At 44.7% G+C, this 72,089-nt stretch overlaps 1 long non-coding RNA gene across 2 annotated transcripts; it reads left to right on the top strand.

The window, feature by feature from the left end:
- The first annotated feature begins 38,010 nt into the window (after nucleotides 1-38,010).
- LOC146019460 (uncharacterized) lies at nucleotides 38,011-60,726 on the top strand. 2 transcript variants are annotated; one of them, XR_014450554.1, is made up of 3 exons: nucleotides 38,011-38,333; nucleotides 40,517-40,634; nucleotides 60,517-60,726. It is a non-coding gene; the product is annotated as an uncharacterized LOC146019460 (long non-coding RNA). The 2 variants fall into 2 exon arrangements; XR_014450555.1 differs by lacking the exon at nucleotides 60,517-60,726 and adding an exon at nucleotides 40,838-41,304.
- Nucleotides 60,727-72,089: the final 11,363 nt, after the last annotated feature.

Raw genomic sequence — 72,089 nt, 5'->3', positions numbered from 1 at the left:
TCTCACGCCACCCAGACCCTGCATGGCACCGGAGTACACACCACCACTGTCACCTGGTGGTGACAGTGCGAGAGTATGCACACCACCAGCACACGGAACAGGAGCGGAGGTGAGTGCTGTGTCAGGAGACACGCTGACATAAGTCTTAGGGCTAGGCACAGCACAGGGGAACTGGGTAGCAGCCATGGTGGTCGTGACAATGGGAAAGGCATTGTTTATGTCGAGATTTGAGGGTGTAAACCTCATCTGTTAGTGTTTGTAACTTCTGTTTGTGTTCCCTATTTCTATGTGAGGCGTAGCAGATAATATGGCCTTGTGGGCTTCCTAAACGAGGGAGGTTCAGGAGAAATTGTCAGTGTTGAGTGAGAAATAGTCATTAATGGCTAGTTTGATTTTGTCTTCAAAGTGAGGGATCTTCAAAAGGATTTCATTGAGGCGCCAGGGAGGACGCGTGATAGGGGAGTAAAAAAAGTCTAATGTGGCGATAAGTATCAAGTGGTCAGATCATGTATTGGGGAGTATGTTGGAGTTAGAAATATGCTTGGAGGTTAAAGTGCAGCAAAGGAAAAGATCTATTTGGGAGTAGAATTGGTGTGGTATCGAGAAAAAGGTAAAGTCTCTGATGTACGAGTTCAAAGCCCTCCAGACGTCAAAAAGTCCAAATTCCCTCATATGTCTATTTAAAGAGAGGGAGGTTGAGGTAGGTTGTGGATGATCTGGAGATTCATCTAATATGGTATTAGGGGTAGTGTTGAAATCTGCCCCAACTATAATATAACCTTTGCGTCTTCTATGAAGTTCTAAAAAAATGGATTGAAAAAAAGTGGGTTGGCCAGTGTTGGGGGAATAGATGTTAGCTAGCGTGCATTCTATGTGCCTCAGAAGTCCAGTTGGAATAATATATCTTCCCTCTGGGTCCAAGAAAGTAGAATGAGGTGTGAAGGGAATTCTGCCCTTTATTAGGATTGCAACTCCGTTATATTTGGTCCTACTGGATGTGTAGAAGGCCATGGGGAATCTTTTAGACAAGAGTGCAGGGTATGAATTAGCTTTGAAGAGGGTTTCTTGGTTAAAAATGATCCCGGCTTTATGGAAGCAGACAGTGCAAATTAAATTGGAGTGTTTTTGAGGTGTTTTTAGGCCCTTGACATTCAAGGATGCCATAGTAAGTGACATTGTAAAATTTTAAGGTGGTGTACAAAATTTCTGTAGAAACTAAGAATGGTAATAAAAATGACACTTAAATCTTACAAACAGAAATTGAAATGTACTCTTACTTCTTTTACCATAACTGAGATACTACAGTCCAGAGATGTGAGATTTATCTATCAGAAATATTTTGGTAAAACTAGCAATGGTATTCATATTTGAAGGGGATACGGTCATTGGGTCACCACCAAGTAGGTTGACACCACTAGGTCGACATGCAGATAGGTCGACATGAGTTTAGGTCGACATGCAGTAAGGTCAAGAAGACTTTAGGTTGACATGGGTTAGGTCGACAGGGTCATTAGGTCAATATGGGTTAGGTCGACAGGATCATTAGGTCAACATGGGTCATTAGGTTGTCACGGTCATTAGGTCGACATGGGGTTTATTTACTTTTTCTTTGAGCCAACATGTACCGACAGGCGGTATTTCATGCCCTACCATCCACTAGGGCTTGGTGGGAGAATAAAATAGTGTGCTGAGCGTAGCCATGCTTCGGGCACGGTGCCTCGCAAGCACAGCGATCCATGCGAGGGGACGTGATGGTACATTTCGGTGTCCATGTTAACATAACGTGCCGACAGGCGGTTTTTATGCCCTACCATCCACTAGGGCATGATGGGAGAATAAAATAGTGAGCATGAACTTTTTCCCTGTCGACCTTACCCATGTTGACCTAATGACCCTGTTGACCTTACCCATCGACCTAATGACCCTCTCGACCTTACCACTGTCGTACTAATGACCCTGTCGACCATATAACCCTGTCGACCTAACCCATGTCGACCTAGACTCATGTCGACCTAGACACATATCGACCTAATGGTGTCGCCCAAATGACTGTCTAACAACTTGCTGGTGACAAACTGATCCACACCCATTTGAAGTATGTTGAGCAAAAATGACTACACTTGAGCTTTGGTCGGTTTTATTATAGTATTAGGTTCAAAATCTATGGAACTGCAAATGGCAACTAGGTAGAGGGTTGATGTAGTTGGAGATCCAGCAGATAACATCTGATAGGTGTGCCTGGGCTTAGTGCTGTATCTGGGCAGGGGAGAAGTTATATCTAATAATGTTAAGTCGCACAAAGGGGTGGATGAGAGAAGTGTGGGACACATTGTACTAGGAATAAACAATTATCTTTACAATGTTAAATACTGTTGTATTATTAGATACTAAATAAGAGACAAGTGATTCTCAGAATCAACTGTAATGCCTTGATTAATCACCCATAATTCTCTTTACAGAAATATTTTGGTAATACTAATGATGGTGTGCAAATTTCTAGCATTTTTTACACAAATGACCCCAACTGTGCTCTGGCATGCTTTAATATTTTATTTTTGTTCTCCATTAGGGTCACTCTCTATGGTGCTGTACACCAACTGTGCTATTCTCCAACTCTCGCTGATGTTTTGGGGATGTGTGAGCTACAAAGGCGCAAGAAACTAAATTGATGGCAAGATGAATGCAGCATGGTATCAGAAAATACTGGAGGAAAATTTGCACTCATCTGCCTGGAAGCTGCGCATGGGACGTACTTGGACGTTCCAACATGACAATGATCCAAAACACAAGGTAAATTCAACCTGTCATTGGCTACAGCAGAATAAAGTGAAGGTTCTGGAGTGGCCATCTCAGTCTCCTGACCTCAATATCATTGAGCCACTCTGGGGACATCTCAAACATGCAGTGCATGCAAGACAGCCCAAGAATTTACAGGAACTTTTTGCCGAGTAGAATGGGCAGTTTTACCATCTGAGAAAAAAAAGAGCCTCATCCAAAACTATCACAAAAGACTTCAAGCTGTCATTGATGTTAAAGGGGCAATACACGGTATTAAGAACTGGGGTTTGTAAACTTTTGATCAGGGTCATTTGGGTAGTTTCAGTTGTCATTATGATTTAAAAAGAGTAAACACAGTTTTTTGACAATAAATGGCTTCACCCAACCACTAACCATGAGTGAAGAAAAGTTTGTGAGTTATCATTCATATTGGTACTTGCGTAGTTTCACGGCACCAGCATGGCACCGTGCGTCTGAGTCCCCCACGCTGCGGGCTCAGTGGCTCGCTACACTCGCCACGCTATCTAAAATCAACTCCATGCCAACATGGATAGTGGGGGTATGAACTATCCATGTTGGCATGGAGTTAAGTTAGTTTATTTTAGATAGTTGTGGCGAGCGTACAACTCGGAAGTAGCACGGCGCCATGCTGGCGCTGTGAAACTACACAAGTACCTTCATATTCTCTGACAATTGGCCAGAAAATCACAAATTCTGCTGGAGTATGTAAACTTATGAGCACAACTGTATATGGTACCTACTGTAGGTAGGGATTTGCACCAAGGAACACATACATGATTCTAACACTTACTGTATGGTTGATTGTGCCTGGAGAGGTTGGGAAATGGCTGTTTGAACATAAAGTACATTTTCCACTTTTAAATGCAAGGTTGAAAGATTCCAAAGGTGATTTTGACAATGGTTGGCACACAAAAGGCTGACACATGATTTTCACATGTTTTCCCAACATTTGCTCAATTTACTATCCATGTGAACAAAATCTACTGGGAATAAAATCCCAGCGGGCCCTTAAATGCCCTGCATGCTGGGACTTGTGGTTCTCCAGGTCCCTGCATGTGGTGCAGGGTTGCTGGGACTTGTAGTTCCACAACAATACACAATAGTTTATTCTACTTTTACACATTTAATCTGCCCGGTGGCCACTGCCCAGGGCCACCAAGGACAGTCCCTGGCTACAGCATGGGCAGGTAAATTCTGGAGGGGGGGACACTTTCATTGGAGGGTCCCCACTTCCACAGGATCCCTGCCCATGCTGTCCAGCCAGGGGGTGAAAGCTTTGGCTGAGGGGACTTGAATAAAAAGTATCCCCCAGCTGTGGCATTACCCTGCCTGGCTGGGCCAGTGCTGGTTCTTGAATTACTGGGGAACCCTACTCGCTTTTGCCCCTGTATTTTGGGAACCAGGACCAGCCCTCAAGCCTGGTGCTGGTTTTATAAAATCCTAGTCGGTTTGCCCCATGATTTTATGAAACCAGGACCGACTCTTTGAGCCAGGGGCTGGTTATGCTCAGGAGGGAGCACCATTTTTTTTTCACTTTTTTTTTACACAGAATCACACATGTCCTCAAATTTGCACATTTTCTTCATTCACAGGTGATGCTGTATATAAGGGCTCGACCGGCGTGGAGCTATGATTACCTGGAGCATGTACTGGATGGCAAACAGCAGCGCGGCTATGTTGTAAAGGGGTAGCGTCTCATCTACCGGCGTAGCGCAGTGATGCAAGCGCCGGCGCCAGGAGTGACTAAACCCCAGCCGCAATCACTTGTTTAACCCCTTCCCGACATATGACGTACATTTACGTCATATGTCGGTTGCGGGGGAATCAAGCCAGCTCACGGAGTGAGCTGGCTTGAAAGAGAGCAGGTAATGGCTGTATATTACAGCCAGGTACCTGCTCTCACGGCCACGAGCGGCGAGTTCGCCGATCGTGGCCGTTTAACCCTTTAAGCACCGCGGGCAAAGCGCCCGCAGTGCTTAAATAGCTGATCGGAGGGGGGGCGCCCCCCTCCGGCGCCGATCGGGGCCCCCCGCGGCGAGATCGGAGGGTGCCGATCGGTTGCCATGGTAGCCAGGGGTCTAATGTAGACCCCTGTGCTGGCCGTGTCAGCATTCCTATTACATCCTGCCTGAGGCAGGATGTAATAGAAAGTGCTTAAAATCACTATGTTCAGCCATAGAGCTCTATGGCTGAACCTAGTACAGGCGATCGCGCCCCCTAGTGGTCAAGTACACTAGGGGGCCTTGTAGTAAAAGTAAAAAAAAAAAAAAAAAAGTTTAAAAAAAAAAAAAAAAAAAAAAATATTAAAAGTTCAAATCACCCCCCTTTCCCCATTTCACAAATAAAAATAAATAAAAAATAAAAAAATAAACATATTTGGTATCGCCGCGTTCCTAAAAGTCATGGTATTAATTAAAAAGTACACTTCAGCCCGCAAAAAATGAGCCCTCACTCAGGTCCGTAGGTGGAAAAATAAAAAAGTTATAAGCCGCAGAACATGGCGACGCGACGCGACGCAAATTAGAAAAACCGTAAAATTTTCTATTTTTTTTTTTAGTGGTAAAACATAACGAAAACTATATAAGTTTGGTATCACCGGAATCGTAACGACCCATAGAATAAAGATGACCCATCATTTTAAACGAACTATGAACTCCAAAAAAACCGTAACCAGCGCAAAATTGTGGAATTGCGTTTTTTTTCTTTTTTACCCCACATTCAATTATTTCCTGATTCCCCAGAATATTATACGGTATAGTAAATGGTACCATTAAAAAGTACAACTTGTCCCGCAAAAAAAAGCCCTTATGTGTCTATATAGCCGGAAAATTAAAAAAGTTACGCTTATTTGAACGCGAGGAAAAAAAAAAAAAAATTAACAAAAAAGGCCTCGTCGGGAAGGGGTTAAAGTCCAAGATCCCAGGTCAGTGGCAAACGCAGGATTTTAAGAAGGGGGTTTCCAGAGGGGCGGAGCAAAGCACGGAGATGGAGACTTAGGTGACCCAGTATATGCCGGGTCAGTTAAAGTATTATAGATAGACCAAATGTATATAAATAATAGTAGTAGTAATAATAATAATACACACACACACATATATATATATATACATACATACATACATACATAACAGCAGTGTAGACCCCTGGGCATAGCAATATATTGGGGCCCCTACCGATCCTCCAGCGGTAGGGGTGGGGGAAGCTTTGATGTCCCGCGGGTGGTAGGGGGTATTATATCAACCACACAGCATGTAGGGCCTGGATCAGTAATTTCCACTAATTTCCCCTTTACTGCACAGATGGTGGGAGAAGGGGGCATTGGACTGAATGAAGGGGCCCTGATACATAACTTCCAGGGTGGTAGAGGATGTTTAATATGCAGAGGAGGGGTGTATAGTGGAGTGGGCTTATTATTCATAATTTTCTGGTGGGAGGACAGCTTGCTTGACTGCAGATATTTCCAGTTCCTTGAACTAGATTTCTTAGATTTTAATGGAATTAAAAACTAGAGAATCCCACCTACCAAATGGTATTGGGGACTAGGGGATGGGAATTCAGGAGGCAGAGCAATCTGCCAAAGAGTATTTACAACTACATACCAGGTGTGTGGTGCTGGAGCAGTAAACAGCTGCTGGAAGGCTGATATCTCTGGTTCTGGGAACAGCAGAGACAAGCTGCTAGTGTCCCTCACAGGGGGAGAGTCCCAGCTTTTGGAAAATACCCTCAGAAAACCTCTAAGTCAGACAGAACCTGAAATATCTGACTGGGAAGAGCAATTAACGGGCTTGGATGGGGACCACTGTTTTGAAGTCAGATATCTCCGGTTCCCAAGGGCCGATTTTAAAAATTCTTATACCCATGGAAAGAGGGGACCCTCAGCTTTCAGCCCCGGGCCCTTAGACTTCTGGGGGGGGGGGGGGTTTCTGGGTACTCAGAAACCCCCCCTGCGTGCGCTACTGCAGGTTGTACCTCTCGGGTGTCCCGCTTGTTGGAATTAGCACCCAGGGGTCACCGCAGGTCGCCCTTTAGCTTGCAGGTACCAGCTCAGTTTGAAGCAGAAACTAAAGGAGGTAGCAGGTAGCGAGTGGACGCCAATATTTTCTCCCAGTGTTTACTCGTTTCTCTGTCATGGGTGTCTGGTGGTTTCCTCAGAAGAAGAGGAAAGTGCTTGCGGCTGGGGTTTAGTCTCTGCCGGTGCATGCATCACTGCGCTATGACCTTGCTCTTGATGGTGTAATAGCTACCCAAGTGATAGGCTGGGGACTGTATGGGTTAAACTAAGGGCCATTGGAGCCTTTCAAGAGTCTGCTATGCTGAGAGTGCCTGTATGCTACTGCCTGTAACACCGACTGCATATGGATTTAACGGGTGTGGTATAATTACCCGACAGTCGGGATTCCGACAGTCATTACTCAGATGTCGGAATTCCGATTGCACAGCGTGGAGAGCGCAATGAAGCCCCTTGCGGGCACGGTTTTATACCTATTTTATTCTCCCTCTATGGGGGTCATGGTCCCCCACGAAGGAGCAGTCGGGATTCCGACATCGGAGTATTGACTGTCGGAATCCCGACTGTCGGGGAGCCGTCCGGCACCCGGATTTAACCTGCTATGCTGTGATCTGCTGTTAAAAATACACAACAATGTCTTCATCTGAGTCCCCGTGCTTGTGATCCATGTCACAACATACTGTATTCTTGGTAATTAGTGCAAAAAAGTTTTTTAAGTTTGACTTTAATACTTTTTGTTTCAAAATTGGGTACTTATGTAATATCTGGGCTCCCGTTTTTCTTATGAGACCGCGTCCCCTCGCGGGGTTCGCTGCGCAAACCACGCTTCGGGCACGGTGGCTCGCTGCGCTCGCCACACTATATAAAATCATCTCCATGCGTAGTTGGATAGTAGGGGTATGAAAAAATGGGGTGCATTTAACATGGAAGCCCAGATAATACATAAGTACCCAAAATTGTAATAAAAGTTGTTTTCACACTTTTTTCAGTATCACCTTAGGAAATGGACAGAATCATAATGTTTTCTTTTAGGATTGAGATTTTTTTTAAATCCTGAATTGTTGGGATTTACAAAAATGGGACAGATTGGCTTCCTATGAGCAATCAATGCTATATTGCATATTTCAAGACTTGAATCCACCTCTTTGAGATTCTCTCCTCTGTTATCAGATTTAAGAACTTTGAGTCTTCAGCTTATTTAATTCTCTACAAATCTCCCACAAACTGCTATTTTATTTGCTACTTCAAATTTCTCTTTTATAAAGTACTAGGAAGCCCTCTCGAAGCAAATGCTTCAAAAGCTAGTCTGCTACCTTGTGATTGCCTCTGTGTTTGTGCACGTGTGAGAGAGAAAGAGATGTAGTTTCACTCGCTGCCAATAGATGGCAGTGTTTTGGAGACACACAAACGGACACTAGAAATATGTATAGATGATATGTGACATTCTCATGAAGTTATCAATCATTGATAAGAAGAATCCACTGACAGATTACTTCCATAGGCCCATACATATGTGAATCTACAATTGAAAGTGGCACTTTTGCTGACTGGAAGTGGTTCATGACTTTAGTTTTAGAACAGAAATGGCAATAAGATTTTTTTTTTTTTTAACAAAGAATACATTTTGGATTTCTGTGACTTAGGTGCTTGACCCAATTCTCAAATGAGCTTTAATTAGCCCAACTATAGTGGCATTCATTGGTTGATTGCCGATATTATCACCCTCACTTAAGCTGACCATGCATCAGAACATATGAATGGTAATAAAAATGACACTTAAATCTTACAAACAGAATTAAAATGTGCTATTACTTATTTTACCATCATTGAGATACTACAGTCCAGAGCTGTGAGACTTATCTATCAGAATTATTTTGGTAAAACTAGCAATGGTATTTATATTTGAAGAATGTTGAGCAAAAATGACTACACTTGAGCTTTGGTATGTTTTATTATAGTGTTATTCTTCATTAGAGTCAAAATCTAGGGAGCTGCAAATGGCAACTAGGTAGGGGTATTGTTGAAGTAGTTGGAGATCCAGCAGATAACATTTAACAGGTGTCCCTGGGCTTAGAGCTGTATCTGGGCAGGGGAGAAGTTATATATAATGGGGGTTATTTTGGTTCACTTTTCTGGCAAATTCCTTCTTAGATGGACAAAACCATGTGCACTGCAGGTGGAGTAGATGTTAGATTTGGGTGGAGTTTTACTCCAAAGTGAGATCTATATTGCAGTGTTTACCCTGCAAAGAAACAAAGAAACAAAATAACTCAGCCAAATCTAAAGGCCCCCATACATAGAGCCGACTTGTCCTAAGGACAAGTAAGACCCAATTCTCCTCCGAGCCACCCGGCAGCTCCCCGGGAGGCTCACATACGATTTAGGACTAGATGTGCCATATTTTACATGTGATTAATCACTGATGATCATTCTGGTCACCGCCGCCCGCCCCAGCACTGCGCCTGCCCCACCGATTGCGACGGATCTTATGTCCCGCCGGTCCGACCCCTGGGGCCGGGTCCGATACGCACAGGACCGCGCATCGGACCCGACGCCATGTCATGAAGAAACAATTTCGGCTCGATGTATGCCCACCTTTATTCTCTCCGCACATTTTACATCTGTCCCCCCCCCCCCCCCCCCGCAGTGCACATGGTTTTGTCCATCTAAGAAGGAATTCGCCAGAACGAGCGAACCAGAATAACCCCCAATGTTAGGTCTCAAGAAGGGGTGGATGAGAGAAGTGTGGAACACATTGTACTAGGAATGAACAATTATCTATACAATGTAAAATACTGTTGTATTATTAGATACTAAATTAGAGCCAAGTGATTCTCAGAAACACCTGTAATGTTGTCTTGATTACTCGGTAATACTAATGATGATGTGCAAATTTCTAGCATGTTTTACACAAATGACCACAACTGAGCTCTGACATGCTTTAATATTTTGTTTTTGTTCTCCATTAGGGTCACTATTTATGGCTCTGTGTATGGTACCTAGGTAGGAACACATGAATGCATGATTCCAATACTTACTGTGTGGTTGATTGTGCCTGGAGATGTTGGGGAATGGCTGTTTGAACATAAAGTAAATTTTCCACTTTTAAATGCAAAAGGTTGAACGGTTCCAATGGTGAACCTGCCAATGGCTGACACATGATTTTCACATGTTTTCTCAACATTTCCTCAATTTACTGTCCATGTGAACAAAATCTACTGGGAATAGTTAATCAGCCAATTGGGAATAGGTAATTAACTTAGAATTCCTGAAGCAAGGCTAGCACAGAGACTCTGCAAGGGTACATGTTTGTACTGGTGGTAGTCACATACTGTAGCAAAAAATATAGAAGATCCCCCCCCCCCCCCAAAAAAAAGGCATCAACCATTTAAATGTTGAATTTTGTCATATCGACCTTTTGACCCAGTTGACCTTTTGTTGTATATGTTGACCTTATCCACTGTCAACCTTTCATCTTTTGTCCTTGTGTACCTGTTGTCATAATGCAATTTTTTGTTTTACACATTTCGCAGGTTTGAATATTTTGCAACGGGAGTCTACAATCAGTACTACAATTCAAAATTATCTGCCCATCTCTGGTCCTTTGCATTCTTTAAAAGTAATGTTGATATTGCTAAGAAACAAGCTATGGTAAAGGGGTTGGAAAAAGAGGGGAGTGATAAGCCACCAAAAATATTCTAGATATCTCTGCTGATTTTGACACTGTTGACCACACACTTCTCATACAAACACTACAATCCCTAGATCTTAAAAACACAGCCCTCTCTTGGTTCTCATCCTACCTATCTAACCACTCCTTTAGTGTTTGTTTCTCTGATTCCACCTCCTCTTCGCTACCAGTTGGAGTACCTCTGAGTTTAGTCTTAGGTCCTCTGCTTTTCTCAATCTATACCTCATCTCTTGACAAACTAATCAGCTCTTTTGTATTTCAGTATCATCTGTAAGTGGATGATACTCAGCTCTACCTATCCTCCCCAAACCTGTCCCCATCTGTATTGAGCCGTGTCTCTGAATGCCTTTCTGCTGTTTCATCCTGGATGTCATCTCGCCACCTTAAACTGACTATTTCTAAAACAGAATTAATTATATTTTCCACCAATAAATAGTAGTTACCTGCCAGATATCACCATAGCTGTTGAAAATATGACAATCACTCCTACCTCTCAAGCTCGCTGAGTAGGTGTCATCCTTGACTCTCAACTTTCCTTTGTTCCCCACATTCAGTCAAAATCATGCCACATGCACCTAAAAAACATATCCAAAATTCACCCTTACCTTACACAAGACACTGAAAAACTTGAATCCATGCTCTCATCATCTCACACATTGATTATTGCAATAGTCTCCTTATTGGCCTTTCCCAATACAGACTCTCACCATCTTGAATGCAGCTGCGATACTAATCTTCCTAGCCAGATGTTCATCGTCTGCAAAACTACTCTGTCAGTCACTTCACTGGTTACCTTTATTCTACCGTACTCAATACAACATTTTTTACTTACACACAAATCCATAAACTAAACTACACCAACATACATCTCTTCTCTTATCTCAAAACATCTTTCAACCCAACCTCTACGCTCCTCACAAGATCTGCAGGACTTTTTTCGGGCTGCATCCACTCTGTGGAATGACCTCCCAAGCACAATAAGACTCTCCTCCAGTCTCCAAACCTACAAGCGTTCCCTGAAAACTCATCTCTTCAGGCAAGCTTATCAAATTCCAGAAGCAGTCAATTAACCATCATATACCATTCCTATCCAATCACATCCCCACTGTACAGTCCACACATATCCACTCTCTTTCTTTTTTACATTTTCCAACCTCCTGACCCATGGCCAAACTGCTGGGTCGCAGTATCATACAGCACACCGGGAACTCTGGTGGAATTAATGCAATAAAGAATATCTATCCTTGTGTATCAATGCCTATTTCCCTATAGATTAAAGCTTGCGAGAAGGGCCCTCATACCTTTGACTGTATGTAAATAGATTATCAGAACAAGAGGTGGGGGTTACCACACAGATCTACTTAAAGTGTATTGGAATATCCTATATTCTCATGTGTCAACTGGCGTATAGTGTTATACAATTACAATACATATGTCATCCTTCATTATAATATTGCAATTTAAAAATGCAGACAGAGACGACCATCATTGGTGCTTCCTAGAGTGAATACAAGTAGGTTGTATACAGAAGAAGAAAAAAAGTTAACTCTATGTGGGAGCATACTTCATGCAGAATACTCTATTTTGTTAATTGCTAAAAGATCATTTTATTGAATATCACTTACCTGGAATGTGACTGGTAGCGAAAACTAATGTGTGTAGATTAGTAGTGGAGATATCACAGTCGTGCTGTATTTTATTATATCCTGCCAGGCGGGATGTAACCAGAATTTACCCAATGATTAACATATTTTACTGACCTTCATTTATACCGCTTCTTAAATCATTAAGAATTGTGTGATTTTATTTGCGGTCACTTAAATCATGGGACATAGGCTTAGTGTAGAAGTTGTATGGAAATACCACAGAGGTATCCCAATTTAGCAGTAGGAAGTTAACCCTGGATGCGTCAATTCTTACAGAACCATAGGATTCACATATGGTACCCTGGTATTCCTTGGTTGTCTCCCATCCAAGTACTAACCCGGCCCAACACTTCTTAGCTTCCAAGTGCAGAAAGAGTTTTGACCAGTGTGGTAAGACTGTACGTAAGACCGCATTCCTCTCGCATATAATGAGGTGTCAACCTGTAGAAAAAAAGTTCAGATACAGCTGTGTCCCACACAAGAATGGGTGTCGGACGTGTATCTATTATACACTTAAGTCCTGTATTGGTGTTATGCGGTATTTGGTTTAGAGTCCCTGTGCTGCATAGGATATGCCTGTCAGACTAATTAACCATTTGGCAAGGCAGCACTGCATGTTATCACTTCGTTCTGGGAGATATCGGAAAGTACCTAAAGATAATCTCTATAAATAGAGAAGAGGTCAAGGTAATGTTGTCAAAACCCTCACGCCTCTATCCACTTCTGCTGTTCTTGCGTCATGCCACTAGGTATTGGACGCAGAGTGAGAGAGTGGTGGGGCAGGTGATTTGACAGGAAATAGAAATTGGGACTGGCACACTGGCAGTTTTGGTGAACTGGGGGACCTGTTACTGTGTATTGCAGGGCTCCCCTATTCATTTACTTCTGCCATGTGTTGGTCCTGAAATGCTTATACAGACAGAATAGAATAAAGAAACAATGTTACATTGACATTCCTGTAAGTGAGAATTTGTAGCAATCTGTCAGACAGCAACTGCAAAAGTGTGTCTATAGATTGAGACATTTAACGGTTTATAGTGTCAAAATGCTGTATGTTACCACATTGATATTCCTGCCAACAATTAGAGGTACTTATCACTATGGTGTGCCATCATATACATTGGCAATAACCGTACCCTCTCCCAGGGGCACCGATTTCCTTTTTTTTTCGGTGGGCGCTCCCAACACCCCCCCCCCCCCCCAAAACCACCACCCCCACACTACCGGCCAAACCCTCCCACCCCCGGACTCACCCGCTGCTCGCTGTTGGGGTCCGGGAGCAGCAGCAGCGCTGCAGCGGAGTCCCAGCAGCAGTGGATATGCCGTCAGCAGCAAGGTCCCTGCGGAAGATGGGAACTAGCAGCAGTATTAATGCTGCTACTAGTTCCCATCCACCGCAGGGACCCCTGCTGATGACAGCATATTCGCTGCTGGGACCCCGCTGCCGTGGCCCGTGCCGTCGGTGCTCCTCACCTTCTGCGAGTGCTCGGGCCCCGGAGCACCCACGGTTTCGGCGCATATGTCCTCTCCTGTAAATCCCTTCCGCTCTGAATCCATAGATGACACTGAAGTACTCTACGCTGGGTTTGAGCTGTGTCAGCACTTTAAGAAAATTAACAGTAGCATGGCTCCTCATCCTTTATCTTCCTTTCTGACCCCATTCTTAGTAAACTGTGCTCGAGAGGAAAAGAGACCAGGGAATCCTGACAGAGAGAGAGGGCAGTATTCAATGTGATTATTCTCCGTGCATGGTGAGCGTTATTTTTGCTCACCATGCACTCGCTGTGTTTTTGCGGAGATTCTCCATGTTTGGAGACTCTCCGTCACGGCACTTTATACACTATTCAATGTGACTGATACTCGCCGCCCCTCGCGGTGAGTATCAGCCAATCCGGCGAATGAGGTGACGCTGCAGGGAGCCCGAGGACGGTGGCAGGCAGGGAGATGGAAGTCTCCCTGCCTGCCCCAGAACGTATGTGGGGGGGGGGAGGTGGGCTCCCCGGGAGCCAGGCAGCACAGGCTGCCCCCCCTGGGAGAGCCAACAGGGGGCCGGGTATTCACTGCACCCGATCGTGCATATGTAATGATCGGGTGCAGTGAATATATGAATATGTAATGGGCGGCTCGGCTCCCAGCCCCCTGCTGGCTGCTCTATGTAAAAAAAAATAATAATAATTAAATATATATTCATGTGCTATAAGCACATGAATAAAAATAGCAGGCCCTTTCACAGATTAAAATTCCTGATTTTTTTTACACCAAAATTAAAACGAAAAACCTTTTATTGTAAAAGTTCATATTCCACTTCTCCATGAAAAGATGGAGAATTGCTACATGGAGAGACACGGCGAAAATCACTTAGAAAGACGGCGAGAAGTGCACGTTGAATAGGGTTGCTCGCTTTTTTAGAGCAAAAGTCTCAGTCCAACGTGAGAAAAGCACAAACTCGCCATAAAACACGGAGAATTTTTCTCATTGAATACTGCCTAGAGAGAGAAAGAGAGAGAGAGAGAGAGAGAGAGAGAGAACAGCAAAAGAAAAAAACAATGATAACACAAACAACAACTACAATCAGTGGTGGTGGCAGAACTACCCCCGTACCGACATGAACAGCACCGGAAGGGCATTCAGTGTCCCCTATGGATTTAGAGAAAGTGAATTGGTACTCTTTACCTAGAACGGCGCCCATCGCGACCATCGCGACCATCGAATGCACTAAAAAACGGGTGCGATGCGATGCCCGCGATGGCCGCGATTTCCCATAGGGACCAATGTTAAAAGTGAGATTGGACGCGATTTTAGTGTTCAATGCCTCAATGCCCGCGATTTTTCCATAGGAAACAATGTTAAATGGGCCACAGAGCCCTAATAGTCCCCCTGAAGTCTGAAATGGCCCCCACAATTTTTAACGGCACCCCACGATCAACGTCAACCTGAAGCGTGGCGAGCGCAGCGAGCCTGCGAGGGGCGGCGGTACGCGTCCTCCGACCTTTTCATACCCCCACTATCCACGTCGGCGTGGAGTTGAGAATAGAATAGTGTGGCGAGCGCAGCGAGCCACCGAGCCCGAAGCGTGGCGAGCGCAGCGAACCCCAGCGAGGGGCCGCGGATACCTTCACAGGTAAACGCGTCCCCTCGCGGGCTTCACAGGTGTCCGCGTCGCCACGGACACCTGTGAAGCCCGCGAGGGGACGCGTATAACTGTGAAGGTATCCGCGTCCCCTCGTGGGGCTCGCTGCGCTCGCCACGCTTCGGGCACGGTGGCTCGCTGCGCTCGCCACACTATTCTATTCTCAACTCCACGCCGACGTGGATAGTGGGGGTATGAAAAGGTCGGAGGACGCGTACCGCCGCCCCTCGCAGGCTCGCTGCGCTCACCACGCTTCGGGCTCACGTTGATCGTGGGGTGGCGTTAAAAATTGTGGGGGCCATTTAAGACTTCAGGGGGACTATTAGGGCTCTGTGGCCCATTTAACATTGTTTCCTATGTAAAAATCGCGGGCATTGAGGCATTTAACACTAAAATCGCGTCCAATCTGACTTTTAACATTGATCCCTATGGGAAAATCGCGGGCATCGCGGGCATCGCGTCGCACCCGTTTTTTATGTACCCGCGATGCCCGCGATTTTTTACCCCCGACGCCTGCGATGCTAATCGCGGGCGCCGTTCTAGGTAAAGAGTACCAGTGAATTAACGGGGAGTACCAAATTCCTATTTTCTCCATCATGCCATAGGGGACACTGAACTCTACGCTGGGGACATCCCAAAGCTCTATTCAAGGGCAGCAAGGCGATGGGAATCCTGAAGAACAGCATACCCAAATGAAGAAGCTGAAGAGGCAAAAGTGTCAAACCTGTAAAACCGGATAAAAGTATTAGTCGCTGACCACGTGGCCGCCCTATATATCTGAAAAACAGAAACACCACACAACACTGCGCAGGAAGGGCCCACAGATCTAGTGGAATGTGCAGATACCGTGCTTGGAGGTACTCTTTTAAAATAACATAAGCTTGCTTGATCATAAGGTTGATTCAGCGTCTGTTTTGATGCCGGCCAACCTCTTTTGGCTGCATTATACAATACAAAAAGGTTGTCCGACTTTCACGGTCCTATCCACATAAACCCGAATAATATGACCACATCCAAGGCAGCTGAATACCCAGACAAAGAAGGAACCAGCTTTCCTTCCAGCTGATCAAGCTGCCGAGCACTAAAAAGGCGGAGAAACGCGTCTTGGAGCCCGTCACAGCCGGGAGCCAGTACCCTGTTACGCTGCCAATATTGTCAGTGCGTCTACCCCTGATTTGGGGGAACTATTCCTGCAGATACCACTAAGGAGAGAAACATGTGGACACCTTACACCTGGAGCCGGTCCCCGCAAATAGGACCTGATACAGACTGCTCTGATACAGGGAAAGTGGACATATACAAAAAAACAATCTCCCGTTTCTCCATAAAAGACCCAAAAGGGGCTGGTAATTATTGCCTAAATGCCTCTGATCTAAAAAAGAACACTATCATATGAAGCCTCAATAGATTAATAGAATTAACCTCGCTCTGCATAATATATGCCAGTTTTATGTGTTATACAGTATGTTGTTTGTCTTGTATGTTTTTTTCAATATTAATGTAATAATTTGTATTATGCTTTTTTATTAAATAAGTGATATCACTCATACATGGTCCAATTGTTCTTTGTGGTAAAACAGCGCCACCTTGTGGTAGTTTACCTATCATTTTCCATATTGTGCTATTTTCTTGTCTTTCCTTGAAAGCTTTGAGACCGAGGCATCAGCCTGAGGAGGAATCTCCCATTGCTCAGGGGATTCTGCTGAAAAAGGATCGTACGCCTTCAAACGCCTGGACAACTTGAATTGTTTTTATCTGTATTTTTCCAGTTATTCAAAAGAGTTTTCCAATTTTGCCAAGTCTGGGAAGGTAATCACAGGTTTCACAGAGTCCCCTAAAATGGATACCGGGGCAGGAGGTACAGTATCTTGTCAGCAACATTAAGGGTGAAGCACACCGCCGTAATTAAAGCGGCTATTACCTGAGGCTGCTCCTGAAGGTCATCATCCATCGGCTGAGCAGAATTCTCTTCCAGAAAATCTCCCTCCTCGTGAGGATTATCCTGACCCTCATCAGAGGAATAATCTTGTAATATAGCTGATAAACCCCCATTTTTGGGGGGGGATGGAGCCTAACCACGGCCTGTGCCAGGTGGGAAACCGAACATACCAAAAAATCAACTATCTTAACCAAATCTCTGGACCAGGCAGGCTCAGCATACAGAGAGGAAATATGACAATGCAAGATCTCCCTGTCCCTGCGGGACTCTGCCAGCTCTGCTGCCAATGTGGACAGCACACTGGTGAAACCTTCAGCATGCATAGTCTGGATGGCCGACAGTTTATAGCAACACTCATACAATAACACTTTAATGTGTTGTGTGAACTGCTCCTTACTAGACATGCTGACAGAAATCAAGTATACTGCAAAAACAGACCAAAGGAAACCCTTTTCCCACACACTGAATAAAAGTGAGAAAGGAAAGCAAAATCACAATAGGGGAGAGGAGTTTTCCTTCCCCGAATTGCAGCCCACACAGTGCAGATTAGTCAGACCCCAGTGGGGTACAACAGTCACTCACCCAGTGCATTGTCTATCCTGGGGAGAGAAAACTGCCCAGGCTGTCCTGTATAGGACGGTCCCTGTGGGGCACAGCCTGGCAATGGAGGTGCCGCATGGGCATAAAATGGCACCTCACTTTAAACAGCACACCAGCAAAAGAGAGCACTGGGGTAGAAACTTGTCCCTGATCTCACTCGCACAGTGGCATAAATAGTAAATTGTTGCCCCCCCCCCCGACAATTTTGGCAGCCCCGCCCCCCTTCGCACTCTTTACTGCATGGCCACCTCCTCTTCTAGCATCTCTGTTTGCTGTATGGGGGCAGCCATTTTCTGAGGGACGGTTTTCATTAACACTGCAGGAGGAGAGGGAGCCAGGAGGAGACTGACAGCCGGGACCACACAAGTCATAGGTGAGTCCCGGCAACAGATGCGACAGTGGCATAACCTTTGCCCCGCAGACCAGCGCCCACACTTACTCAGTGCCTTCCCACTACAGCGGAGTCTGCGGGGCTATTGTTACGTCACTGCACATGCACCTGTTTCAGCAGTGGTGGATCTTGAAAAGCCACTTCCTCCCCCTGGACCAGTGCAGTATTCTGGTTTTGCACTTTCCCCAGCGTCAAGTGCCTACGTGGCCCCTGGCCCCTCTTGCAGGCAACTCGGCAGTGGACCAGGACATCATCTGAGGGCAGTTTCGGCAGATCCCCGGCACAAATGGGCCAGTGGCGATGAGTCAGCAACACAGTGTCCAGACTTTCTGGAGGGTGTCCCATGGGGTAGGCAGTCAACAGGGTCCACTGACTGCCTGTGCTGCTACATAAAAAGTACACTGAGCCCCTCTTTTAGAATGAGACCCAGACCCGGGGAACCGACTCCTCTAGGTACTTTAGTAAGACTGGGGTCAAAGTGCCGACTCCTCACGATACAGCTCAAACCCAGCGTAGAGTACTTCAGTGTCCCTTATGGCATGATGGAGAAAAGGTATTTTTGTAAGAACTTACCGTCCCTCCCTTTACCCTCAGTGAGTATTTATACTTATATCTGTTTTGGACATAGTTCATGTCAGTGTTTCATGTTTTGTTATACATGTTATGTGGTTCAGACATTTTAGTGAGTGGTGTTTTCCTAGTTGTCTCTTTTCTAGTTAAACTGAAATTCTTCTGAAATGTAGCAGGGGAGGAGCCAGTGTTTTAAAGATACAGCATAGGTGCCTTGGCTACTCCGGAGCCTCTACATTCCATGGTTAGCTGTGCCACCAGGATGGACACAGAGGGTGACATTCTATGGGATGCGATTATCGTTTTTTTGCGGTTATTAGACCACAAAATGGCGATATCGCATTTTCCCATTAAATCGTTTATTTAATGGGATGCACTCAGGGACTGAAATTGCATATTATGTGCGTTAAGGTATGCTGAATAAAAATGCGAGATAAATTCGCATTTTTATCGCATCCAGATGTTTTCGTATAGAAAACTATACAAGTCGCTTATTTAATGCAATGCGCATTTGCACATCGCATTATTTAGGTGACTAATTATCGCACTTATTTCAGACCAGGGTCTGTTAGGCGAATTAGCCAGAACCCTGCACAGTTCGCAATGTTCTGTGCAGGGTTCTGCTGTAAAAAATAAAAGAAAGGGTTAAAAAAAAAAAATAACGAGCGCGGGGTCCCCCGCCCGAGTATAACCAGCCCCGGGCTCACTGAGCCGGTGCTGGTGACATAAAATCAGGGTCCCCGACAAATAGGGGTCCCCTTGATTTTATGAAACCAGCACCAGACTCAAGGTCCGGCGCTGGTTCCCAAAATACGGGGGACAAAGTGACTAGGGGTCCCCCGTATTTTAAGAACCAGCACCGGACACAACCAGCCAGCAGGGTAATGCCACAGCCGGGGGAAACTTATTATATAAGCTCCCGCGGCCAAAGCATTAACCCCCTGGCTGGTCAGCATGGGCAGGGGTCCTGGGGAAGTGGGGACCCCTCCAATGAAGGGGTCCCCCCCCTCCAGGACTTACCAGCCCATGCTGATAGTCCGGGGCTGTCCCCGATGCCCCTGGGCGGTGGGCATCGGGCTGATGACTTGTGTAAAAAAAAGAATTAAAACTATTGTTTTATACTGGCGAACTATCAGTCCCAGCAAGCCTACCCCGCATGCTGGGACTTGGGGAACCACAAGTCCCAGCATGCGGGGCATTAAAGGGCCCGCTGGCACTTGTAGTTCTGCAGTGCAAAAAATAGTTCACAAAATCACACTGACACACTGTAAAATAAAACTGAGATGTTTCCTCCTCGGCGTCTCTGCACAGAATGATTTCTTGGCCAATCAGGAGCCGAGAAAGTCAGCTCCTGATTGGCCAGAAATCATTCTAACTAGAGACGCCGAGGAGGAAACATCTCTGCTCTAGATGCGCTGAGATGTTACTTCCTCGGCGTCTGTATTCAGAATGATTTCTGGCCAATCAGGAGCCGACTTTCTCGGCTCCTGATTGGCCAAGAAATCATTCTGTGCAGAGACGCCGAGGAGGAAACATCTCAGCGCCGGTCAAAGTCCTGCAAGCCGGGTACCAGATGGGAGCAGCGCAGTCACCGGTGAGGAGTCCGAGGTCGCCGCCGGGGACCAGGTAAGTTGGATTTGCTTCCTTAGGTACCCCTGGGGACTACCTCGGATCCCGGACCCCGGATTCTGCAGCCCAGGAGCCCCGGAACCCCAGGACCAGCCCCGGAACCAGGACCAAGGCCCCGGAACCGGACTCTTCTGCCCTGGAGCCCCGGAGGACTGACCCAGGATGCAGGGACCGACCTACGGGCTCAAGGTAGGTAAGTATCAGTGTGTGTGTGTTTTGTGTGTATTAAAGTTTTATTTTACAGTGTGTCAGTGTGATTTTGTGAACTATTTTTTGCACTGCAGAACTACAAGTGCCAGCGGGCCCTTTAATGCCCCGCATGCTGGGACTTGTGGTTCCCCAAGTCCCAGCATGCGGGGTAGGCTTGCTGGGACTGATAGTTCGCCAGTATAAAACAATAGTTTTAATTCTTTTTTTTACACAAGTCATCAGCCCGATGCCCACCGCCCAGGGGCATCGGGGACAGCCCCGGACTATCAGCATGGGCTGGTAAATCCTGGAGGGGGGGGACCCCTTCATTGGGGGGGTCCCCACTTCCCCAGGACCCCTGCCCATGCTGACCAGCCAGGGGGTTAATGCTTTGGCCGCGGGAGCTTATATAATAAGTTTCCCCCGGCTGTGGCATTACCCTGCTGGCTGGTTGTGTCCGGTGCTGGTTCTTAAAATACGGGGGACCCCTAGTCACTTTGTCCCCCGTATTTTGGGAACCAGCGCCGGACCTTGAGTCTGGTGCTGGTTTCATAAAATCAAGGGGACCCCTATTTGTCGGGGACCCTGATTTTATGTCACCAGCACCGGCTCAGTGAGCCCGGGGCTGGTTATACTCGGACGGGGGACCCCGCGCTCGTTTTTTTTTTTTTACACTTTGTGCTGTCCTGCAAATGTGCGATTTTCAGACATGAAAATCGCACATTTTCAGGACTAAATACAGCGCACCACTTCGCTGCAAATCGCCCCTCTTCGCACTTTTCAGCCTCCAATGCGCATCACATTAAATATGCGCATTTTGACTGAAAAATGCGAATTCTAAAAGTGCGATTTGCGGCGATGTGGTGCGCAAATAAAACATGCGCATTTAGCGCATAGCATAGAATCTCACCCAGAGACTATTCAGTAAATTGATACAAAAATCCCTTTTTAATTGGATAGCTCCTAACTTGAAACCCAGAACTATTCCTAGTATTACAAGCCCATAGCAAAATTGATGCACCGATTCTTACTTACATACTTACAGTACATACTTACTTATACATACAATTTTTCATTAAAATTTGTTTTTTAATGTGCTTTTAATTAAAAAAAAAACTAATGTTTGGAAACTTAGTAGAATACCAAAGAAACATTCCAAAATGAAATGATTTATATATTATACTATGTCAATAGAGTTTACAAAAAAATTTCTAACATTTATGAGACATTCAATTTGTGAACTTGAAGATAAAAATTAGGGTTTATAAAATACAAATACAAATTTTAGTCAGATACTCCAAAAAAAGAGATTGTGGTGGGATGTAATGGAGTCTGAGATCTCCAGATATGCAGAATGCCTGACGTTCTTTGACTTTTAAAGGGGCAAGCACATACAAGTAAGGTGGCCAATCTCGGGATCAGGAATGCCGGGATCCTGGGATTTTGCCCCAAAATGTTTGGGATTTCAATACCTGGATTGGAGTATCCAATCCCAGGATTTCAGGATTAGACTGCACATGCCTGGGACTGTTTATGCACACAAAAAGGGGTACCGCATGAGTGGGGTACCACATAACCCTGTTGGATGTACAGCTATTGTACAATACAAACCATTGCACTGCACATGAGCCTTGCCAACACTTTTACATTCAAGAAGTAAGAAAGTCAATGCCACCCACAACAGCTGCACTTTGATTTACAGCTGCTGCCGACACTATGATGCCATTACTGTCTAATAAACATGAACAGAAAAATTAAGATTGAATCAAATAAGATTAGGATACAAGAATGAAATGAGCAATAAAAAAATGACTAAAAGAAACAAATCAGCTTCACCATCAGCAAATGCATGACAATCCATACCAGGAGAACAGTAATAATTCCGCTGAGGTAGTTACTGACTGTAGCCCTGTTAGCACAGATGCTGGAACCATGAATTGTCAGCTTACTGATGTAAAATAAAATAGCAAAAGGCTAATAATGTAATATTACACTTGATCAGCAAAAATGATTATAATAATATTTCTGCATAAAAGACAATATTGGAAAAATGTTTGTATGGTCTTGGATATTGGACCTACAGTACTACAGACCTGATTGCAAGATAAATTTGTTCTCAAAATGGGCAAAACCAAGTACACTGCAGGTGGGGCAGATCTAACATGAGTAACTACTAGTAGATATATCTATAGATCAATCGATCAGCAGATTGATCTACAGTTGAATCAGGTAGTGTGTTCCCCATAAACACTGCCTGTCACTACTGACATCCCATGCAAATAGGGGGCTCCTGGCACAGCTGTATGGCTGGTCGTCAGATTGCCCGTACAAACAGCGATATGCTGATATATCTTTATATATATCGGGCATCGACTGTGGTGTACAGCCGACGCACTACACCTACTTTGCCGTTCAGAGATATACTGCCCTTTCACACTGGCCAGTGGTGCATCGATATATTGGGCGTTCAATCGTATTTTTCCTCTCATGCGCAGATCTATTAAATTTGTTTTTTTCTATGCACTGGACTAGGGGCAGCAGACATTAGAGGAACTTTCCAAACACACAGCCAGCATAGCACTATTTAGCATGATGATAGCATGATTACCTAAATGCTATACATAGCGTTATATAGCGCTATGCTGGCGGTGTATATGGGTGATGTGTTTGTGAAGTTCCTCTAATGCCTGCTGGCCAAAAGTCCCTGATGCTTGTGTAATGTTTTTTATATGTATATCGCCTGCAATACTAGGTGAATATTTCCAAGGCATAGCTGAGCGCTGCGAATGTTAATACATTACACAGCGCGTCAGCTTACATATAAATCAATGACAGTAACTACCGCGCCGGAAACGCCGCAATAGTACAAGCCGGCTGAGTTTTTTCTAACAGCAATGCGAAACTTTATTAATACATCATGAGAAGGCACTACGGATGCGTAAACGGGATGTCAGCGCTGCGGTAAGTGTTGATGCATCCCGGCCTAAGTCCCTCGACATGGTGCCAAAATTTTGATGGGAGATCCTGAAAAATCCTCCTTACAGCCCCAATATCTCCGCATGTGACTCCCATATTTTCGGCTCCTGTGACAAGGTCGCGCAGGACGCCGTGGAAAACGGATCCGTCAGCAACCCAGGGGTTTCTAAACAGAAGTTATCCACTCTCATCCTACGTGTCAGTTATGTGTAGTTGTAATGTTACACATGAACTATAATTCAATTCTTTAGTTAAAATATTCTTTAGATACAAACGTAGTCTCCTTTTTCATTTGGGCACACCTTAGATTTATTTTTGTTTTATTATTTTACAGTTTCATAGCAACCCAGTACCCACGCCAAGGGGTGCCAGGCTTCAGCACTTGCAAGGTCCTTGATGGGGTCCCAGGCCACTCCCAGCTAGGAGACCTTGGGCCAGATGTATCAAGCTTCAAAAAGTGATAAAATGGAGCGTGATAAACAACCAGCCAATCAGCTCCTACCTGCTATGCCACAGGCTGGGTTTGAAAAATGAATGATAAGAGCTGATTGGCTGCTTGTTTATCACTCTCAATTTTATCACTTTGTAAAGCTTGATACATCTGGCCTCTTGTGTAAAAAGTGTCCCTGGGCAGTGAAATTAACCTGCTGGCTGCTGGAGCCCGTGCTGCTTTCAAGAATACGGGGGACCCCTACTCATTTTGTGCCCCATTTTTTGGGAATCAGGACTATTCCAAGAGCCCAGTGCTGGTTTTTGAAATACAAAGAAACCCTAAAAATGTTTTCCCCATACACTGCTGTGATGTTTCACAGCAGTGTACGGCCACCCAGAACCCTCCCAGGTGGCAGGGACGCATGCGATCCGCCACCAGGAGGGAGGTCCCAGGTCGAGTGGCCGGACAGCTGGCAGGTCCAACCATAGGACCTGAGGGGACATCAAACTGACCCAATTTGATGGCCCTGTTCCTCGGAATAATCGATTATCGTCCCAAATCGGCTCAGTGAATGGGCACCTGTACACACTTTAACAGACAGAAGCATGCACGGATCTCACTGATCTGTACATGCTTCTGTCAATCTTGCCTGCCAGAAGCAGGTCTATTTATGGCCACATTTTTCGTCATTTTATGTGTGCGATTTACAAAATTGCACCCTATTACATTTGCAATTTTGTATGTTTTTATTATGAAAACATCTGGAAGCAATTTTTGATGTGTGATTTTTTTGGGTCATGACAAAACGAGCGATTACTACAAATCGCACCCTATTGCATGTGCAATTTGCCAATAATTGGACCAAAAAAATCACACCTATTACAAAATTGCACCTTTTTACATTTTCCCCAAGGTCTTACAGTATCTATTCATTGACATGCATTGCTTAATGTGCAATTGTAGTATTTTCCACCAGATGGCAGTATGTAGACAATAATGAATGAACTGTACATGCAGTTACATGAATTGTACTATAATAATGCACATGATGCCACTATGCAGCCCATGCTGCTGTTCTTCTACAACTCTATGGTAAGCCAGCAACCCATAGATGGGGAAATAGTTAGACCATAACAGCAGTAGTGTATATTGTGGTTTTAAGAGAATAATACACGAAAGCCCCCATTCCGATCTGCTCGGTAAGCTGCAAAGACACATCCCGTCCCATGCGCCCGCAGCCAGAGAAATCATTCAATGGTCGCCGACCACTGAATGATTTCTCCTAGGCTCACAACTATAAGTCAGTGAAGACTATGGGGACGACCCGCGTTTTCATGGGAAAGCACATGAAATGATGGACGTTCCCATGTAAGACACCTGTCCCGGCTGCCGCACGCCCCCGGACCACACCACACCATGTGAACGGCTTGGAAACTATGCAAGTCGTCGAGCCCATTTGCCAAGGGACAAGCATCTGTCCCCCATGTGAACGCATGGGGGCCTGAAGTAACCAGAATCAGGGCCGAACTGTCCTATCAGTAGTGTGGAACAAATACAGTACAGTAACCTAGAATACAGAAATTGTATGGAGATTGACATAACATGCTAATTACACAATATGCTAATTACTAAGGTGACCTCCATTTTATCACTTTTGAAGCTTAGAGCCTCTGGCACTTAGGGAGGACAGCCCTGTTTTTGTAAGTTTTAAGTCCTCCCTCAAAAGTGTCCTCATTTATTGCCCATAATAACATTGCTGCGGTGGTGGCTTCAACGATCAGACCTCATAATATAAATGCCACTTGGGAGCTGCTGTGCAAACCCACCGGCAGCAGCACCCTGCCATCCAGACTCTAGCTAGCTGCACAGCACGCCCAGCTCGGGCCCTGTCTCGAAGGAGGTAAGAGACAGCTCAGGGCACAGTGAACATATTGGAGATGGGGGCAGCAGAGAATGGGGAAGGTGGGGGGGGGGGTCAGTGCTGATATGTGTAAAAACGGTTTAAATGGGGATGTACAAAATGGGGATGGCTTCTATATTTCACTGACTGGGTTTGTAGGCCATGCCCCTTGTCACCAGGCCACGCCCACACTTTTCGGGCGCGCGCGTTGATATCCCTCCTGCCATGGATTAGAAGTTGGGAGGTATGGGTTCCTGTGGGCCCAAATGATTTACACATGACAACAGATTCCTTTGATGTCTGAACTATGTGTATTTTTTGATTATTAAAATTAGAAAATGACTGTATTAAAGCATTTGTCCTTTCAGAGGGAGGTGTACCCTTGTGAGTATGCAGATAACATTGTCGCTAAGAGAGTAAGGGGCCTGTGTGCAGTCTCCATGTAGGCTCCACCTCACAGGTGTAATAGAACTATGCCAGGGTCTACTGTGCATCCGCAGGGTCTACTGTGCATCCGCAGGGTCTACTGTGCATCCGCAGGGTCTACTGTGCACCCATAGGTTTCCAGAAACAAGTTCCCATTCAAGAACTCTGAATAAACATTCTGGTTGGTTACATATCCTTAGGCTGGAGCACCAGGTGCCACATCTAAGCAGTGTGTTAGTAATAGCCCCGTATGGAGTGATGCCACCTAAGAGGGGCATGGTCAGTGCCCCCCCCCCAGTGTGCTACCTCAAACATACGCCAGCTCCTAGCTTCCATGTACAGCAATAATGAATCCTTTCGGAGCCCTGTCGCTGTGTTTGCAAGGAGATACATTCCAGCGATAGGATCGCATATTACAATGCGATCCTGAGGGTAAGGTTCCACCCAGATCGCATTGTCTTTGCAATCCTACTTAAAGGACCCCCTAAGCGTCCCAGGAGAAAATGATAGCTTCATTCTAATGTACCACATAATGGAATTCAGCCTACATCACCACACTGCCAGACAAAGTGAGTTTATCAGACAGACTCAGTCAATCAATCAATCAATCAATCAATCAATCATTCAATCGATCTGACATGCACTCTAAAACAATCAGTCTGATAAGATCACTCAGCAACGCATAATGTCGCGTGAACTAACATTGCACATTGCTACTTTTAAAGTCAAATAGGATCAGAGTTCCAGACACCAGATAAGCATAACACAGTGTATGGATGCTGCAACTCTCATCCCACTGTAAATCTGCGCTCTGGGATAATCTCATGCATCCTTATTATAATCCATCACTGACATTGACCAAACTCTGGTTCTCTCTGTTTTACAGTAAAAGTCTACTTCAATATAAATCAGTGAGCAAAAATGGCTTCATTTCTTAGTATCATTAAATGAGTTCCCATAAATCTCACAATCCCATGACAGCCTGACTTGTACGCTTTAGCAATTAATGGTGTCAGTGCAGTTTCCTCTGAAGGGTTCGGAAAAGCACCTGAGACTGAAGGTTTCTATGGAAAGCAAGACAGTGGGTACAGATATATGCTGCTGGCTCGCTGACATAACATACTGGCTTTCAGCTTCTTAGTTACCAAGTGGCACAAACAGCTGAGACACAAGACACTGTTATGTCACTGTTAGCGAACCTACAGAACACATGGTACATGTTCCCTTGTGGCTTGTGGGCTGAGCTGGGATCTGCTTTAATTGATGGTGTAAATGACTGAAATGTATAGGGGTGTAGTGCATTACCTAAGCTGTCATAGAACTTTTTGCAGGGAAGTACATACCTCCCAACTTCTGTGTTGGTGAAATAGGGACACTCGCGCAGCGGGGTGTATACAAATGAGGGTGGGGCTTATGCTAATTAGCCGCAACCTCGTTTTCATACGCGAATAGACGCTGTGCGCATGCGCACAGCATCTATTCTATTAGATTGGGGGGTCTCCCAACTGCCACCCCCGCAGCGGGACAATGCCTGCCGCAGGTGGGACAGCGGGACAGGACCCGAAAATCGGGACTGTCCCGCTGTAATCGTGACAGTTGGGAAGTATGGAAGTATATTTATTCCAATCCAATGCAATAGCATAGGCAGGTGAGATAGAGGGCAGTATTTAATGCTCCCGTGTTTTTCGGCGAATCGGGCTGTTTTCACTCCTTGCAGTGAATCTTTTTCACTGAAAATCTATACCCTATCTATCACCCTATTCAATGTTCACAGGGAATGCCGGCCAGTTCTCCGTTTTATGCTCGCTGCAACTCGCTGGTGTATTTCAATGGGGTTTTCACAGGGATTCGCCGGGAGTGTATTCAATGCTATCAATACTTTCACCATGATTTTCACCATGATTCACTGTTTTGCATTCGACATCTTTTTAAGGTGAACTGGAATGTGATCTTTTAAAATATATATATTATTTTTTTGGTGTAAAAAAATCAGTAATTTTATTATGTGAAGGGGCATTCTATTTTTATTCATGTGCAATATATATTGTTTCCTAGCACGGCGCCCCCGATTTTGACCATAGTACATCTTATACAATGGCATTGCATGCAATATAGCAACATGCAATTTTTTATTGTACAAGCACCCTGATGGGTGCTTTCAATGTTAAATGCACCCCTATTGGCAATGCCATCCCCACTATCAATGCCAACCTGAATCGTGGCGAGCACAGTGAGCCTGCGAGGGGCAGTGGTACGCGTCGTCCGACCTTTTCATACCCCCACTATCCACGTCGGCATGGTGTTGATTTTAGATAGTCTGGCGAGCGCAGCGAGCCAGGGAGCCCAAAGCACAGCGAGCGCAGCGAGCCCCGTGAGGGGACACGGATTACTTTACATGTATTCTGCGGCCTCCGGATCACGGTGAATGTGCAGCGAATCCTAAACAGGATTCGCTGCACATGCCGAAAAAGGGCATTGAATACTGCCCAGAGTATTGAAGCTAAGTATAAATACTTTCGTTAAAAGTAAAGTAAAATAAAAAGTTTCTCTGTCTTATATATTATGGAGTTTAGTTAAAGTCAGGGCCGGCTCTACCATTAGGCAGCTGCCTAGGGCGCCGGGATCTGGAGGGGCACCGACAATTCTGCATATCAAAAAATCAAGGATGTCTATGAGGATCCTTGTTGTACTTAATGCAGGTGGCTGCTGTGGAACCTTGATGTCCTCACCACAATACTTTCCTTTGAGGCATACTTCCCTACATTGCTGTCCCCTCCTCCTTGTACTCTGCTGTGGGTGGCAAAGGAAGGCCTCGAGGGAAACCAGGGGACTTGCCCACCTTTACGGTGGGCTGTGAGGAGCATCCAATTTATGGGAGCCTGTCTGTCATTCCAGAATGTTAGGCAAGTATGCCTCAAGGGGTTGGAAAGTGGGTATTGGTGGCAGTATAGGGGATGGAGGGGGTATGTTGAAGTTTTGCCTAGGGTGCTGAGAAGCCTTACACCAGCCCTGGTTAAGGCATGGAACAATTCATAATTACAGATGATATATTAATTAGGTAGGTTGTTGTATGAGATTGTGGGTGTTGCTAAGCTATTGATAAGGAATATATAGATACGTCAGTGGTGGAGGTGCTCTCACGTGGAGCTATAGCGTGGGTACTGCAGCCATTTATTTCATGATTTGGCTTCTAATTGCTGGAAGCTAAGGGCATGGCTTCTGTGGAAGTAGGTGAGAACACTTTTACTGACACACCCACAACACTCCCCTTTCTTGCACGCAAGACAGACTTTTTGTTGTTCACTTCAGGACTGCATGTTGTAGAGAATCCGAAAGTGTAGCTACATTAGCAAACTATATAGACAGTGCCACCTCCATCAGCTGCGCAGTGCTGTGTGTGTGTCCATCTATGCCCCCTCTCATCTATCCTTCCATTTATGCCTTTTCCCATATGTCTGCCCATGGCCTGTCTGTCTGTCCATCTATGCCCTTATCCCGTCCTGTGCGGTAGTCAAGTAGTGTCTCTCCTGCTTGCTCCTGACTCTCTCTCCCCCTCTCCCTAGCACACACACTCTCTTGCTCTTCTCTCTCTCACACTATCTCTCTCATTCCCTTTTTCCATATACCCTTTCTCTCTCTCTCTCTCTCTCTCTCTCTCTCTCTCTCTCTCTCTCTCTCTAACTCCTCTCTCTCTGACACCCTCTTTTACCCTAATGGGCCCCATACATCAGCAATCACAATTAATGGATTTCCAGATCCAGTGATATTTTGGCCAGATACCGTATATACTCGAGTATAAGTCGACCCGAATATAAGCCGATGCGCCTAATTTTACAACAAAAAACTGGGAAAACGTATTGACTCAAATGGGACCCTCACTCGAGTATAAGCCGAGGGGGGCTTTTCAGCATAAAAAATGTTCTGAAAAAGTAGGCTTATACTCGAGTATATATGGTAAATGGATTTTACAATCTATCTGATTTGCCCACACATTACAGATTTATTTCAGTGATCAGCAGATTTTCCCATCTAAAGATTGCATCTTCATATCTGGAAATTGCCGAATCGATTGTCATTTCAGCTGTTCATAATGTAAATAGATGAAGAAGACAAATTGGGAATGCCCACACATATAAAAAAAGATCCGCAGATAATCCCAGATTATTAAGCATGTTTAAAAATCTGATTAAGCAATCGATTTGCGATCCCTATAAATTTTTGATTGGGATTGCCAAAAGGGGGAGCCCACACATCTAAAATTAATTGTGGCAATCATCTCCAGATCTCAGGATTGTCACAATTAATTGCTGGTGTATGGGGCCCATTACTCTCTCTCTCCCTCTTTTCCTGACACTGTACAGTATATCTCTCTCTCATGCCATCCTTTCCCATGAAACCCTCTCTCTCCCTCTCTAACTCTCTCCTCTTTCTCTCCCTCTCTAACTCACCCCCCCTCTCTCCCTGGCACCCTCTTTTACCCTAACTCTCTCTCTCTCCTCTTTCCTTGACACTCTCTATCTCTCTCACTCCCTTTTTCTATAAACCCTTCCTCTCTCTCTCCCTCTAACTCACTCTCTCTCTCTCACTGACCCCCTCTTTTACCCTAACTCTCGCTCTCTCCCTCTTTTTCTGACACTGTCTATCTCTCATGCCATCTTTTTCCATAAAACCCTCTCTCCCTCTCTTTCTCCCCTCTTTCTCTTCCTCTCTAACTCACCCCCTCTCTCTTCCTGACACCCTTTTTTACCCTTACTCACTCTCCCTCTTTCTCTGACACTGTCTATCTCTCTTATGCCATCTTTTTCCATGAAACCCTCTCTCTCTCCCTGACACCCTCTTCTTCTCTCTCCTGCTCCTAAGAGGGGGATTTCATGATTGTGCTATGGGAGTCGGGACCCATATTTTCTTGATGTTTAGTGGATGTTGAATTAATGTTCATTCAATGTTGAGCTGATGTTTTTTGCTCAGATTCCTGCAGTACCCATGGGCAGGAATAAGGTAAAGACAAGAAAAAAAATTCCTTCTCAACATTTCTCCGATATTAAACACCTTTTCTCAGTGACATTGAATCTTCCCCCACTGGAGAATTAGCGAAGAGACAGTTCTCATCCAGCTTTCTCCCAGTGTGCCGCATTGTTTTTGTGGGTTCCTAGACCCATTCTCATTTTACTAAATACAGTAGACACCAAAGTATAATATAATGTATCTTGCAAGCTACCAATTTTACTTACTCTACAGATTACTTGTACGGACACTTTGACTGAAAATTTCAGGTTCTGATTCGTGTCTCACAGATGACTTGCTCTATTTTAATCTCTCACACCTTCTTTATCAAGGAAAACTTCTCACAACAAACGCTCTATGTTTATCTTGCTATTTCTAAGAATACGAGTGAGTGTTACCTTACTAAATAGAGTTTCTGTGTAAGATAAGATTAATCGCTCATCACAGTTACTCACTATATCTCTCTTAAAAGCCAAGTATGTAGTAGTTACGAAACTGAAAGATGAGGTTTGTCGCGGTCATTTCATCTGTTATAAATGATGAAATGGCCGCGACAAACCTCATCTTTCAGTTTCGTAACTACTACATACTTGGCTTTTAAGAGCAATTCATTTTGTGTGGAATTATGCTCACTTTTGACATGGGGAGTTAAAGAAAGTCTAGTTTAAATATATATTTTGAGCTAAAGTTACTGTAATTTTTAGGGTCTTGGCATTTGAGTCAGACTTGCTATTCAAAAAAGACATACTGAATGAAGGAAAAATGTGAACACTATTTTAAGAACTCCACTTCGACAAAACACGCATGTAACTAAAGGGCCAGATGTACTAAGCTTGAAAAGTGATAAAATGGAGAGTCATAAACCACCAGCCAATCAGCTCCTACCTGCCATGTCCCAGACTGTGTTTGAAAAATTTCAGACAGGAGCTGATTGGTTGGGGGTTTATCACTCTCCATGTTATCACTTTTGAAGCTTAGTGCATCTGGCCAAAGCTGCTTTGAGTCTCAAGATTTTTGGAATGTACAAACCAAACAGTTTGGGATAACCAGCTATATAAAGCTGGTGTAAAGACCCTGAGGTAACGCCTGCTAAAAGTCCTGGAGGCTACAGGATGTAATACCCCATGTGAGGTAACCGCCATTTTCCCCAAAAGTACAGTGGCTATGATGTGGCTGTACCACCTGCTGTCATACTGGGAAGGAGCTGTCATTTGGGAGTGCATATCCTGAGGGGTGTGGGTTGTTAGGTCTACACTAACTAGGTCGACAATTATTGGTTCGAAACCACTAGGTTGACAGGCAGCAAGGTCGCCATGGCTCTAGGTTGACATGGGCCTAGGTCGACATGGGTCAAGGTCGACATGGGTGTAGGTCGACATGACATTAGGTAGACACAAGCATTAGGTCAACATATGCAAGGTCGACAGTCAAAAGTTCGACATGAGGTATTTCACTGTTTTTTTACCAGAATGTCAACACAGTCGACACACAGTTTGAAGCGCTCACTTCACTCGCTTGTCGACCTAGTTGGTGTAAACCTAATGACCGAATCCCACCCTGAGAAGAAAGAAGCACATAGCTGCCTAACCTCGTGCATTTTGCAGGAGACTCCCTGAAATAGCAGCAATCTCCCTCTCTCCCTCATTAGTCTAGCAATCTCCCTCATGTCTCCTAGCCCACATTACACTGTTACATTTTTGGGGGAAAAAAAGGAATGAGAAATAGATATAATCACATTGAATCATCAGCAGCATTTCCCAACACTTTACCAAGTATAGTAGCTCTTAGTAACTGCGTTGGGGCTCATCTACATTTGTATATAAGCCATTTTATAAGATTTCTCTCTGATGTAGAAGTGCACACCCACGCTTCTAGGTGCCACGTTCACAATCTCTTTTCACAATCTCTCCATATATGGAACATGACATGCCCTCTCAATGAGGGCATTACAAATTTATGCTAACAACTATCATCTACCTGAAACTAGTTTTCAAAAGTAGGCAAGTATGGAAGCACCATGAAGGAGACGGCTATGATCAGTTGAACAGAAGGATCCACATGAGACCCAGCAAGACAGACCCCCTGGGTTCTTGTGCCTAGCTTGGAGAAAGGGGGAAAAGGGGTGGTGCGCACTGCTTTCTAACCACCAAAACAGGAAGTTCAAGAAAAACAGGTGTCACCTGCCTGGGCATGTAACTGTAACTGTAAAGTGGAACAAGTGCTGGAATTGCTGAATCTAAAAGGATGTCAGAAGATAAACCCCCTGCCTGGGAATGGAAAAAGATAGGAGGGACAGGAAAATGAAGACAAGGGTCCCTATATGGATCTTAAAACCATATCCGGGTATGTCAACTGGTGCGGAAACACTGGGATGTGAAATGTTGACAAGGGGAAAAAAGAAGATACAGATAGAGTATATTAGACAGAAATAATAAACAAAACATATTCATTTATATTTTTAATATGATAAAGTTTAACAGTATTGATATGACCTTTAAAGAACTTATAGTTAACTCAGTAGCGGCTCTTACCTCTCCAGAGGAGGGAGGCTGCCGTGATGCCCCCCCCCTCCACTGCTGCTGTCATGTTCCTGGTCCCCTCCGGTCCCCGTCATACGGCTGGTGCATGCGCAGTAGCCTCTTTAGTACTGCGCATGTTCTGGACCCCAGCCCCAAAGGCATATTCCATGTGTCTGGCGCATGCGTAGTATGGTCCACGGTACTGCGCATGCGCAAAGCCCGTTTTGTGGGGTGCTGCGCATTTGCGCACAGAGAGGCATCCCAGTGGGAGGGAACATCAGTCACAGGAAGTCACTGCCAGTCACAGTGAAGCCAGAGCAGTCTCACAGACTGCATCTGGCTTCACTTTAGGCAGAGATAATGGCAGATTTTACCTGGGGGGGAGGGGGGCGGCTGCAGCACATAGGTAAAAACCACCACTGAGTTAACTACTGTATTTCTAAAAACCCGTAGCTGTATATAAATGTTTCCAGTACTTTTTGTAGTTGAAGACACTCCTGCCTGCACCTTTGTATTAATAGATCTCTGTCAGCAAAAGAAAACACTGGAATCTATCACCTATCGATGGACACATTTATAGAGAAATGTCCTAGATGTAGTGTCCACCATCCCATCTGTGTCCGAGATAAAGGTGATTAACAAGCATCAGATAGTAATTTCTTTCTCTTCTTGTGAAACACTGGGACCATCTATCTTTAAAAATATCAGAATCTATATATAACAAGGAAAAAGCTATTAAAACCTAGGTTGAACTTGTTGGACGCAAGTCTTATTCAGCCTTATCTACTATGTAACTACTGTATGTAACTATGTAACCATGTGTCAATGTGTCATCAGGCTCAATACTGTATGTTATCACCTTAAAGTTATCTCTGTTGTGGTAGATCTTCCTTAAGGGAAGTGATTAGTGTTTACCAGTCCACTGGAATTTCTAGAAGCACTTGATTGGGATGGGTACCTGTAGAAGTATCCAAGATGCACTTTTACTTAATCCAAACTTCCACTAACAGTTTCCTCCTCTTCAGATTACCTGCTGTGTACACCATGATATCTGAGATCAGACGATACGTAATGCCTTTTTTTATATATATTTTAAGACTTGGTCTGTTCAAAGCCAACTTACAATATAAGCGCCACTGACAAGTGCTTATATTAAGGCCTAGAGATGAAGAAGCTGCGACAGTTAGTATCATGGGCATACATTAGTCATTAAATAATTATAATTATGCACCTTTGCACGTGTGCAGCACTGTACATATATCCAGAAGCCTTATTCATACTGTATGTGTGGTTCACGTATGGGCCTAGCTCACTATAAGTCAGAACTTGAACTTGCACCTCTTCTATACTATGTAAAAAATATATGCTTGTGAGGTGGGCATTGAAGGGGCCCGGGATGGGGAGGGGGGTGCTGTGGGTTGGTATTTGAAAAGGGGTGTGCTGTGATGCAGGGGCTGGCTGGTAACTTTCAGCCTGGGGGGCAAACACAAACAAGTGGTCCTGGCTTCTCCACTAGCACTCATATATACAGAGGTAGAAGTGGAAATTTTAAAGTGGGTCTTTCCTGTATACTGTATATAACACTCTTAGGGGCCCATTTATTTGCGGCTAATGGTTAGCTACAAATATTAAGGTTTCCTAGGGGGATGTGATGCTGCCTGATGTATAAATATCAGGCAGCATCGCATCAGGTCCCTAGGCTACCGCTATTCTGACAGGTCAGTAGCCCATTGTAGCCTATAGGCTACATACCGCTCTCCCGCCAGGGCAGCATGGTGAGCGCTAACAGTGGCACCAGGCTGAGCGCATCGCAGGAGCCACACACAGGAACATACATGCCACCAATAGGACTGCATATTAAAGTTAATTCCTGGGCAGTAAGATATCACCCATATTGCATTCTAAATGCAATCCTTGTTAAATGGGCATCTATATGTTACGCAACATTGCTCGCATCAGGCCCTTTCTCTCACAGAGTGCAACTAAGCTGATCATCCACTCATTGGTCATCTCACGGCTTGACTACTGTAATGCTCTTCTCACCGGCCTCGCTCAATCCCAACTAGCTCCTCTCCAATCTGTCCTCAATGCTGCAGCCAGGCTTATCTTCCTCTCCCGCCGCTCTAATTCTGCTACTCCCCTTCAACAAAATCTGCACTGGCTCCCATTCCCCTACAGAATCCTCTTCAAACACCTCACACTCACATACAGGGCCATCTCTAATTCCATTGCTCCATATATCTCTAACCTCATCTCCATTCATACACCCTCCCGCCCTCTACGGTCAGCTGACGACTGTCGTCTCTCCTCCACCCTGATCACTGCTTCCCATGCTAGAGTACAGGACTTTGCCCGTGCTGCACCCCTTCAGTGGAACGCACTTCCTCGCTCCATTAGACTCTCCCCGACCTTGCAAAGCTTCAAACGGGCACTGAAAACTCACCTATTCATCAAAGCATACCCTTCCACTGCATAAACCAGCTGGTTCTCCGACCCCTGGCCTGTTTCCTGTTTACATCCTGCTATCTAACCACCACCCCCTCGCTTGCACCTCTTGTAATCTGTCTGTCTCCCCTTCCTACTAGATTTTAAGCTCCTCCGAGTAGGGCCCTCTTCCCTCCTGTTGTCAAAGCCCACTTCTCTTCACATTTCACTCACAGCTCTCCTTTACTCCAACACTCAGTGACCATCTTCGTCTGCATACTCCTCTCCATCATTGGCCTCAAGCCTCTAGTTGTATGTTGATTGAGTCCTCACTACTTATATCCAAGCTGTAATGTGTATTGATCTGTGGCGCTCTTTATTTGTACTGTATTTTTGTTATTTATTCAATGTTATGCCAAGTTTTGTTTCCCTGTATTGTTCCTTTGTACGGCGCTGCGAAACACTTGTGGCGCCTTATAAATAAAATTATAATAATAATAATCTAAGTCACACAGCACACACATACACTGATATGGACACAAAATGCTAACATGTATGCTGACACACCGACCATCATACACTGATATGCAGACAGATGCTGACACAGACAGTTCCTGACACACTGACAGGCAGACAGAAGTGGATAGATGGACACTGACAAACTGACAAGCAGTTACACATTGACAAATGCTGGCACATTGTCACAGCCACTGGGTGGGAAGAGTGGCTTAAAATGTATCTTACCGTGGGTACAGCTACATGCACTCTAAATAACTGACAGTCCCCTCTTCTAAAGGTAGCAGCAGCATAAATCTGCTCCTCAATGTCTTGGGGGGGGGGGGGGCGAAGCTTATCTTGGCAGACAACAGGAAATGGAGGAAGGGGAAGTGACTTGTGGGAAGGCTGCTGGATGCACCCAGTAATGCAGCACAGGTAGTACTTAACACCAAAGGCAGAGCAGCCTTCCTCCCCCTATAAACACCTGTATTTGCTAAGCCCCACCACTGTTCTAGATGCCGGACACTAGCCCCGTGCGCAGCTTCCATCCACAGCTTTGCCCTGACAGCCGGGAGGCAGACATTTTGTGGCTGATAGGTAAATACAATCAGTGCAGCAGTGGCCCCAATGCTGCATAACTGCACTGGCCTGGAGGGCACTTGGCATCCTGCCCCCCGGCCCAGCTCGCCTCTGCTGTGATGTACTTATTGAAAAAGGGAAGTACTGATAGGTGGATAATAAAGTGGGAGCGCTATGAGGTGGACATTGACAATGATTTTGAGGGACATTAAAGGGGCCAGGAAAGGTGAGAGGCAATGCTGTTAGGTGGACAGTGAAGGAGAGGTGAGTTTTGTGAGATGGTCCTTAAAGGGGGAATGCTCTGAGCATTGTAGGGAGTGTGAAGATCTGTAAAGTTGGGGAGACAAGGGGAAGTGCTGGGAGTGCAGTGGGAGGGGTCAGTGAGTGCTCTAATGACATACTGTAGCAACAAAGAGGGCAATAAGAATCTTATGCAAAGGCAACGGAACACAATGGAGGGGGCAATAAGATAAATCATGCCTGCAATTTTTTGCCACGTCCATTTTAATGTTACCATGCGCTGGTAAAAAAAGCCACCTGATTGCATGTACTGTGTTCCTTTATGCAGGGCCGGCGCCACCACTAGGCAGCTTTAGGCAATTGCCTAGGGCGCCGGCCACTAGAGGGCGGCACTACAGGCTGCCGATAAAATCACTTTTTTTCATGTGCTGCGTGCAGGAGGCTCATAGGAGAGGAGAAGGCAGAGACAGAGAGCGCTCCCCCCCAGCAGCCTGTCATCCCCTGTGAGGTGGAGGTGTTTGTCCTATCCTCAACAATGACAGCCTCTCCTCCGGGTGCAGGAACAGCTACACAGGCTTATTCCATCCAGTAGCAGAGCCTCACATACAGTAGCTGCTGCTGCCCAGTGCTCTGCAGTAACACACTGCCCAGGCCTGCAGCCCGCCCCCTGCCAGTACACACCTCCAGCTCAGGAACACTCGGCCCAGGAAGACTCCACCAGCCACCATATTGCTGCCAGAAGTAAGAGAAAACAGGTTACTAGGGTAGGGCTGGGCTTTGGCTGTGTGTGTGAGGGAGAGGGAGGGTGCTGGATTGGTGTATATGGGTGTGTGGGGGAGGTGCAGTGCAGGGGTATGGATGTCTGACAGAGGGTGCAGGGCTGGGGTATGGGTGTGTGATTGAGGGTGATGGGTGCAGGGCTGGGGTATGGATGTGTGAGAGAGGGTGCAGGGCTGGGGTATGGGTGTGTGATTGAGGGTGATGGGTGCAGGGCTGGTGTATGGGTGTGTGATTGAGGGTGATGGGTGCAGGGCTGGGGTATGGGTGTGTGAGAGAGGGTGCTGGGTTCAGGGCTGGGGTATGGATGTGTGAGAGAGGATGCTGGGTGCAGGGCTGGGGTATGGATGTGTGAGAGAGGGTGCAGGGCTGGGGTATGGGTGTGTGATTGAGGGTGATGGGTGCAGGGCTGGGGTATGGATGTGTGAGAGAGGGTGCAGGGCTGGGGTATGGGTGTGTGATTGAGGGTGATGGGTGCAGGGCTGGGGTATGGGTGTGTGATTGAGGGTGATGGGTGCAGGGCTGGGGTATGGGTGTGTGAGAGAGGGTGCTGGGTTCAGGGCTGGGGTATGGATGTGTGAGAGAGGATGCTGGGTGCAGGGCTGGGGTATGGGTGTGTGAGTGAGGGTGCTGGGGTATGGGTGTGTGAGTGAGGGGGCTGGGTGCAGGTATGAGGGAGGGTGCTGGGTGCAGGGCTGGGGTATGAATGTGTGAGTGAAGGTGCTGGGTGCAGGGCTGGGTTATGGATGTGTGAGTGAGGGTGCTGGGTGCAGGGCTGGGTTATGGATGTGTGAGGGAGGGTGCTGGGTGCAGGGCTGGGTTATGGATGTGTGAGGGAGGGTGCTGGGTGCAAGTATTGGTGCGTGGGGGAGGGTGCTAGGTGTAGGTATAGGTGAGGGGGGTGCTAGGTGCAGGTATAGGGGAGGGAGGGTCCTGGGTGCAGGGCTGGGGTATGGGTGTGTGAGTGAGGGTGCAGGGCTGGGGTATGGGTGTGTGAGGGTGCTGGGGTATGGGTATGTGAGTGAGGGTGCAGGTCTGGGGTATGGGTGTGTGAGTGAGGGTGCTGGGGTATGGGTGTGTGAGTGAGGGTGCTGGGTGCAGGGCTGGGGTATGGGTGTGTGAGTGAGGGTGCTGGGTGCAGGACAGGTATAGGGGAGGGAGGGTACTGGGTGCAGGGATGGGTTATGGATGTGTGAGGGAGGGTGCTGGGTGCAGGTATTGGTGTGTGGGTGGGGGGGGGGGTGCTAGGTGCAGGTATAGGTGAGGGAGGATGCTGGGTGCAGGTATTGGTGTGTGAGGGGGGTGCTAGGTGCAGGTATAGGGGAGGGAGGGTCCTGGGTGCAGGGCTGGGGTATGGGTGTGTGATGGAGGGTGCTGGGTGCAGGGCTGGGGAATGGGTGTGTGCAGTGGCGTAACTATAAATTTTGCTCCCCCTGCCAAAAATTTTATTGCGGTGCAGGGCTGGGGTATGGGTGTGTGAGTGAGGGTGCTGGGGTATGGGTGTGTGAGTGAGGGTGCAGGGCTGGGGTATGGGTGTGTGAGTGAGGGTGCTGGGTGCAGGACAGGTATAGGGGAGGGAGGGTGCTGGGTGCAGGGCTGGGTTATGGATGTGTGAAGGAGGGTGCTAGGTACAGGTATTGGCGTGTGGGAGGGTGGGTGCTAGGTGCAGGTATAGGTGAGGGAGGATGCTGGGTGCAGGTATTGGTGTGTGAGGGGGGTGCTACAGTAGGTGCAGGTATAGGGGAGGGTGGGTCCTGGGTGCAGGGCTGGGGTATGGGTGTGTGATGGAGGGTGCTGGGTGCAGCGCTGGGGTATGGGTGTGTGAGGGAGGGTGATGGGTGCAGGTATTGGTGTGTGAGAGAGGGTGCTGGGTGCAGGGCTGAGGGACGGGTGTGTGAGGGAGGGTGCTGGGTGCAGGGCTGGGGTATGGGTGTGTGATGGAGGGTGATGGGTGCAGGTGTGTGTAATTCATTCTAAGATGACTGCGATATATGTAAGAAAGAGGAAGGTAGCTGGGGCAGAAGCACATATGTGTGAGAGGGAGATGGGGGGTATTTATGTATTAGTCTGAAGTGGCTGGGGCTTTTGTTTTGATAAAAACTTATGTGACACCTACATGATCCTTCTCGACTTCCTGTTCCGCACAGGCCGGCCTCCCCCACGTGACATGCAACCAAGGCAGACTGCAGAAAAGCAGTGACTGACAGCCCAGCTCCTGTGCACTGTAGAGCACTGTGTTCTGGTCCTACACCTCTGCAAGAAGAGGTATTGTAACAACTAGAATGCTGACACTGCCTGTAATCACATTAGATGGATGTGCTAGAACTTATATATGCTGTAGAAATAGAGCTGTGGAAACAATAACTTCTAGCACATCCATCTAACGTGGTGTATACTGTGTGTGTATGTGTGTATATGTATATATATATATACTTGCGAGTAACAGGCACTCTCCTCTCCTTTCACAGCTGCCGGGGTGCCCTGTCCGCTTCAATAGCATACAGCATGTCCACATAGGACCGGCACTCGGCGGACTTCCCTTCAATAAAGCAGCTACACACTTGCTTCTTGCTATATATATATATATATATATATATATTTCACATACTGTACATACATGTGTGTGTGCCAGGTTCTTTATATGAGTCTCAGTACTGCTGGTCCATCGATATATCGGCCAGTATATATTCATATGTACTGGCCGATATATTGGACCATCAGTCAGTGTGTACCATCAATATGTCTGTCAATGGTGTAGTTGGCAGACCTATTGCGTTGCCTGTACAACATCACGGATAGCCGATATATCGGTGCACCATGCTGTATACACAAGTGATCCACCAACCACTCATACACGTGCACTAGAGCTGCAGGTTATTGACAGCTCAGCGGGCGGGCAGAACTGTCTTTCACTTTGCCACATTAACAATTTTGACTAAGGGTGGTTAGGGCAGGTGGCGGGGGGGGGGGGGGGGGGGCGCAGAAGGCAGAATTTTGCCTAGGGTGTCATGAAACCTTGCACCGGCCCTGCCTTTATGATGTGTAAGGGTGAAATCTACAGGAAAAAACTAGAAAACAATGAATTGTTGTAAAGCGAACGCTGATGGGGTGAACCTTTCCTGCTAATAAAGAGAGATGAAAGTTATAGCTGCCGGATTATCCACGCAGGAAGCAAAAGAGCAAATGTTTGAAATATTACAGACCGGTTATGGAAAAATCCATTTCATAGGAATACAAAATATTCTCCATCACAATACAGGAAATTGTGGAATCAGTCGTATTAATAAAACAGAAAGTAAATAAATCATATACTGTATGTCTCTATATAATATAGGAATATAACACATATGTTGTTACCCAGTTTGTTTTATCGCTATTAACAGGATCTGCTGCGCTATATAAGAAACTGTAAATAACATATATAAATATATTGTTAAATAGGTTTTCTAACCATACGGTAACTTCCCATATAATATATATCAATCAAAATATTGCAATGAGGATAACACCTGGATATTCAACCATTGTCAGAAGTCATACATACAATACATGCATCTGCACTGACTTGAAATATCTATTACAACACATTATAACGCTTCATATTCTACATAGCCAGAAGTTCTAGCAGATGGAAGCTTGTTTTTTAACCTAGATACAGACCTAAGACAAAGTGAGGGATATGTGAGTAAATGTGCATGAGTGTAAGGTGGTTGGGTGGTGTGAGAGTGTGAGAGGGTGGTCACTTAAACTCTTTTATGGGAACATGATCATGATTTCGAAGGGCGGGGGTGGATCGTCACAAGCAAACAATATACAGTCGATAGGAAATAATTATAAAGGAATACTAGGTATACCAACATGCGACCAGTGATGACTATTATAGTCAGTGGTGCTGGGTTGGTGGTGCTCCCAAGAGTTCAGCAATGAAGCTGATTGAAAACGGAGTGTCCAAAAGGGGACAAAGGAAGAACAATACTAGGTTTTTGGGGCACTCTTCTTTACAAATGTGGTGAGAAAATGTAAAATGGTTGAATTAATAATTAACCTTTATTGGGGTTCACTTAAAATATGTGGGCGTCAAAAACAAAGCATCAAAAGTAAAGCATAACATTTTTTCTATCAAATGCTTTAAAAAAGTCACAGATTAGAAATATGTTTACGATAATGCATCACAATATATATCATAACACAATACAAGATCACATTGACTAGGCGAAAATGTTTCCACCAAGGGGACCACCCCCCGTTGAGTCGAAGAAATGTCCAACTCCGTAATGATTACCATAGACTGTGTGTTGAGGGTTAAGGGGTTCACAGCAGTTGCGGATACGTGTTAGCAACCATTGTGGATAGAATAGACCAGGAAAAGGACAGAGAATTGTCTTTCTTGTCGTGCCTGGTGTTTGGGATTCCCCACTGTTCATACGGCACCAGATCTTCCCTATCATTCGCCCGAATAGGTACTGATCTGGCCAATTACTGTTTAGCTGCTGAGATCGGACGAGATCAGGCGGCCCAGTAATGTATGGTCGTATACTTTATTGGATCGAGCAGCACAGGACTGACATTCGGGACCAAGAGTCGCTTCTGCTTTCCAGAGACACAGGGGAACCGCAGCCTGTTACGCAGAGTATTGCAGGAAGGGTCCGATCTGACTAAGGATGAGAGAGCAACGATGTATGAGGGTATAGCGCACTGAGTTTATTGCAGGAGCCAGACCCTTCTACTACCCTCCATCATATGAGTATATTGGATGGAGGTTGAGAGTAATAATCTGGCTGTGCTCAACTCAATAAATAGAAAGACTGGAGTGAAAGATTGGATGTGCCCCCTATCCGATTGGTCTTACTGGTGAAAATGAGGAAGTTGGCATTAACACCAGAGTCGATCAGGGGGTTGTGTGGTACAATTCTGTAGAGTGTCTATCACAGAGGGACAGTAAGAGTTGTTTAAATCCCCAAGTGATATCAAAGGTGGTAAGTAGGTACACAGGTGCAGAAACACCAAAAACAACAAAATATTTGGTGGTTGCAGACACAGACAGTTAAATTAAATCCTACCACATATATGTCTAGCAGGATAAATAATAGGCACTAAACAGCTGATGTACTGGACAGCCAGGTCTGCGTGGTGCAGCAAATCAATTGATGAGGGTTATTATGGCAAACAATCTAGATTCCATTGATTGGATGCCCAAGCAATAGGTCCCAGAGTAATGGAGATGGTGGTACGAAGGTGCGTGGTTACAAGGATACATTCAACAGGATATGTGACATTTCAGAGTATGTAACTGATGCTAGCACATACAGTATGAATCCCACCAAATATATGCTAGGTTGTAGGGAGCGGATGTACTGGACGGTCAGGTCAAAACTAGTCAGAATAGTACAACCAAACATTTAATAACAGTCTGGATCATCCCAATTGGATGTCCAATCGGTTAAGATTCACAACAATAATGGGGCTGCAGGTGCCTGAAATAGGTACGTGAGTTGGGTCTATACCTGTGTACCGGGTACCGTTCTTAAGCAGCCCGCAGGTCATATATCTGGGAAAACAAAATAGGTGAGAGGGGGGGGGGGGGGTCGTCGGAGGGAAAAAGGAATGAGGGAAAGCAATGGGGAGTATGGAGGTATGATGGTGGGAAATCCCACGCTGTACAGGGGGGATGGGTACTGTGTAGATATGCCGGTACGTGGCGGGTGAGACCCGCTGATGATCGAGACTCAGTCCAGAGTTTCCGTATTAGGAAGGGTTAGTCCCTGGGCAGGTCGGTGTAGGGCTGTATATGCCGTTCGTTGCTGTTACAGCGTTAATAGCTGTATAGCGGCAGCCGGGTAATCCGCTCGTGGCTTTCAGCGGGCATGTAGTTCCAGGTATGAGGTGACGTCAGGGGGTGGTCCCTAGGTGCGTCTGACACGTGTTTCGCCGGGAAGGCTTGATCTCAGTGACGCACTGACCAGGGGATCCCATGGACGAAATATGTGATGTGTGGCCTATGGGAGAGATTGGCTGGAAAACTGACATGGCAGCAGGCGAATCAGAATGATCTGTGGGATTGGCCTGCGTGACAGCGGGCATAGTCAGATTGATCTGTGGGATTGGCCTGAGTGACAGCGGGCATACTGAGAGAAAATGCCTGTGCTGTGTAGCAGCAGGTGTCAGTTTGGTGACAGTTACTTGGCGATAGGGGATGCTGTTTGGTGAGTGACCAATGGTGAAAGTGGACTGGGATGGAATCGGTAATTAGAAACGCTTGACAAATGAGGCAAAATATGGCAAAATTACAAAGCAAATATGGCAGAAATGAATGATGATAAAAATAATAATAATAATAATAATAATAATAATAATAATAATAATAAAAATGTAAATATAAAAATGAAACGTAATAAGATGAAATAGAACAAAACAAACAAAACAGAACAGAGACAAACACTGTTGGAGTAGTAGAATGCTGAGGGGGAGAGTAATGGAGCAAAGAATGGATGATATGGCAGTAATGATGCAATAGTTGAGCATATACCGGAGCTCCTGAGTTTAATTGCTTAACTGTGTTAGAAGTACGCAGACTAAATGCAACATCCATGGTGCAGAATATTATAAGTACAGCCTGGCATCAATGAAGCAGTGATGAACATTGGTAGGGAGCTTTAATTCAGTGTTGCTGGAGCTTGAAAGCAGTGAAGGTGAAGTGGTGAATAGGTAATGCTCATGGTGCAATAATGATGCGGGAGGGAGGCACCCTTCCCGTCCACCTCTATATGCCCCGTTGCCCCTGATGCGCAACCTTAGTCTGCGTACTCCAAACGCAGGTCAGCAATTAACCCAAGGTCTTACGACCGATGCCCCAACCCGGCTCTACCTTTGCTAATATATTGCATCATTATTGATTGTGCCTGTTCCAGGTCATGTAAGTGCTCCAGTTGAGCCGGGTTCTGATCTTTATTTAGTTATTAAGTTCTGGCAAGCTGCCATATTCCTTTTGTTATTCACTTGTGGGCAAGCGGTCATGTTTCTCTTCCAGGTGTGGAGAGGCCCACGGTAGTGGGCATACGTTTGTTTTGTGTTTGTGTACTTATTATTTACTTTGACATGTTTTAGGTTGGAGGCACCCTGGTTCTGTTGTGTCCGGTGTCGGTGACTGGGTGGCACTCCCCGTCATTGGCCTGGTGCTGTTAGGCAGGTTGTTTCCATAAGCAGGCCCAGTAGTTAGATTTCCTTTGACTGTACCCTTAGGGGGTCCCCAGTTCTTTGTCCTCTCATAACTACTGGCTGCACCGGAGCTAGGGTGAGCTTAGCTTGCACTTTCAATCGTGGCGGCTACAGGCGAAGCCTAGTATCTGCAGGAGCCGGTCACTTTACTTTGAGGGTCAACAGAGTCAGGGTAGGTTTTGCTGTGGCCATTCTAAACAGCGGTCTTAGTTGCGGGTTCACACCCAAAACTGTAACAGCATTGCAACATGGTTTGCTGAAGTACACACTCTTTTTTCTTTACTTTAACACATACTTATCTACTCTTCCAAAAATTGCGGGTAGTGCTCTGTAGCCCCGGAAAAATGGGAGCACCTCCGGCTTTCCTAGCGAAGCAGGCAGAATGGGAAGACATCTGCTAGAATTTCGGGTGTGAACAGAAAGCTAAAAGATGCAATATGTCATAATTTAGCCCCACTCCTTCACCGTGAACCCACAAACAGGGGTATGGTTTAATAATATCACAACCCAGCCCTGACCACAAAGTGCCCACATTCTTCTCTATGGGCTTCTCCTTTTAAAAGTAGTTACAGTAGGTATCTTCCCACAGCTATGTCACATGCATACATCAGGGCTCACTATCTACAAACAATATGCTGCTTAAGTAGCTCATCTAGGGATGCATCTGCCACCATTCTTCCCCACTAGGTGTAGGAGGCTATAAGTCTATGACACACACAAATCCTGTTCCATAATTAGAAATTTTGGAGGCCCGAAAGTAAAGAAAGGGAATTGGAGCCCCCATCCCTCCCATAGTTAAAGTAGGGGCAATGCGCACCAAAAATGTAGGGGTGTGGCTTCAAGGGGAAGGGGCCAATAATACTGTTATACCTATCACACATTATGCCACACACCATAATACCCCTTACACAGTTATGCCACCAGTATTTCTGCCTCTACACATAATGTCCCCAGTTGTGCCCCTTACACAATGCCAACAGTAGTGTCCCTTAAACAATTCCACCAGTAGTCCCTATTACACATGCCACCAGTAGTTCCCCTTCCACTCCTAATGCCCCTAATACTCCTGCTTATACACATTATGCCCCAAGCTGTGCCCTTTACACAATGCCAGTAGTGCCCCTTAAAGAATGTCCTCAGTAGTGCCTATTACACATAATTACACCATGGTGCCCCTTAAATGATGCTTAGAGTAGTACCCATTCCAGTATGCCACCAATACAGCTCACCATGTAATCCAGTCTAGTCCAGCCCTTAGCCTGGCATCTGGTATCCCGCTGCTGGCCCTTCTTCTTTTCCTCAATAAACCCATGTCCAAGAAGAAGGGGTCATCTCTCTTTGAAGCAAACTCTCTTCAGATAGTTCAGGAATTAATGCACTAAGAGGAGCTGCAAATACACAGGGGTCCAAGAAAAATGTTATGCCCTAAGCTCGAAGTGGCAATATGCAATACCTCCATAGGTGTTTCTATGTACCCACCCACTCATTCCAGTAGGGCACACACTTCACCTATGTTTTAGTACTTATCTCTCCAGAGTCCCAGAGTACTGCATTCATGGATGAGATTGCTGCCAAAATGTCGACCGCACATACGCAGTTCCGATTTTAGGGCACCATGTTTCAGAAGACTTGCGCAGTATCCTCTGACACAATGACAAAGTCTATAGTAGAGCGGAGAGGAGGGAACCCACCCGGAATCTGCATATGGCCCCCCTCCTCTGTTTAAGTGATGTTGCATACCGCCATACACCCCCCACCCACCCACTTTGAGCATGGATTACGTATGAAAAACATATTGACCACTGCGCAAAAATAAATAAATAAAATAAATAAAAAATTATTTACTCAATGAATTATAAAGATTTCGCTGGACTCAAGTACAGTAATACCCCTTTCAGACATACCCAGTATAATCCTGGATTTGTAAAAATCCAGGTGTGCATGACCCGGGATTTTAGTGGACTAAAATCCCAGGAATAGCCTTTCAGACATACGCTAGTCTTGGGATGATGCGTGTGCATGTAAAAAATCTCAGGATTTTTGCGTATACTGTATGTCTGAAAGGGGTATAATTACATTCTTAGCACATGTTCAATGAGCCACATGGTGAGTCTGTTCAAATTGCATGAGGCCCTATTTAATTAGCAGTCAAGCTTCCATTCATACTAGTGTTACCATCAATACCATATAAAGGCCTCTAACAGGATGCAGTTATTTGCATGTAAAACGCGTCTGTTTTCCCTCTGATCCTGTTCTGCTTTCTTGGCTGGCAGACTACACCTAATAAGCAGCAATGATTTGCATAGAGTATATAGATTTGGCTACAAATCTATTTCTGAATTGAGAACAAACTAGAGTTTGAGTAAATATAAGAAAACGTCATGACGATGGAAATCTTAGTAATATGAAACATAAGCTGGAGAGAATTCAATTTTAAAGGACAAATTAAGCATATCCCAAAACAGTGACAGAGATGTGTATGGATAAGCTGGAGACATGGACTGCAGTAAGATGCAGCCACTCCTGATACATGAGACACTAATTCCACTGGAGTAAAATAATTTAGGCCAATTATATAACGGTTATTCCTTTAAGGTTCAGCATGAATAAACTGCTGTATATATTTAAATGGAAACATCACTAAAAACGAGCCCTTGTTTTTAAAACTGTGGGGATCAGGAGGAATCATCAAACCTGGATGTTGGTCTGCTCTACCTGAATGTCAGGAAGACACATGGAATTTTGAGGGGCTCTCCAAGACTCCCCAGATAATAAGCTAGTCTCCCAGTGAAGTAGGCCGTCTGGGAACTTGATGATGTGAGATCTTACTAGGCTGCATATTTTTACATTTTCGGTTAATGCTGCCCCGCAACCTCTGCAAATGCATTCCCCACCCACGCACGCCGGCGCTGGAGGCCTCCCTGTGCAGGGATTTGATCAGATGTGTAAGCGTGCACATCAGTTCACATGCAGGCGCAAAGAGGATAAACCATTAAATGGTTATTTACCATCTAGGGTTCTTCTCCTCTGTCCGGCGCTCGTAGCTGCCGCATGACCCAAGAGTCACTCAGCGGCTGCTTGCATCCAAATTGTGAAATGAACCATTTTCACCATTGTTCTATATTGTGCTCTAAACTTTACATGCAATTCAGTTGCACAGTTCACATAGCTGGTCCTGGCTGAGGAACATACAGTAGAAGTGACTAGTGTGAAGTTTGCGGATGTTACACCCATAAACATGTGTTTATGTCTATGGGAAGTTGTCACAATTCTCTTTGATAACAGCCTGTCAGAGACCTGCGGTGTCTGTGGCTTCTCTTGGCGTCTGTTGCTATCATTTATACTGCAGGAAACATCCTTCCCCTTACTGTTGTGGGAGAAGCTTGCATGCGTGGCTATGGGTAACATGGATTGTAAATGAGGCAGCAGGAACGTATAGTACCAGTCAGAAGGACAGTGACCATGATGACATTCCTAATGTTGACGCCACAAACTGGTTGACATCCTCGAACTGTCAACAGTTTAACAATGTTGTCATGTGAAATGTCAATGTTCTGAGTATGCTGACAACTAGTGTTAGGCACTGCCTGGATGGTAAGGTTTAGGCTGCGGGTGGTAAGGTTTAGGATAAAATGCAGGTGGTGTGGGAGGGTGGGGTTAAATTTAGGCTGCTGAAGGGAGGGCTAGGGGAGTGGAATGCTGTTCGAATAGTACTGGAGTTAATGGTTACATGAATGGTATGATGTAGATAACGGGTGTGGTACAGGGGTCTGACAGTCGGGATCCCGACAGTCATTAGCCCAACGTCGGGATCCCGACTGGCCGGACCCAGACAGCATGGTGAGCTCAACTAACAGAGCCGGCCTTAGGCATAGGCAAACTAGGCAATTGCCTAGGGCATTTGGAATGCCTAGGGGCATCAGCAGCTTCTGCTGATTAAAATGATATGCAGCATGCCTATATTCTGTGTGTATGAGTGAGGCTGTATCTGCATATGAAATAGTGTATTCATGGAAATCACTGTAATATAGCATTCTGTATACAGGTACAGCAACAGTCGCACACAGAATATAGGCATGCTGCATATCATTTTAATCATCAGAAGTTCATTGTGTGTGCTGGTCATAACAATGCAAATAAGACGAATTTTCAGCAAAAAAGGCACCCAACATTAGCAGAACTGGCCAGGAGCTGGATGGCCTAATGAGGCAAGATGTATGAGGAAACATCTGTATCCAAGCAGAGGCAGAGGTCACAGTGTTAGCGGCTGTGCGAGTGCTGTCTGCGGGTGGGTTGGTTGTGCAATAGTGTTCGGCATATGTGTAATGGGCATTATGTGTGTCATGCGTATAAGGGCATTAATAATGTGCAACATATGTGTAAGGGGCATTATGTGTGTCATTATGTGTATGAAGGGCATTAATAAAGGTTGGCATAATGTGTAAGGGGCATTATGGTTAAAAGGACATTAATAATGTGTGTCATGTGTAAGGGGCATTACTGTGTGGTATTATCAGGGGTGCCGAGAGAAAGGGGTAAGGGGTACAAATTACCCAGGCCAAAGTCTGATGGAAGAGCCCAGTGGGGGCCCCGGGCCCCCCTCCCCTTAAGTGACAGCAGCAGCTGCAGCTCTTCTCTTCTGCCCAGCACACACTGCTTTGTGCTGGGTTGCAGTGCTTAAAATACAATATTTTCTCAGGATTTTTTTCTAAGGGTATAACTTGAATAATGTGAGGAGTAATGTACATAAGGTAAAGTGGTACTACTGTGTGATGTAACGTGAATAAGGGACACCATCGCATGATATAATGTGAATAAAGTTGCACTACTGTGTGGCATAATTTGAATTGGGGGATACTATTGGGTGGCCATGCCCCTTCCCAGCAAGAACACACCCCTGTTTGGGCTGCGCACCGAATGTGTGCACTGTTTCTATTTAAAATATTGCGGGTAGGAGCACCAAAATGATGACTGCTATGATGAGGGTTGATGGTGCTGGGAAAGGGGAGCAGGGTCAGAGGCAGAATTAGTGGCGGTGCTAGGGGGCACCAGCCAAAATCTTGCCTAGGGCGTCATTTAGGCTAGGGCCGGCTCTGTCAACTAAGCCCCTTGTGGGCTCGCCACGCTGCGGGCACAGTGGCTCGCTACGCTCTTCACATATTCTATTCTCCCTCTATGGGGGTCGTGGACCCCCACGAGGAAAAATAGCCGACGGCCGTCGGGAACACAGCTGTCGGTGTTTTGACAGTCGGGATCCCGACGTCGGGTAAATGCCTGTCGGGACCCCGTCTGGCACCCGTAGAAAACACTGAAGCCACTGAGACAAGTTAAGATACTGCTATACCACCAGGGAATCTATGTCGACAGTCATCATGTTGACATACAGTATCATCCATGTAGACATGTTGAATGTTCAAGTGATAGCTGTTAACCATCGATACCCAAACTGTTTTTAAGTACTGGTGGGGGTATGGGTGTACAAGATGCTATGGATATACCACTAGTAAGTGTTATGAGGGGATTCAGGTTGTTAAACAGTATAAATTAAGGGATATTTTTCTACTGTGAAATTAAACGTACAGAATTGGCTACCCAATGTCTATCCAGCTCTATTCCAGTAACTAATATTTTCTGCTGACTTAAAAGTTGACTAGCTGAGGGTGAGATGTAACTAATAAGCCTGTAAAAGTGATAAAATGGAGAGTGATAACGTAACAGTCAATCATCTCCTAGCTGCCATATTACAGGCTGTGTTTGAAAACTGACCGGGCTGATTGGGTGGTCATTTATCGTTCTATTTTATTACTTTTCAATGCTTATTACATTTGGATAAGATCTTATCTTGCAAATATTAGCCTGTGTCAGAGGCATAACACGGAATCATGACAGCCATAGGAAGTGCGTGCTACACTGTGGCAAGTCAACCCTCCCCCCTTCCCCCTCTACTGATGCATTTCGGTTCTCCAAAGCAGTTTTAAAACATGGTATAATTTACTAAACCGGCATAGAGTAGGTTTCATTCTGCATCAGCTCCAAATTATACATTAAGGACAGTCAGGGCCTAATGGGACTGGAGCTTGAAATGTTCAAGGGCCTTTTATGAGAATTGAAGGAGGTGCAGCCAATGTCATGCAAAACCCTATACGCTATATGCCCCAATGACTCCCTAAATATCTAAATGTACAAAAATTGCACAAATGTGTAAAATAGGAATGCAATATTAATACTTATTATTTATGGATGACCATGTGGCCAGCTGGTGTCTGTCTGGTGATCGTCCTGCTGGTCTATATTTATGTGGAGGCTTGGAGCTGCAGCTCCTACTGCCGGATTGTTAATCTGGCCCAGAGGACAGTGTTGTTACTGCCTGGTGTACAGTACACTGCACCCCGATATAGGTATACCATTTGGATGCCACCTATAACATAAAGTCTATGGGAAAATAGTCACATTGATGATCTATGGGCATAGTTGCCTACCCTCCTGCATTCTGCAGGAGACTCCCTGAAATAGCAGCAATCTCCCTCTCTCCCTCATTAGTCTAGGAATCTCCCTCATTTCACCTAGCCCACATTACACTGTTACATTTTTGTAGAAAAAAAAGGAATGAGAGACAGATAAATTTACACTGTATCATCTCCACCATTTCCCAGCCCTTTACCAAGTATAGTATCTCTTACTAACTGCTTTGGGCTCATCTACATTTGGATCTAAGTCATTTTAAGATTCCTCTCAGATGTAGCAGTACACACCCACGCTTCTAGGTGCCACGTTCACAATCTCTATTCTCAAGCTCTCCATATATGGAACTAGATACGCCCTTTAAGTGGAGCATGACATGCCCTCTTAATGGGGTGCTGTGCAGAATTCTGCTATCAACTATAATCTCCCTGAAACTAGTTTTCAAAAGTAGGCAAGTAGGAGTGACAGGTGTGACAGAAGGTTATGCAAGGTAAACTCTAAGTGGACCTAAATGTTGCCACAGCCCTGTACCCTGCGCAGTCTCAGGGACGCATTGCAGCTGCACTGTGGGTGGTTCTGCTCCTCAAATCCACACAAATGATTACATCCAGTTCCATTTTCACACATACAAAATATATTTGACCTCCCATCGCTACTCAAATTGAGTTTGGCAGGAAGAAAAAAACATTGTTATTCTTAATACATGAAATGTAAGCTTCATTTGTCATACACTGCCAGAGAGGGAGGGCAGCGGGCTCTGGCAGGATCCATCGCTTACATGTTTTTCTGTTATTCTTCATTCAGTATAATGATGAATGTGTGTGTTCTGCAGAGAATAATACCAATGGAATATGCACACAGCTTGCTACACAGTACTACACAGTATATATGATCTCATTCAGGCAGAGCTCGGGATACAGTATATGGATTTCCGTTAAACGAAGGAGAATATGTTGGTAATGATAATGGTGTGCTGCATATGTGGGTATTGATTTAATTCATTGGGATGTTGTTGGTGTTTAGACAGACAGGATCCCGGCGGTCAGAATACTGGGGCTGGAATACCGACACCTGTCAGAATTCTGGCTCTAGAATCCTGACAGCTGGAATCCCGAATGTAAGCATGCTGGGGAGGCAGTGGTGTATCTATAATGGGTGCAGTGTGTGCGGTGCACACTGGCCCCTGAGTCCCAGGGGGCCCATATTGCACCCATATTTGTAATACTAAGGGCGGGATGTATTAATATACATCGCCGCCCGTCGCATGGCAGCCACCGCGATGCTGCCGCATATGTACTAACATATGTGGCTAGCATCGGGTTGCAGCCGGATGTCCTGCCGGCTGTGACACCTGCTGGGGGAGGAGGAGATCAGGAGGACGGGAGGGGGGAGGCGCGCGGACGACGGACGTCGGGCGGCGAAAGAAGCCCATAGGCTTCTATAGGGTATCGCCACCCTCTGGGTGGCGATACCCTGCCAAGCGAAAACGGGGCGGACGGGTGATGGTAAATAGGAAAATGCGGTAAAACCCCCGTTTTAGCGCATTTTCCCTTTAGTACATCCAGCCCTTACCCACTGGAGTCCAGTGGGGGCGGCAGGAGCACTGCTGAAAATGACGAGAAATGGTGTGGCGGCATGCGTGGACCTCCATTGCATTGTGTAGTCTAAAGATTAGAACGCAGTGGTTAAACTTAGTTAATATCACTTATGAGCACGAAAAAAATGTCTATGCATCTACACAAAGAAATATTAAATTTCAAGATATCTGGAACACTTGGTATCATTCTGATTTTTTTGTATTTAAGGGTGTTACTTGACTTCATTTAGAGGGTGTAATTACTCACATTCAATCTCTCGTTTCACTAAAATTTAAGAAAAGAGTGAGGGGGTGGAGAGGGGTGTACCCTCTTTACCTTATCTTTGCCTTTTATATTCACTTGCATGGGCTTTGTATGTTTCTTATTTATTCTATTTTATATCATTATCATTAGATAGGGGGGTGGGAGAAGGAAAGGAAGGAAAAAAAGGGAAAAAGGTCCTCTGATATTCAGCCTCCATTCTGGATATTGACCACCCGCTGCCACTATAACTGGGGTTAGAAATAGGTTAATACTGGATTGTATATACCTTATTCCCTCATATACTGTATAGGATTTTTTAATGTAAGTCTTAATTCTTTGTGTTGGCATGTATGAATTGTTGTGTATTTGACTGTTTTTTCTTTTGTATGTTTATATGGATAAAATTTAAATAAAGACTTAATTTTAAAAAGAACGCTAAGACTCCACTGCGCATGTACAGATTGCCGGAAAAATGGAGGCCCCAACAGTTTCCTGTTAATTTTAGCAGCTTTCTTGCCACGGCCGCTGGACTTTGGAGGGTAAGTATTACAAAAATAGCTGCAATGTGCACAGTAGTGCTCAGACCCTACTGCTCCCGGCGGAGATTAAGGAGCCCAGCTGAGGAGGCTGCACATGGGCCTCCACCTCTCCTATGATGCCCCTATGGAGAGGGATATAGTTAGGCTGTAGGTGATGGGGTGAGGTTGAAGGTTAGGCTATTTTAGTAGAGCACCCTGTCGGGATTTTAGACTGACCACCGAAACCCTGACTGTTGGTATCCCATGAACAATCAACAATGTATTAGATAAACATTTGATTGAAGGCATTTAGCATGTGTCTAACTGGGAAAAGCCATATCCCTGCAATATGTTTTCTAGCAATTTTAGCCCTTAAAGATGTGTCCAAATACACCTGTTCTAAAATTGCACCAAATAGCCCCATTTGACTTGGCACAGACTTTTTGACTAAGCCACACCATGGGCAATATGCAATAGCCGGCAAAGGACCGGCTGTTCGGGAATGGGAACCTGCCCATATTTTTAAGACTGCAATCATTTACAATACAAAGGCAGGTCAGTTTTGTCTTGTAAATGATCAATCATTAAAAAAAAACTCATTAGCATGATCTCCAGAATATCAAAAATATAGACACCCCTCCCCCCATTGGGTCCCAGAAACAGACCAGAAATTGTTACACCCCCCAGATAGCACCCACTCCTGTCCCTTTAACAAATGCCATAATGGTTGCTCTGTGAACCAGCAAAGGTTGTGTGTGGGAGATAGGAGGGGGGAAGAAAGTCACTGGCTGACAGGTGGCCTCAATGGTGCCCCGGCTTACTGGGAATCTTTCCTTAAAGGTCTATGGCCAATCCGTCCCTGCACACAATAACAATACTGATCAGGACAACAAGATAACCACATCCATATTCTGAAATAATCTGTGCTGCTGTGTGCTTTCTGACAATCAGATTAAATATAGGGCCTGATTCAGGCCTGTTCATTAGGGTCCGACTTCGCCCCCGTCCTCGATGTTCGGGGTTTGCGCATGTGCAATCGTGCACATGGCAGTGCCTGCCCCGAGTTCAGCAGATAACGGCCGGAATAAAAGTCAGTCTAGTACAATTTTAAAAGTTAGTCTGGGCTGACTCATCACCGAAGGGGAGAAAAATCAGTTAATGGTATGCGACCATCTAATGATTTCTCTCCCATTTGGCTGCATGTTTGCGAACACATTCCCTCGCATGGTAGAGAGGGGATTCGCACGGTGTTGGGCGTTCAGCCAGGTGGCATTTACCTGTTCACTAGGCTGCAAACATATGCAATGTAGCAAACAGGTCTGAATCAGACCCATAGTGCGTATATCTCCACCGATTAAAAACTGACCACACATGGACATGCAGGGATGAAGACTGAGCTTCTAGAGAAACACGTATTAGGGTTGAGTTCCCAGTGTGAACATGGTTTTTCAAAACAGTCTAATGAGGCCTACACACAGGGACATTTTGCTGAGCGCTCTTTGCTAGATCGTTTAGCAAGATCGCTCATGCAAGATCTATAAAGCTCGTAGAGGAGACTGTAAGCAGCACTTTGGAGGGCGGGGCATGATGCAGACATCATCAAGCCCCACCCCCAGTACAGCAAATCCCACAATTTGGGGGTCTTCGAGGAGAGGGTGGGGCTAATGACACATTTGGCATCTTTAGCCCGGCCCCACCTTTTAAAAGCCACAAACTGCGTGAAATCAACGCTGCTACAGGGGAGATGCGGGGGGGGGGGGGGGGGGCACACCAGTATCCAGGAGGTTGTCCACCTTTTTCAGGTGGGCAAGGAGGGTGACCCAATTTTAGGAAGCCTCCCGCCATTCCAGGAGGATAGGCAACCCTGCCCTACACGCTCCGATGTAGGGGCATTTTCTATGGGATCTAGTCAGATTTCTTAGAAAATGTCCTGATATCGCCCCAGGCTTGATGATATTTAGTAAGTTCCTAAAACTTTTACATGTTTTGTGGATGTTAATAAAAGTTTTCATAAAATACAGATTATGTTTCTGGTTTAATGGTTCTGTAATCAGGAGTCTCTATTCTGTAGATTATACATGGTGCTTTAGACCAATCTTTCCTAAACCCGATAAAAGGATTTTAATTTTGATTTTCCAGTATGAGCAATTCCATTATCTAGGTCACTATCCATGAGTACTGACAGTCTGGATTACCATAGCAATGTACGGCCGATAAATGAACCACCAGCTGCTCATATCAATCTATTTGCTATTGTTAATTGATCTAAAAAATATATATTTTTAACTAACATGTCCTTTGTTATTATGTGGGAAAGATTGGACAGAGTGACGCAAAAGATATTTTAGAGCTGGACAAAAGCTTATTTGTTTTTGACACCTTAGAGATCAGATAAATTGATTCTAGCTGTGAAAATGAAGTCTTGTAGAATCTGTTAAAAATCTCCATTACTGGGAGACAAGTGTGAATCAACATTATGTTATTGCTTTATCTGCTTATCGTATTTCTAAGCAAAGCCGGCCACAAAGGAAATCGCCGTTACCTCAGACCAGATAAATGAGGGTATGAAAATAAAATATCACATTATTATATTTAGTTTTTGCCTAAGCATTATTCAAATTACTGTTCAAATAGTGGATGCCATTTTTTTTAGTATTATAAAAATAAAGCTGACGTAATATACATATATTTAAGGCTATACTACCACTAAATATTTAACTTATATCTCCACCACTAGAGGGAGCTGCTGCATGTTGTTATCATCATGGGGCACAGATGATACTGTTTTGTAGAACAATAACAACCACCATTTTAAGTGAGGTCCAATCGCAAGCAACAATTATGATTGGGGCAGTGATAGAAACCTTGAAAAAAAATTGCAGACATCTGACTGGGTAGAAAAGAGCAGTAGATAATAAAGCAGCCATCTGATTGGGGATAGGGGTGTTACAATACATTTTTGCCAGTGGTTAATAAAGCTTTAAATTGTATACAGATTTGTTAAATTGTCAGTTTGCAGCAATAACCATTGTTCAGTTTTTAAATTACAGTAGCTTGTTAGGATCTGATACGTAATCCCGGCGGTCGGAATCCCGACACTGGAATCCCGACCGCCGAAATCCCGCAATGGGCGGGACGTGGATCGCCCCCCCTTGCGGGCTCGCTGCGCTCGCCACGCAGCGGGCCCGGTGCCTCGCTACGCTCGGCACGCTATTTTATTCTCCCTCTATGGGTGTCGTGGACACCCACGGAGGGAGAAAGTTTCGGGATTTCGGCGGTCGGGATTCCAGTGTCGGGATTCTGAACGCCGGGATCCCGACCGCCGGCAAATTGACCGCATCCCGCTTGTTAGTATGGATTTTCTTAGCATCTCAAAAAGATGTATGAATGTTCCATAAAAACACCATTTTAAATATTTGTAATTTGCATAAAATTTAAAATTGCTTGTTTCATTGGAGCTCTCAATATCTGTTTTTCTTCTGTATGCATCAACCCCTGCACAGTATCATATGTTTTATTTGGTTCATTATGCAACTATTGCCCTTATCTCTTGATAATTGATGGATTGGTACAAACGCATCGTGCAATGGTTCCCAAACTGTGTGCCGTGGCACCCTGGGGTGCCCTGGATTGGTAGTCCATGTCCACTGAAAAATTATTTATGACCAATGTAAGTGGCAAAATGTTGACAAACAGAAGTGAATTCTGTCCATTACCACATAACTGACACTGAGGATGAGATACTGTATAAACAAAAAAAATTCTGATTTTATCCATGAGAAATTTTTGCCATAAGGGCGCCGTGAAAAAATTCTGATACTCAGGAGTGCCGTGATTCAAAAAAGTTTGGGAACGACTGGAATAGTGTATGCCTGCAATAATAATCGGACTGTCATGACAAAATCCTCCAACACGCTCAACTGCTAAGTTGGCTGCATCGGCCAGTGTACAGTATGAACTACTGCGGCTGACATTGTCCAATGATTCCCCTGTTTCTTTATAGGGGAGGAACGGGAAAATGTTTCCTCTGCAGAAGAAGAAAATATATTGGGGGGAATTTAGGTACAGTAGCTACAGTAAATTACCATGGCTAATGGATACTTGGGGGTATAATTCAATAATACTCGATAGCCGGGACTATCAAGATTTTATTTGACCTGCCCATGAACAATATCCCTAATAAATGCTGTGTTCTAGAAGCCCCAATCTTGAAAACACATGGATACAGGAACTTATCCTGGGTCGTCTATGTTTTCACAGAAATAAATCACCTTACGCACACAATGCCAACAGAAATAGCGACGCTTACGCACACAAAGCCGATAAGAGTAGTACTATTTGGGAACATAATGCCCACAGGAGTAAGGCTGCTTAAGTACATAATAGGCACAGTAGTAGCGCAGTTTACACACATAATGCTCTCTAGAGTAGTGCCATTTATGAGCACAATGCCCACAGAACTACAGCCACTTACACACTTAGCATCCATGGGAGTGGCTATAGCCCACAGGAGTAGTGCCGCTTATACAGATAGTGCCCACAGGAGTTGCAATGCTTCTGTACATAGTGCCCTCAGTAATAGCACATCTTATGCACAAAGCATAGCAGTAGTAGTGATGCTTATGCACATAGCGCCCACACACACACAGACACACTCATTCTCTTTCCCTCCACTTACCTAGCATCTGGCTGGCTGGATTTGTGGTACAGCTCATCCTCACCCTCTGCAACCCAGCTCTGTGTAGCTCCAGCTCTTTACTTCTGTGTAGCCCACCCACTTCTTGGGCAGAAAGGGGGAGGGGGTTTGTTGGGTGCACTTGCAGCTGTCAGTGCAGAAGCCAAACAGCAGCAGGATGCAGAGCGGGGAGAGCGCCTTTCCTGTCTGCAGACAATCGGGGTAATTCTAATTCAATTGGTCCCCCGCTCATTCGCACACTGGACCGATTGTTCACAATCGGGCGTGCTCATAGGTTTTTATGCGCATGTGCAGCCGCTGTGTGGTAGCCCGCGGTGCTCACACACAGAAGTCCAGGCGGTGGTTTGGAGGGGCGTGGGGTGGCAGGTCTGGGAATGGGCATTCCCATGGTAATTCCCCAATGATGCAGGAGCGGGAGGCGGGCAGCTGACATCAGCGGATGTCAGCTGCCCGTCTACTTCCAGTACAGGGCGCTCGCAGGTCTGAGACACCATAGAGGTGTCTCAGATCTGCGAGCACTGAAGAAATAATATGATGGTCGCAGACCATCAATTGATTTCTCCCCCGCACCCAAGGATGCAAATGGATGATTATGCAAATCATCCGCATACTTGCAGGGGCTCGGGGGGGGGGGGGTGGTGGCTATGTCTGGGAGTCCAGAATAAGGACCTATGTGTATATGCCAGCAGATGTGCCCACTGTGCAGATGCGCTGTGTGCAAGGCACCACTGGCACACACCTAGTTACGGCCCTTTTAACTATACATTTAATAGCATTTACATTTGCAATGTTTTCACATCTTTGTTGGTTTTGCCGTGTGTAACAAGGTAAGATTTAGAGTTATACCAACCTTTTGAATTGTATGTACAGTATACACATCTACAACCCATGTGATTTACTGTATATAAAGATCTTTGTCTCTCTTTGGCTTTAGCATTAACATTTGCTATGTTTTCACATCTTTGTTGGTTTTGCCATGTGTAGCAAGGTAAGCTTTATAATACTATAACAACATGCTGAAATGTATGTATACACATCTATAAACCCATGTGATTTATATAAAGATCTCTGTCTTTCTTGGGCTATATGAATGCTGGGATGTCTGTTGCCTGGTTGCATATTGAATAATTTATCAATTGTCTTTGGCATCTATAGCAGATAAAGGATTAATATAATTGTTTACCTGCGCTCCCATTCTGACTGATGTAAAACACATTTGTGCCTCTTAACAGAACTGGGGAATTACCAGTCCAGAAAAACAAAACAACTGTATGGATTTGTACATAATGAATGATATATCTAGAAGAAAAAAATTATATTAATATGAAAATAAAATAAATGAATTAAAATAAAACACCAAGTGAATCATATATTAATAATAATAATTATATTTTTAAATTTGTCTTTTTTTTTAGTTTCAATAAAACTTCAGACTCCGTCGTAAGACGTGGTGGTTTATTAAAGGAGATACCCAACACGTTTCGTCAACACGACTTCAGGAGGGGCATTTGACAACTGTGCGAATCTTTAACACAAGATCCTGGATGGACTCTTTTGTGGTATATATAATAAAAACTAGATTTGGACTGTTGTCATTAGAATGGATGTGCCAAAGTTTTTTGTGTGGTCAGAGTGAGACTCACTTCTAAAACCTAGAGTGGTGGTTACTATCGCATAACCAATAACCACAGTGTATCTAGAGACAACTTCTCACATCCAAAGGTAGACAATAGACTAGCGCAATACGGGGACTACACCCACTTGTTTTTTATATATGGCCTCCTCTCTCCTGGGAATTGGTCCCGTTGTCTCCGGATTACTGTGTAGCAGTGTTGTCTCCTTGCTTCAATTCTTTGACAAAGGTCACTGTTGCTGACCAAAACGTTGGCAGATGGACTTAAGAAACAGGTTAAACTACCTTATTTCATTTTGACTTTGTATTTATGTTTAAAACAACTAGGAGTATTTTCAGTTGTTATTTGGCGAGTGTTCTTACCTACCTCTGGTAGGCTCTTTTTCCTCTATATATATATATATGTATATATGGTACTTGTGTCTGTGTCTTCTTATGTTTTTCAACAATCTTCAAAATTGTTACTCAGCCATATGTGGGAAGAGTTAGAAGAAAAGTTGACGGTTAGATGTAATTATCCCAAATCTTAGGAGTACGGAGGTAGATATATGACAAAAAGAAATGGGCGTACCCTACTTACGCTAAGTAGGGCAGTGTAATGACCCGTACCAGTTTCTTTTTTTTCCTCTGATGTTTCCTTTTCCAGGTAGATTTTCTCGTCATAAGTGGATGTGCAAGAAAAAGATATATACGGAATCAATATATAAATTTGAGCTGTATTAACTGTGTTTTCAAAAACAACCCCGTGAACTTGATATCAGGTAGGAAGAAGTGTCAAGTCGTACCTTACTCACCAAAAGATAAAGCAAGGTACACACATAAAGGTTTCTTTTCTTATATTAAAGGTGATTATTTCATATGGAGACCAACAATGGATGGGCGTACCCCAACTCACGTGGAAGGATGTTATCTTTATACACGTAGCATGTTCTTTAAGTGGGTTCAATTTCGGTCAGCAGACCATTATTTTCTCCAAGGATGTGATCGTGAATAAAACGATATGACAAAAATTGTGTCAGATTATTTCATAGTGCTAATATGCCTCTTTAGAATAAAGATGGCATATATGAAAAAGTGACTGTGTGCTTTATTTATTTAAAGTGGCTATAAGGTACTAATATCGTACCATAACTCACACTTGACAGTGCAGATGAACACCCGTAAAGGTATCTTTGACAGGAGGTAGATTCCCTTCACCTTATGGTAATTTATGAAAAAAACTTAGACCAGGAGACAAGATCTTTGAAGATACTGAAATTGCGTACTCAACTCACAATTCTAAGTGTATAACACCACCCATAAAGGTATCTTTGTCTTTAGATAGGGATCCCTTGTATTAAATATTTTTCTTTTTCTTTGGAATACTCCAACAATGATTTCTTCAAAAATAGTGCTTTTATTATACAGTAAAAAACAGATAAAAATCCTCCATCCCAACAATGGAAGGATCCCGATACATCCAAGAAAAATCCAGGTTCAGTCCCAGAAAAACAGACAAAAAATTGTAACAAAAAAATAAAATTTTAAATTTTAAAAAATACATACAATCAGTCCAGAAAGTATCCAGAGGGGAAAGGATGATGGCTGCTCACTCTCCACAGTATTAGTCAACGCGTTTTGGTGTTTACAACACCTTTTTCATGTCTTGAAAAAGGTGTTGTAAACACCGAAACGCGTTGACTAATACTGTGGAGAGTGAGCAGCCATCATCCTTTCCCCTCTGGATACTTTCTGGACTGATTGTATGTATTTTTTTAAAATTTAAAATTTTATTTTATTTTTTTGTTACAATTTTTTGTCTGTTTTTCTGGGACTGAACTTGGATTTTTCTTGGATGTATCGGGTTCCTTCCATTGTTGGGATGGAGGATTTTTATCTGTTTTTTACTGTATAATAAAAGCACTATTTTTGAAGAAATCGTTGTTGGAGTATTCCAAAGAAAAAGAAAAATGTTTAATACAAGGGATCCCTATCTAAAGACAAAGATACCTTGATGGGGGGTGTTATACTCTTAGAATTGTGAGTTGGGTACGCAAATTCAGTATCTTCAAAGATCTTGTCTCCTGGTATAACTTTTTTTCATAAATTACCACAAGGTGAAGGGAATCTATCTCCTGTCAAAGGTACCTTTACGGGTGTTCATCTGCACTGTCAAGTGTGAGTTATGGTACGATATTAGTACCTTATAGCCACTTTAAATAAATAAAGCACACAGTCACTTTTTCATATATGCCATCTTTATTCTAAAGAGGCATATTAGCACTATGAAATAATCTAACACAATTTTTGTCATATCGTTTTATTCACGATCACATCCTTGGAGAAAATAATGGTCTGCTCACCGAAATTGAACCCACTTAAAGAACATGCTACGTGTATAAAGATAACACCCTTCCACGTGAGTTGGGGTACGCCCATCCATTGTTGGTCTCCATATGAAATAATCACCTTTAATATAAGAAAAGAAACCTTTATGTGTGTACCTTGCTTTATCTTTTGGTGAGTAAGGTACGACTTGACACTTCTTCCTACCTGATATCAAGTTCACAGGGTTGTTTTTGAAAACACAGTTAATACAGCTCAAATTTATATATTGATTCCGTATATATCTTTTTCTTGCACATCCACTTACGACGAGAAAATCTACCTGGAAAAGGAAACATCAGAGGAACAAAAATAAACTGCTACGGGTCTTTACACTGCCCTATTTAGCGTAAGTAGGGTACGCCCATTTCTTTTTGTCATATATCTACCTCCGTACTCCAAAGATTTGGGATAATTACATCTAACCGTCAACTTTTCTTCTAACTCTTCCCACATATGGCTGAGTAACAATTTTGAAGATTGTTGAAAAACATAAGAAGACACAGACATTCTAATTCTCCTTGCGCCCGTGATTGGAAATCCCTATTTTTGTGTGATTGTATGGTATTGTAAAGGTTATTTGGTGATAACCAGGGGTCAGTACAGTTCACAGGCAGCAGTGCGCCATCACAGGTCATATCCTATAAAATTCTATAGCTATATGGTACTTGTGTAGTTTCACAGCGCCAGCATGGTGCCGTGCGTCTGAGTCCCCTTGCGGGGCTCGCTTCGCTCACCCACGCTGCGGGCTCGGTGGCTCGCTACGCTCGCCATGCTATCTAAAATCAACTCCATGCCAACGTGGATAGTGGGGGTATGAACTATCCACGTTGGCATGGAATCAAATAACGAACACTAGACACTGTAGTAGTGATCACTACTACAGTGTCTAGTGTTCGTTATTTGAAGCTATGAGTGCCGAACCCTGGTTGGACATATATATATATATATATATATATATATATATACAGCCAGGGAGTTCAGCACTCACATCCAAAAGTGTTGAAGATAGGGGTGCACAACAAGGGTCATCCAAGCCAGATGGCCAAATAATAAATGCAGGTGCTTAATGAAAAGCAGAGGCACTCACCAAAATGCAGAAGAGTCAGTCACTTGTATTCAGTGGTCATATCATAAGTCGACGTTTCGATCCATATAGGGCCTTTGTCAAGACAGAGCAAAAAAGATCCATGGGTACTGCCTCTCTCTTGGTGTACCCATGGATCTTTTTTGCTCTGTCTTGACAAAGGCCCTATATGGGTCGAAACGTCGACTTATGATATGAACACTGAATAAAAGTGACTGACTCTTCTGCATTTTGGTGAGTGCCTCCGCTTTTCATTAAGCACCTGCATTTATATATATATATATATATATATATATATATATATATATCAGGGCTGCCTACCTGACCCTCTCCTTCAGGGAGAAAATGCTCTGTTCCTAGACTTCCCTGGTAATGTATGATTGCCATCACCTGTGGGGAGCTAGGTAATTCATAAGAAAGGTGTTTCACCACAGGTAATGGCAATCGTACATTACCAGGGAAGTCCAGGAACAGAGCATTTTCTCCCTGAAGGAGAGGGTCAGGCAGGCAGCCCTGATTATATATATATCTCTTATATATTTGGCTACATCTGTCACTCAAAGTGTGTCTGGAGCTATAACGCTGGGTGGAGCCTCTGACTCACATGACTGACTCACATGACAGAGAACCAGCCCAGTGAGCCCACAGACAGTGCCAGACACCCTCTGCCTCTCCATGTTACACAGCAAAGACACAGCTACTCACCAGACACACCAGGTGAGCGCCCCACACCTCAATACCTCCCAACATGACCCTCTCCAGGAGGGACAGAATTTTCTGTTTGTGGACTTCCATCTTAATTTATGATTGTCATCACCTGTCATTTTAAACAGGGTAATTGATAAGAAAGGTGTTTAAGCACAGATGGTAATCCATAAATTAAGAAGAAAGTCCAGAAACAGAGCAATGTGTCCCTCCTGGAGAGGGTCATGTTGGGTATGCACCTCCCCCCCCCCCCATTCACGGCATCCCCACGATTAAATGGCACATGCAAAACGCTGACATGGCTATGGTCGACAATGAAAAAGGTTGACAAGATTTATTTTTCACTTTTTCAATGTTTTCATATTCATTCTCATTTGTCGACATGGACACCAATGAAGTGCCACACTTATGTCAACATTTACATGTGTTGACCTTTCTTTGTTGATTTTTTCTTGTGGCGATTCGCGGCACCCCCCGCGCCCCCCCTTCCGCGATATGCAGCACACCCGCTGCAATTCGCGGCACCCCCAGTGACTCCCGCGATTCGCGGCCCCACCCCGTGACACCCCCTCTCCTGCAATTCACGGCACCCCACGACCCCCCCTCCCACGATTCGCGCCAACCCCCCGGGCCCCCCTCCCGCGGTTCACGGTGCCCCCCACGACCCCCCCTACCGCGATTCCCCACCCCAGACCCCCCCTCCTGTCATTGCGGCAACCCCCCGCCCCTGTGACCCACCCTCCCGCGATTCACTGCAACCCCCCGCACCCCCCATCCCACGATTCGCGGCACCCACACCCCCCCCGCGACCCCCCCTCACGAATTCACAGCATCCACCCACGACCCCTCCTCCCGTGATTCGCAGACACCCCTCACCTCCTCCCTCCCCCCCCCACCCCCGCGCGTGATTCACGGCAACCCCAGGATTAAATGGCACATGCAAAACACTGGCACGACTATGGTAGACAATGAAAAAGGTTGACATGAGTTTTTGAAGATTTATTTTTCTTTTTTTGAATGTTTTCATATTCATTCTCATGTGTCGACATGGACACCGATGAAGTGCCACACTTATGTCAACATTTACATGTGTTGAACTTTCTGTGTTGATTTTTTCTTGTAGAAATTTTTTTCCAGTGACAACTATGAACTATGTGCACGTCAACCTACACATCATCAACCAATTCTTTGTATAATATATAACACCTGTTCTGTTTTACTGTAGGTGTTTTAAGTCAGACCTTTTACTGCTACTATTACTGTTTATGTAAATGCATTCTAAATGACAGCAACATCCTACCATCCTTCTACAAGAATATATAACCAACTAGGTGATTCATCGCGCCCCGTGCCCCCCCCTTCCGCAATTCACGGACCCCCCGCGCACCCCCCCTCCCGCGATTCGCAAACCCCCCTTGCGCAATTCACGCCCCCCACGCTTTGCGGACCCTCTCCCGCGATTCGCCGACTCCCTCCCTTGATTCACGGCACCCCTCGCGCCCCTTCCGCAATTCACGGCACCCCTAAGCCCCTCTTTAGTCTCCCGTATACTCACACACCCCTATCACTACCCAGCTTCCTGCTCTCCTGCCCACATGCCCCTATCATGCCTCATAGCCCAGCCTCCTGCTCTCATGCACCCGAACTCCCACCCAGTAGGAGGAGACACTGACTAAGGGCCACCATCCTGTACTCCTGTACTGCCACGCTGGACCCTCACCCACTGGCAGAAGCTGCACAGTATCTCCCACCCTCCTCTTTAGTCCCCCTTATGCCCACACACCCCTATCACTACCCAGCCTCCTGTTTTCCTGTGTCGTGACCTCCGCCAGTGGGGAGCCGCTGACTCAGAAACACCCTACTATACTATTGCACACACACACCTAAACAACATGCACACACAGCCCCCCCCCTCCACACCCACAAATGTCACTGTACCATCCACACTATCAATGTACATCTTACTCTGTAACCGCTTTTTAATTAAACAAAACAATACACACCCCCTTCCACATCATATGCTCTCTATTTAACACATTTCACCTATAACTCAAGTTGCAATACAGGCCATCTTTCATACAATTCTAACCATCTTTCTCATATACAAATGTTCACAAATTAAGGGGGCGCAGCCCCTTACTACGGTGTGAAGAGCGTAGGGCGCGATGAATCGCCCCCGTAGGGCGCAATGAATCACCTAGTATATATATATATATATATATATATATATATTCATGTTCATTTTATTTAATTATATATTCATCATTTTGGGGGTGGAGTCTTTCTTTTATTTTAATTGTGATCTTATTTTGTTTCCTTCTTGTTGCATACATAAATCCAGTTATTTACTTTACTGACCTTTTATATACAAATGCATACACCACTTGTGCCTTGCTTTTCTTTAATTGATTAAAAGGATTAGTGAACATATAGTTTGTTCTTCAGTATTAATGTTCTTTTCTTTGGGCACTGATTTGTTGGTTTTAATGTGACACCTCTACCCATTTTTTAACATTATGAAAGATTTTGGATTCAGGTGCCCTTTCCTCAATTTGCTGCCCCCTGTACCACTATTAGTAGATGTTGTAGTACTATCAGGACTAGTAGTTAATTGCAGCTTCTTCTCTTCTATTGGCTTACCGTGATACATATCGACTCACTGTTTATATTTATTAACAAAGTGTCATGGCACCTACTGTACAGATGTGTCCCCACTATGTCACGGATGTGAATGGGAGGTGGCATGTGTATGCATCCACCTCCCATTCATTTCAATGGGATCTGGCAGTGAAGTAATCATGCTACAGCATACTGCTGTTAGCAACAAAGCTGTAGTGGGACACATCTGTACTGAAGTGTATTGAACACACACCAGTTGTACAAAAATCAAACAATTTTTATGTTTGCTATTTTTACAAACTTCACACTGTGGACTTATTATATTTATTAATGATGTGTGCAGCTGCACACACAAGTTGTAAAAAAACAACAACTTTTGTTTGTTTTTTCACAAAATTATACATCCTTGTGATGTAATCAACGATGAGATTGTGAATTGGTACAATATTATCACAGCATGTCTGCATATATCGTCCCCTAAGTCTGGGTCTCATGCAATGCTATAGAGCAGTGGTTCTAAACTTGATCCTCAGAACCCCAAACAGCTTTTCATGTCACCCAGGAGCAGCACAGGTGTATTAATTGCTCACTGACACGTATTAAAGACTCATAAGTACAGCAAATTATTTCAGTGGTGTTTCTGTAAAGGGACCCCGAAAACAACCTGTTTGGGTTCCTGAGGACCGAGCTTGAGATTCTATGTTAAAGGGGTTAAAATGTTCTGTATTGGAAAAATACAAGAATTAACAAAGTACATTAACAATAAAATCTAATTGCATTCAGGATGGTACAAGGACTAATGGAGCTACAAATACTTTCACAGGGATGTTATAATTTAAGAAACTACCATTTAAATTATGAAAAAATGTATAAGCCAACTGTAGCTAGGAGATAATGTATTCATTTTCTAGCAGGGAAATTGGACATCTCAATTCATGAAGACGTACAAAGTAATCTTTATACCATCAGTTTTACAAATAATTTGATAGCCGTGCTACAGTATTTCTTTGTGGGCAAATATTCCTATTAAGGAGACAGACACTAATTGTGATGTTCATTATAGGAGAGAATCGCAGTGGAGTGCAACTGAAAATCTAAATTCCCCCTATCCCCAAGGTAGTATTATATGCTGCAAGGCATAAAAGGTTTTGCTGTGTGATTATGCACTTCCACAGATTTATAGTTCAACCATCTTCTGTGCAAGTCCAACCTAATTAGTGATAAATACAACTGAAGAATTAACTTATAGTTTTAAAATTATATAAGTTGCCTATTAGACTGTATAGACTATAAAGCAAAATTGCTAATACAAGAGCTAGCTGGCATGGATCACTGAACACTATTACAGTTAGATTTTTCCCAGAAGCATGATGATTTTTGTTCTGTTGTCCAATGTCAGACACTTGTTTGACTAGGGCACCTGTAACAGAGCTAAGTTCACCTGTAACAGAGCTAAGTGCACCTGTAACAGAGCTAAGTGCACCTGTAACAGAGCTAAGTGCACCTGTAACAGAGCTAAGTGCACCTGTAACAGAGCTAAGTGCACCTGTAACAGAAATTAGTGATCTCTTGTCACACAGGGTATGTGCATCCATGGTGAACAGACTGTATGTATGTGTATATATATATATATATATATATATATATATATATATATACACACACACAGACTACTCCCCTGGGGGAAACCAGCACTCACCAGACTTGTGTTAAGTGATGTCATCAAGGTAAATGTCCAAGTTTAATGGTACACAGTAAGGCCTGCCAACGTTTCGGTCCCTTAGGACCTTTCTCAAGGCAGCAACAGGAGACAACAGGTGCATAAGGTATCAAGGTATGGGGTAGGAAACTGGGACAGGGAAGCGCTGTCTGTGAGTAGTCTGTATCTATATAGTACTGTCTTTGCACTACTATCTATACGGCACCCCAGCGGCTATCTAATGTGAGGATTTTTATTTTTAATGATTCTTATAGAACTTGGTTGACTATCAATAAAATATTACACAGAACCATTACTAGTTCCTACTTCAACACCTTGTGGGGCAACCCATGTTTTACCCCAAGTCTGGAAAATATAGGTTTAATTGAAGGTAAAACTAAGGGACTCTCAACCATTCCTAACATTTTGAACCAGGGAGGCATCATTTATACCTTTGACTCTCTAAAAGAAAAATATCACATATCCAATAGACAGTTTTATATGTTGCGTCAGTCAGTCTTCTTATACTGTACAATGAAATATCTGCACTCAGTTTCATTGCAAAGAACACATCCCTAGTTTCTTAAATTAGCATATTTCTTAAGTGTTCAATGAGAGACAACTTTGTTTTCACAGGAGAAATTTACTAAGATTGAATGGGTACCATACCTGTCTGATGTGAAACACGTACATATAATAATAATTTACTAAGGCTGAAATGTGTACGATTCGTATTTTGGACGTTTGAATTTTGTAGAAGTTCTAAAATAATCGATAGATTTATGACCGTAAAATCCCATTCATTTCAATGGTATTGACAAATTTACTATCATTCATATTGATGAATTTAAATACAAATTCATCGGTAAACATAAATGTGAAATAGAACATCTTTTTCATTCACATTTGACTGAAACCGGAAGGCTGATGCCATAAAGGTATAAAAATGAGAATAAAAGTATTGGGTTCTGTTGTGGAACAACCAGAACCAGTAAGCCTCCCCAGCATTCAGGTACTTGGAGAACCACAATTAATACATTTTATAATTACTGACCAACTGGTAGTGGTAGTTGGCCTCTATATATTCTAGGGAAGAAATATACAATCCATTTGTTTAATATTAATATTTATGGAAGATAATATGCTAGTTTGCCGTGAGTGCTTCATATACGCATCCCATCTTTTTGCACTTTATTTGGTGTTTTCTTGAACTTGATTTTTGTGGTAATGTTATTTTAGGCTCTTTTATTGTTAATCAATCCAGTTTTCATAACCCTTACTGTTTTTTTTTTTTGGTTAACCGGAGCACCCCACAGATGTTGGTGGTGGTTGCCAAGCAACAGCGCTATCTATCTACCTGTCTGGTGCCTAGTACTGCGGTATCTACCTGTCTTGTGCCCACTGCCTAGTACTGCCGTATCTACCTGTCTGGTGCCTAGTACTGCTGTATCTACTGTTTGGTGCCTAGTACTGCCGTATCTACCTGTCTGGTGCCTAGTACTGCCGTATTAATCTACCTGTCTGGTGCCTAGTACTGCCGTATCTACCTGTCTGGTGCCCACTGCCTAGTACTGCCATATCTACCTCTCTGGTGCCCACTGCCTAGTACTGCCATATCTACTGTACCTGTCTGGTGCCCACTGCCTAGTACTGCCATATCTACCTATCTGGTGCCCACTGCCTAGTACTGCCGTATCTACCTGTCTGGTGCCTAGTACTGCTGTATCTGTAATACCTGCCTGCTGGTGCATACCTACTGACATATTAATTGCACTCCAGTGGTGATGTCCTGTGACATAACTCCACAAAAATAATGGAGATCCAAAATATGGAGGATAAAAAAATAGGGAAAGATGAAGATCCACTTCCTCATAGTTCTGAAGCTGCTGCCACTCGTCATGACATAGACGATGAAATGCCAACAATGTTGTCTGACACGGCCGATGCCCAGTGGGAAAGCAGAGGGCATGTACAATTGAAACCAAAGTTCCGTAGAAGGATTCGAAAAAGTAAATGTAAATCGTTGGAAGAGAAACTTAAACTTGGCAACATGCTATTTACGACACGGAGTGGCAAGGAACGGCTAAGGCCATGGCCTAAGTTCATGAGTAGTGGTGCAGCTAAATATGATGATCAAAGTCCTCCTCCTCTCCCCCCGCCCAATAGGAAATTTAAGAGAGTTAGGCTGACACCGACTAAAAAAAAACTCTAAAAACAACTCTGCCTTCTAAAGACATATCCAAAATCCCCAAGGAGAGCCCTAGGGTGTCGGTGGTTGTGATGCCGGACCTTCCCATCACTGTACGTGAAGAGGTGGCTCCTTCCACCATTTGCCGTATGCCCTCTGCATATGCTGGAAGGATCACCCACAGTCTAGTTCCAGATTTTATTAATGAAGGTGATGTTGTACACCAGGAGGAGGATATTGATGTACAGTAGCTGGCGCTGAGGAGGAAGTTGATGAGGAGGATGGAGAGGTTGTTTGCTTAAATGATGCACCAGGGGAGAATGAGGCACCTGGGGGGTAAAAAGTTGTTGTCCTTGGGATGAAAAAGTCCATCGTCATGCCTGGACAAAGGACCAATAAACAAATGTATTGCCATTTGTAGCTTATGTAAAACTCCAATAAGCATGGGTAAGGATCTTGCCCACCTAGGGACATCCTCCCTTCTACGTCACCTAAACAACCTTCGGTACTTGTTTCCTAGCACGGCCACCACGATTTCTATCGTGGTGGTCGTGTCAGAAAAAATTGCGTCGGTTGCGTCGGGTGCATACCAAAACGCACACGACGCGACCGACGCGATGTACCCGATTTCTCCATAGGCTTCAATGCGCTTGCCACACTAATCTATTCTCAACTCCACGTGGACGTGGATAG

The sequence above is a fragment of the Crinia signifera genome, chromosome 7 (assembly GCF_055691185.1).
Source record: "Crinia signifera chromosome 7, ASM5569118v1, whole genome shotgun sequence".
Classification (NCBI taxonomy): domain Eukaryota; kingdom Metazoa; phylum Chordata; class Amphibia; order Anura; family Myobatrachidae; genus Crinia; species Crinia signifera.
This window is presented reverse-complemented; position numbering and strand designations above follow the sequence as displayed.